Source organism: Dermacentor variabilis, chromosome 1 (genome assembly GCF_050947875.1).
Source record: "Dermacentor variabilis isolate Ectoservices chromosome 1, ASM5094787v1, whole genome shotgun sequence".
Lineage (NCBI taxonomy): Eukaryota > Metazoa > Arthropoda > Arachnida > Ixodida > Ixodidae > Dermacentor > Dermacentor variabilis.
In genome coordinates this window covers 13,277,616-13,349,704 of record NC_134568.1, presented here as the reverse complement: position 1 = coordinate 13,349,704, position 72,089 = coordinate 13,277,616, and the positions used below count along the sequence as shown (strand labels likewise).

Here is a 72,089-nt window from a genome sequence, read left to right as displayed (position 1 = left end):
CTGCCAGAGCAAAACAACGTCCTTAATTAGAGAGCTACTGCACACGAAGACCCGGTCTCCAGCTCGCGCGTGTCCTAAGCCTTCGTCTTCTTCGTTTGCCCCTTAGCCGAATCATACCAGATAGCTAGCTGGTTGACTTCGTCCACTTCATCATTTAAATGTAAGCTTCCCTATAAACCCAAGGTGGCGTTTAATATAGAACCTATTTCTTATTTTTTTACAAAAAAGGGCTTCCAACTAACTTCATGTTTCATGTTGCTTTCGAAATGAGAAAATATTCGCAATTCAATTCGATCTTTTATTAGATATTCGGTTGCCGCTCTAGAATTATCGTATTCGATTCGATTAGGAAATTTTACTGCTTGAACACCCTTTATGGCATACATATACAAACACTTATGAGCTTTCGTTTTCCGCAAGACAAATTTGGGTAGAGCATGATGCAAATAGTTGCATTTATCCTCAAAAGGGAGAATACGAATTTAAAAAGTTACAGGGTCTTTGAAGATCAACCTTAAGAGGTGAACGGCGAAAGCCTAGTCTTCCTCCTCTTATCATTCGCCTCTTTCTCTTTGCCTCTTCTCTTTCTCTACCTTCTTTTAGTCATTACTGCTCACTACTACGCATTTTTAGTCATTCGAGTAATCAATTGTGGTCATTACAAGCCGTCGTTAGACATGTTCGTCATGTCATAGTCATCAGTAGTCATTACAAGTTATCTCAGTCATTATTAGTCATTACTGGTCATTACTAAGCATTCTAGTCAGTTCTAATCAATTGTAGTCGTTACAAGTTGTAGTTAAACATATTGGTAATTTCATAGTCATTACTATTCATTAGAAGTCTTTTCAATCATTATTAGCCATTACTGCTCACTAGTAAGCATTTTTAGTCATTTGTAACCAATTCTGGTCATACATGCCATCGTTAGACATATTGGTCATTTCGGAGTCATTAGTAGCGATTATAAGTCATTAGTAGTCATTAGTATACATTAGTAGTCATTACTAGTCATTATTAACCTCTACCAATCTCTATGGAAGGTTGTCATTCACTAACTTTAATCTGTCTTCATATGGTGTGATGACGCTTCGGTGGACACTCCGGCGGTCAGGTCTGCTGACACAAACTTCACCATGAGAATAGAAATGTTTCCGCCTTAAAAATGCAAATATCCACAGTGACATCATGTTGTTTATTTACCGCAACAGGTCTCAGTGTGGCCAAGGTTTGAGTGAAATGGCTGTACCGTCAGGCAATGTTGGTTACCTTCGGTTGTCATCGAGGCCTAATTGTACCCCTGACTTAAACAAATAGCACATTCCAAACTGTAAGTAAGCCTGGAACCCTCACATCTTAGTTAAGTAAATTGCATCCCCGTTGCTGCCACAAGATCTCGACGGTACGGAAATGATGCCTACCTCCTGGCACTTTAAGGAGCAGTATTGTGCAAAGTGAAGCTTCCTCTCAGCTGTCCGAAGGTCTTGATGCCGTTTTAGCAGAAACGCGTCATGTATGAGGAGCCTACTGCAGCCGAGCTACCCTCTCGAGCTTCACTCTGGACACACTGCGCCTTCTAACGGCGCCGCCATGAAGCACGCTCAAACCCAGTGACACATATACAGGGATCCAAGTTAGCGTCAAAGATGTTCGTTGAAGAACGGCACACTTCCAGTGGCGCATGCCTCGTGGCCGCTGTGGCACGTGCGCAGTGGCACATGTCCATGTTATTGGCCAAGATTTTGCTGCGATACGAATTATATTAGCACTCAAGGCGAATGTCCGCCGTCGTCGTCGCTGTCGCCGTGGTGTTCCCATAAATATTAAGTGCGGTATGCTGTAGGAGAAAGCGAAAGCTTGCGTGGTTGAGCTGAGAATATGGTGGCTTGATGTGGCGGTGTCTTCTCGCGCTCGCAATGGAGGAAGGCGGGGAGGGAGCGCCGTCTTCTCTCACGCGCAAGCGGGGAGCAAGCCGATGTGTGCGCGCAAGGAGAAGGGGGCGGTGTAAGGGGGCAGGTTTAGTGCGCATCACCTCTTCTACTCCAGCTGCGGCGGCTGAATGAGGCCGCGCGAGTCCTATCTCGGAGGCAATCTGCGCTGGATTCAAAGGTTAGTCAGCCGAATATGCCTCATGGCTTCGTGTGCGCTGCGTTATCGTGGGCCTAGGTCACATTGAAGTGAGATGCAGCACGAAGGGGAATGCGCTCACCACAGTTGCCGCCCTTCATCACGCCAGCGTTCTAGAGTGCCCGTGGTCATCGAGTCAGATGTGTTCGTGTTCGCTTGTGCGCGCGTGAGAACGTGTCTGTTGATTTAGTTGGAAAGCGAGTGTTTACAGCAGTTGATACAGCTCATAAAACGACTAACCTTACTTCGTATCAAATCGGCAAGTTGGGCCAGTTGGTTGGGATTCATGGTAAGGTTCGTTACAGCGCACTACAAGACAAGGACACAAGAAGGTACCTTCTTGTGTCCTTGTCTTGTAGTGCGCTGTAACGAACCTTACTTGGTATAGCTGTCTAATAATTTGCTATCGCAATCAATGCTTCGCCTGCGGGACGAAACTGCCTTTTTTTAGAATGCGCAACCTTTGGGCTCGGCCTACATTTTTACACTACAGGCGCTATCACTAAAATTGGCCTCTTTGACCACAATAAAACGTGTCCGTTTCCTGTTGCGCCTTGGCTGTATTCGCAGAAAGGTCATCAGCTTTCCGACGGCCAACCCGTGGTCACTAATCGGTTTTCCGAGGGGACCGTGACCAAATGCTCAAGGCTCGAATGATGAATAAGAGCCACATTACCAAATTAAGCGTGCCGTGACAGCCATTGGTCCTCCCCGGGTAAGGAACGCACCTCATTCAGCTAAAATTGGCGGTCGTGTAGCTAGGTACCTTCAGTGGTGCGCTGTGGTTGTTCCGACCTTGAGAGGACGTTCTTGGAAAAGAGCGTGGTCAACTGAAGGCCCTTTTCAAACACCCGCCCCTTCCAAGACAACATCGGGCGGATTATCACTGCTCGCTCTCCTCATCCACTACGAGCTACTGCGAGAGTGCGTGGTCGCGTGACCATTTCCTCTCGCCCTCCGCCGTCCGCTGCAAGGTTATGCGGACACATGACCCCGTCCAGCCAATCGAGAGGAACTGGACTTTTGTGACTGTTGTGGTTGGCTTAAAGGGACAACGCTTTTGTCTTGAAGAGGGATAAAAACGGCAACGTATTGCTGCGCAGGAGTTCTCTCAACTGTCAACGCCCTGAAGTGTCAGCTCACACAGGAATCTATATTCTCTATCGTTATTATTTCTCAAAACTTATGTTTTTTTTTTCTGAAGTTTCTCCAAACGTAAAATGGCGTAAAAAACAGTTTTGCGACTACGCCTCGCCTCGTCTCTGCCCTATCATCGTCGAGGTCTTTGGCTGCCCATGGAAGGATCTACAGCACCGGCACGCTATCACGAGGAATCGCCGGGTGGCTAGCTCATTTGACACAAGTACCCTGGGTCCCAATTCTCCTCAGGGAGCGCAAGCGCAGGGGCCGCCACTTTATACGAGTTCGGCGGGCTCGAGCAGCGCAGTGCAGTCTCGGGCGCCACGAGTGCGGGGTCATTTCTTTTGTGCCTAAACATCCTCTGCAAAACAAAAGGGTCCACTACGCGAGAACGATCGAACAATTAGGCCCGTAAGACTCTCACTAGCTGTAACATAAATTAGGCGTGGGAGCTTTCTGATGCTTGAATGAATGTAACTTGTGCATTGGGTTAATTCATTTCCGTACAGTAGTGCCCGTACACCGTCTGCAGCACGCACAAAACTTTCCACGTGCCCCACTTTGGCTCAATCCCTGATACAGCTTACCCAATTTCCTTTTTTTTCGACGTCACGGCTGGAAGAAAACGCAACCTAGGATCATACGTTGTAACGTTTTTAATATTCCAATAGTTTTGCCATTCCTCTTTAGCTTCGATGAGCCACTGTCATTATTTAAAGACATTATTTAAAGAAATATTGGAGTTCATTAAATGCAATAAAGCTGCTGAAAAGCCCAATATAGCTCCCATTTTCATACATATAGACCATCAATATTTTATCACTAAAGGCCCGTTGACACAAGCCCGATCCAGCACCGACGCCAATAAGACACCGACGCCGATGATCTGCAGACTGGGTAATTGAGAGGCGTTCTCTCACATTAGGCCGACAACACCACCGACGCAACCGACGACAGCGAGTCGTCGTAGTGCGACAAGATTTTGTGACGCCGTCACCGACAAAACCAGTCTGCAGAGCGTCGTTCGGCCAGTCTTCGTGAAATCGGCCGCAGAGCGAAAACATCACACCGACTATGGGACTGCCGCAACGGCTGCGCTTTTACATATGCTTAAACGCGCTCAAAATTATTAGAAACATACTCCCAAAGTTGAAATGTACGATCATCAGCCCTTGCCAACAGCCTGTGTCGAGTTAGAGTCGGTGCCGATTTCGTTCAGCGGAGAGCCTACCTGTAGCCGAGGGGTTCGTGAACGTATACCCACTGGCTGCAGGCCTGAACTGACGGCCGCCTCACGCTAGGTTGATACGACGCTGATCTTAGTCTCCCGAGTACAATGGCGTTCACTTCTGCCCATAGCAACATGAAATGGACCGCTCTTCGTACAGTCCGCATACAAGAAGCGGGAATCGGGGACACGGCATGGAGAGCGAGAATCTGCCATACCAACTGAGCAGTACGTGAGAGGCGCTTGCGAAGTGCGGCCGCTCATATCAGCCCGTCTCTGTGTGATGCAATGCTGATTGTATGCGCGAATCTGTTTGCTTTGCAGTATTTCGACAGTATTTCAGGTCATCGCTCCGTGGTTTACACTAGTGCAGCAACATCAAACCGGTTTTGCGGAAAAACCGGTTATCCGGTTATTCGAATTTGAAAACCGGATAACCGGAGTGATCGGTTATTCGGTTGGTTATACGGTTATTAGTAACCGGATATTCGGATAGCCGGATATTCGGATAACCTGGTATTTGTGGATCTGTACTTCTACCCAAATTACCTCTCTTCTATTAGTTTTTTGTAATAATTTTTGCAGACGGTCGCGCGAGCCAGCTTTCCTGTCTCGTTAACCTCCTTACCTTTCGTTCTTTAAATTTATCTTTCCGGATTCCTGTGCTCTCCAATATGTTACCACAGGTTTTTCCCCTGAACTTATTCCAAGCGCGAGCTATGTTATTCGAAGCGTCAGTCAATTTAATCCCAGCGCCAAATAATTTATTCTATGCCCCACGTATTCTAATCCTAACGCCAGTGAATTTAATCCAAAGATGCATTTGCGGAGGTGTTATAGCAGTTCAAAACAATGGAGAAATGTTATAATTTTGCGCCGACCAAGCAGAACTGAAAAGCTTTCTTGTAGAGCATTGTCATGAGACTAATGAAATGCCTTTCCCGCGCGGTATATCATCGAAATATCGCAGTGATATGGACATTATATTAGAGCCGTTAACAGGCCATGCAAAACGTAGCTATTTGATGGCTTTGCTGACATGCATTGAAACAAAGGGGCATCCAGCAACAAACTGTTGATTCTTAAGCTGATAAAAACAGGCTAAAAAGAGCGTCACATGACCTCTCATCATTTTGTTTTTTGCAAGGCAGGTTGACACGAATATCAAAGGAACGAGATTCGAACAATCTCTGCGATTATAACCCCGTAACGCATCTGAGATCACGTGGAAGAAGGTGTTACGGGATCTCACGTAATATTCGCCAGCATATTCCTAATTCTCATCCATATTGGCATGGATATCAAACGATCTGGCTTCGGAGGAGCTCTGTTATAGTACCCACAAAGGGTACGCTTGACCACGTGGTGAAGGATGTCACGTGACCTTGCGTAACTTTCGCAAGCCCACATGTGATTCACAAACACACTGGCACGAGTGTCAAATGAACGGGAATCGCAAGAGCTATGCGATGCTAGGCATGTAGCGAACGTAAAATCACGTGGGAGACGCTGTCCCCTGACCTCACTTATATTTCGCCGGCCCATACGTGATTCCCAATCACACTGACGTGGATATAAAACGATCGCACTTCCAACAAGGTCTGCTATAGCACGCTCTTCGCGTACGCAATACCACCTGAAAAAGAGTCACGTCACATCAAGTAACTTTAGCCAGGCCATGAGTAATTACCAACCATGCCGACATGGATATCAAACGAACGGGAAAATCAAAAGCTATGCGATGGTGTACACGTAGTTAGCGTCAAATCACGTGGTAAAGGGTGTCACGTGACCTCACGTATCTTTCCTAGCCCATGAATGATCCCTAACCATACTGACATGGATATCAAACGATAGCTTCGTACAAGGTTTGCGATGGTACGCACTTCGCGTACTTCAGACCACGTGGAAAAGAGTCAGGTGACATCACGTAACTTTAGCCAGGCGATAGGAAATTATCAACCATGCCGACATGGATATCAAACGAACGGAGAAATCAAAGCTATGCGATCGTTTACACGTAGTTACACACGGGGGCACGGGGGCAGAAAAGTCCCATACAGAAAAGTACGCATACACGGGGGCAGAAAATCAATGGGCGCGCCATACCGGCCTGCCACCTTCTTGAGGTTATGGGAGACCTTATGAACATAAAGAATCGCTGCAGGTCTTACGGTTCTGGCACTTTCTTCTTCCCTTGTGGCGCTAGTACCTTTAACCTTCCGTAAAAGGATTTCGGTGACGTCACCAACGAGTCAGGGAACCGTGCTACTTTAAGTCACTTGATATGATTATCGAACGAGGCCTTCATCGTGTGCGTACACGATTTTCCGAGGGCGGACTCCAAGCAGAGCATAACAGATCCACGTTTACGCATGAAGTGCCACAGCGTAACACTCTGCAGTTTTTGTATTTAAGAATAACCTTTCATGCAGGCAAGCTTGTTGGCAATATTTCCCACGATCCAAGAAAGGGTTGCTGCCGTGTGATTCTTGTCATTAGAAAATTGTCACGCGTTGAATTGCTATGCTCTGCTTGGAGTCTGCCCTCGGAAAATTGTGTACACACACGATGCAGGTCTCGTTCGATAATCAAATCTAGCGACTTAAAGCAGCAGGGTTCCCTGACACGGTGGTGGCATCAGTCACCGAAACCCTTTTACGGAAGGTTAAAGGTACCAGCGCCACAAGGGAGGAAGAAAGTGCCAGAACCAGAATATCTGCAGCGATACCTTAAGTTCATAAGGTCACCCATAACCTCAAGAAGGTGGCAGGCCGGTTTATCGTACCCATTGACTTTTCTGCCCCCGTTAAACTGGTTCGACTCTGTTCGAGAACTACTCGCGAGAAGACCGGTTCGCAAGGCTGTGGCAAGAAACATGGCGGGTCCTACGGGAAATGCGCTACATAGGTTGTGTACGAAATTCCCCTTGAGTGCGGCAAGTTTTACATAGAACAGACTGACGCTGCATAAACGAACGAGCCAGGGAACACGAAATAAATCTAATGAAATATATCGGGGCACATTTGCCAGCGCCTGCATGTGCAAACCACATTTTTCTGAGATTAAGATTTTTGGCAGTAGAAATCAAACAGCACGTGAGCTCGGAAGCTTACTATATAAAAAAGAAAGGTTCAAGTTGCATTAGCGATACATCTCTTTTGCTCTACAAATCGGAAACGACATCGTTTGACCGCTGGATAGCGTAGGTTGTGAGCAGCCTGCGCATGCGTGTATGTGTATATATTCAAAGGTCACAGCCCAAACTGAATCAGCTGGAAGTGCTGCCCGTGTTGTGATTTATCTATCTTCCTTTTGTGCGCGATTTAACTTTGCGACAAAAAACATGTCTTTAAGCTGACATAAACTGAAACACCTTTGCGCGGTCGTCGTCGCAACATATAGACAGTGGCACAAGTGCCTGCATGAAACCACTCGATTAAAGAATGGTATGGTTGCAAAAAATAATAATGAAAGAAACAAAACTGCAAGTATTGCCTCCGACATACGGCAGCGCGCGGCGACCATCTTGGAGGCTGATGCGTTTCACCGATTCCGCTAGGGGCGCTGAGACCCAAAGTCGGCTTCGTGCATGTTGTAGCATGTTTTGTTAGAACGATGGAGCATGTTTTATTAGAATGTGAAGACGTCTGCCCAGCAGTCAATTTAGGCACCACTGGCCTCCTTGAAGCCCTTGGGTTCAGCGAGAGCAGTGGAAAAGTAAACATGTCCGCAATGGAGATTAGTAAGATGCGATCGGCAGATTGGTGGAAGGAAATGAGGGAAACGACAAAATATGGAGTCGTACAAAAGGGAAGTTCGCAATAGGGGATCAGAAAATTTGTGGGAGTTCATAGGATATTAGACAGTATAATAGCAAAAGCTTGGTGGCGCAACCCACCGCCCCATTCCAAAGGGGACACTCATAACATCCATCCATCCATCCATCCATCCATATCCATCCATCCACCATCCATCCATTTTGCATCCTCGCCGGCGCGCTGTCGTAGTGATGCGCAGCCACCCGAACTTTGTGCAATAAAGCACGACGATTCCTCAAGCGATAATGTGTTTGTGCTCATAAACTCCAAATGGATCGCAAATGGGTCTGTGTATCGTACGTGTCTCCAGTGCGTTCTTGCAGTGCAGTGACAATGCGTACATTTTTTTTTCTTATCGCCAGACGTCCAGCTCGCAAGACCGTCTGAGAGCCCCATGAAGTCCAAGCAGAGAAAAGCAAGTAGAAGGCAGCGATAAAGGTGACCTTTTTTTAAAATCGCGCAAAAACTGGGCAGCGACCGGTACCCGCGGTTGATGAGAATAGCTCATTTGGCTCGCCTGATAAAGCATGTTTATTTTCATAAAAGCCTGTGAAAGCAGCCGAGTCGACCTCACGGCCCAATTTGCGAAGTTCATTATGAACTTCTTTCAACATGACTTCGGCAACAGTAATGTAATGAGACATCGCGATTACATGATTTCGTTTAGTATTGCTGCGGAGCGCGCGCATCCGAGCAGCCCGGTTGCGCGCAGCGCGCCGTGGTTTCGCGAGAAAGGTAAACAAGAGAGGAGAGCTGGCCCGATAGGCGGAGCAGCGCCATGAGCAACGCCAACTTCCGGCTTTACTTTAGCTTCACAAACAGTGACGTCAGGGCCTCTCCTGAGTCTCCTTCCTCCATGGCTGCCGCAGTATAAAAGCTACCTGCCGGAGCATATAAATGTCGGCCGCAGGCGCCTACGGGAGTGTCCTCTCTTTACGTTTACTATATTACTCTATGTGGGCACGGCCGTGGCAGCGCATGGCGCGTCCGTTTTCGGGTGCCTTCGTGCGCGCGGTAAACACTGCTTGCCCTGCCCTGCCGCACGACATTCGGCCTCGCGACAGAAGCAGCATGTGGTTTCAGTTGTCAGCGGTGCTGGCGCTGTAGTAGAAACGCGTTCGTTTGTTTACTTCGAACGTTCTACGTAGAGATACGCGAAACCTCTCGAAGGTTATGTATCGCCGGAAGTTATCACTCGAGAATATAGCCCCTGAATACAACGTACCTTTGGTCTTTGTACACTATGGCAATTGCAAAAAATACTTATTCAGGGCTCTAGGCCCCACCAGCTCAGTTATGGTTTGCTTTCCCTCGGCATATTAAAACACCACGCAACAGGAACATGACAAAACGCGTCTCGGGCCGCTCAGGCCTTACCAGCTCGGCACGCGTCAGCGCCTAGTGCTGCAACGACTCGCACAATGCATGGCATTACGGAGATGTCAACAAAAGTTGAGTTTGGCCATTTTCTTCTCGTTTTTTTTTTTACATCGCCATCATTTCACGTTCAGAACGAAAAACGGCTGTCAGGAGCGGCTCTTTTTTTCCACTCCTTACAAAGTAGCGGTGTATACTTGTACGGGAGGAGGACTCCTTTGTGGAATTAAGAAACAAAGGCTTGCACACACCACGAGGAGAGTGGTTAAAGGCGACTTTGCGAAGCTCCATAGGCCATTCAACCGAAGACACAAGATAACCTCAAGTGCTCAGTTGTGTGCGCGCCAGGCGACACGAAGACATCGATGGGCTGTCTTAAGTGAGACATGGATGTGCGGTCTTAAGTGAGATTCAACTCGCTGTATAGCGTGACATATACAGGTACATATGCGGCTGCGCGTGCGTAACTTTTTGCTTTCCTTGCTTCCTTTAGGCTTGCTCTGTTTCCCAGATGAGAAGGGCAAAGTGACACCGACAGGAAGAGTATGCTTTACGTCATAGAAAAGAAAACATTCAAAGGCCAAGATGGAGCTGTGGGAGAGTATAGTTTACACTTCTGAAAGGGAGCAATTCCTTGGGTTTCGCCGTATAACCTCATAAGGCGCGTAAATGGCCCACGAGTGGGTGCTGGTGCCACATGGCTTATAGTCATGCTTCCGCCTGCTTGCTTGCTCCCCGCTTGATTACACGCTGTTTGTGATTTTTATTTCCCAGAACTATTCCTATAAGCTTAGTGCATACACTGGGGCTTCACGAAGATCTTCATTTTCCCTTTGTTGCAAGAACCCGCCGTGGTTGCTCAGTGGCTATGGTGTTGGGCTGCTGAGCACGAGGTCGCGGGATCGAATCCCGGCCAGGGCGGCCGCATTTCGATGGGGGCGAAAACACCCGTGTATTTAAATTTAGGTGCACGTTAAAGAACCCCAGGTGGTCTAAATTTCCGGAGTCCCCCACTACGGCGCGCCTCATAATCATAAAGTGCTTTTGGCACGTAAAGCCCCATAACTTAATTTTTTTTTGTTGCAAGAAAATGGAAAAGAATATAAACACCAAAAATATTTCCGTTACCTAATTCTCGTGCCTTTATACGTGTCTCGGCTTTAGTTGGTGTTCCCTTGCTCAGCACTTTTTCCCGCCATGCGTGTTCGTAATACGTAAACTATATAAGCGCAAAACTACCTTGCCTCGAGGTTACAAATCTGATTAGGCTGAGCTTACGCCCGCGCACGCACCTTAGTCAACGCTCCAGCTGCAACCACATCCCGCCATAACAAACAAAATAAAAAGCTAAATAGTGTCAGAAACATCTCCATTAGGGATATATTTGGTTAGGGAGCACACCAGACACTGAGACTTGCTCAAACATCTATAATTTTAAATGAAAGAAAACAGGAGATCTAGGCACGTGGCCAAGCGCATTCAACGTGACTTCCAGGTTTTTATCACTATATTACCATGCTTTATTCCTCTAATCCAATCTAATCTCCAGTAACACAGAAAACCAGCTTGGTTCGTGGGCTTACCGTGAGAAAGCGTACAGCGAGCAACAGCTGATAACTAAAAGAACATTCCATTAAATGACTGCTCTTGCTTGCGTGTTGTAGACAGACCTAACTTGTTTGCGTAGCTTGCATGAGCTCGGGTTACACCAGCAAGCCCTGTAGGAGAAAAAAGTTTAAAAAACTCGATAATGTGCGCGGGTGTAGCAGCACCTTTTCAGTCCTCTCGATGGAAAACCACAACCTTGCTAAATTTAAGAAGATAACGTGAGTATAATATCTCTCTTTTGAATAGTACGACGCAAGTACATTGCAGTTTCAGCACAGTGTAATTTATACTTCTGCAATAAGCCCGGTATTCTACCAAGCCCGTAGGCCTTTTACGGGAACCACGAGATTAACGCAGTAAAAGGTTTTTAATTTTAGCATGTTTCATGTACGTGACACTGATACTTCTCTAAGTATGTATCAATCTGAATTTTTATGTACTCATCAATAGCGCAAGCAGATATTTATAAAGGCATTCCTAATTACTGCGAAGCTCAGCACTTTTTTATATGGCTTAGGAAACTGTAATTTATTAAAAGAATATATATAGGGTAACGCTCACTTCAAATGCCTCACTGTAGCAAGAGCTCAGACAGGAACGAAGTGTAATAAAGGGCCTGTTGTTTACGGTTCTTGCTTGTTGAGTGCTTGAAACGTGCATTAATCACTGAAAGGGTTGTTGTGCAATATGAATATTCATTATATATAAATGATGAACAGTTTGCCAGTGTGAATTCATCTCACAAGGCTTTCTGAATTAAATTTGGAAGGGATATTTTCGCCCTTGGAAGGATTTCAGGTGGGCTACGAAGGAAATTTAATACAAACTCACCTGAAATGCTGAGCACGCCAACTACTCATAAGCGCGTGAACGGCGGTAGCCTTATCTGCGCGTCTTTAAGATTGAGGAGGGCACCCAATTATATGTGTGTATGTGGACGCAAGTATTGTGTCTACTATATATACAGGTTGATCAATTTTAAGTCTAACGGAATTTTTAAAAATCACCAGTTACAGTTACCATAATTATAGTGTTTGAGCTGGATCATTCCCAGAGGTGGACATTAATTGCACGAGAAAGCGAAACGCATACTAAACTAATTGAAAAATCACTGATTATCTGACTAATTAATTAGACTACGGCACATGTTGCAATTTACGAATTGTAGCCGGTAAGTTTGCCAGGCGTACCCGCTTAGAATGAATTCCCTGAGCGACTCCAGTTTGGAGATATGCGCCATCATAGTTGCCGTAAAAATGTACTGTTGTTCCACTTCCTTTTTTAAATAAAACGCTGTTTTTATGCATTGAAGTACAACAATAACTGGATAGCCCATGTAGTTGCGCCACACTTTGGGAAATATTTCAAAACTGGTCGAATCCTAGAAACTCATTTCAAGTGGATGCGTCTTCCAAGCTGAAAGACTACAATTCGTAAATTTTAGTATGTGCGGTAACGTAATTAAGAAGCTAATTAGTGATATTTTGTTAATTATTTCAATATGTGTTTCAATTTCTCGTGTTAGTAATGTCCGCCTCATCAAATATTTCAGCTCAAGGACAAGAATTACGTTATCTGCAACAGACGACTTTTTAAATATTCCGTAAAACTCAAAAATGATCACCCTGCATGTTTCTTGCTGCGGACATGGCCTATGGTATACACGTACTGTGAGAGAGAGAGAGAGAGAGAGAGAGAGAGAGAGAGAGAGAGAGAGAGAGGAAAGGGGAAAGGCAGGGAGGTTAACCAGAGAAAAAGATCCGGTTGGCTACCCTACACTGGGGAGAGAGGGGAGGGGGAGGTAAAGTGGTAACAAAGTAGAGATAAGGAAAGGAAGGAGCCTAGACACACAGTCACCATCGGTCACTGGCACCGAATACAGTCATCGCACAGCACAGTGACACTTGCCACACTATCAACATTTGTTCAGGCTACAGCCGCCTGTCCAATCCTGTCGCCCTCAAAAACCGCAACAGTGCCCTCGTCGCCCTCTGCTGCGATGGCTTGTGATGGCGGTATTGTAAAATAAGTTCCTGTGTGAGAGGTCTTTGGTCAAAGCGCGCTATCGCGGTTGCGAGTGATTGTCTCTGTAAATTATATCGAGGACAGTCACAAAGAAGGTGTTGAAAAGTCTCCTCGTTACCACAGTCCTCACACGTGGCGTCGTCGGCCCATCCAATTCGGTAAGCGAAAGACTTGGTGAAAGCCACCCCTAGCCATAGTCGACAAAGCAGGGTAGCTTCGCGACGGCAGAGTCCAGCTGGAATACAAAGGCGTAGAGAGTAGTCAAGATTGTGGAGTCGGTAGTCGTGAAAACTTCCAGCGCTCCACAAGGAGAACGTGATGTCACGGCTGATCATTCGAAGTTTTCGAGCGGCATCTGTCCTTGATAACGGTATCGGCTCCTCTTCGTCCCCTTGAAGAGCCGACCGAGCAGCGTTGTCAGCGTGTTCATTCCCTATGACTCCGCAGTGACTTGGAAGCCACTGAAATGTCACGTGGTGTCCTTTCTCAGTTAAGGTATGAATGAGTTCTCTAATCTCAAATACCAGTTGTTCGTGTGAGAGAGAAGTAGCTGTCAAGCTTACTGGGCTACAGACCTCAGTCGTTACACTACTGCAACCTTCCCAGAGGCACCCCCTTCCCACCGGAAAGTCATCTACGACTCCTTACTGTTATAGCTACTGAGGTGTAAAACGTCATACTGCGTGGTGCAACCTGCCCCAACCCCTTCTGTTTTTGTCTCTGCATGTTCAAGTATATCTAGGACTATAGTGAACTTCATTTACTCGTCTTCGCTACGTTCTAGACTTTCGAAGCTGTGACGTCTTTTTCTTGTTTTACAGCATTTTTTCTTATTACTATGTGAAGAGCAGTACCCGTTGCTATAAGAGAGTGATTAATTTCTTTTTATTTCATTTTCGTTTCGATGAAAGTTAACAGGCTTAATCTACGTAACCCTCCGGAAGTATCAGAGGGGCTGACCTTTTATTTTTGTTTAGTATGCAATTTTTGTCTCTTTCTTACTCTGAAGCTGGACTCATGGTTGGTTTATTCTGACATATATAGCACTCGCGCTATGTGTCGGTCGGCTGGCTGCTTCGGACTGCGTAATTTTGGCGAAAACCAGGAGTAATTTTCATTCTGGGCGCCAAATTGTAGCTAGGCGTTATTTTTAAACGTGCAGGGAAACCATTCGACGCGAAGGAAGGGTTATCAAAGGTCTTGCTTTTTTCATTATGAGCATTGCAGCAACTGGGCCATAGCCGGGGAGGCCAACAGGGCCGCTGCAAAAAGGGTATGAGCCCATGTCGTGGCTGAGGGCAGCGTGTGAAGTTCACCGTCGGCGAGTGTGCCTACCATTTCGGGAAGCTCGCCTCGCTCAGAGGGCAACGTGTTCTTGCAGGATCGACATAACGTTATCCAAAGGATATGACAAAGCATGGACGCACAGTGGGGCTCAGGCTCGGGACTCAGATCGAGGAACGGGATAAGCGTGATCGCCGAGAACCCGGGTCCCTGAAACGTGACCCGGATGATGTCGGATACGGATATGCGATTGATAGAGATCTGGAATGAGGTCGCGACGAGACAGAAATGTGTAGAAGAGATTCATTTTGATGAGAATACATAAACGACAAACCAGGTGCGCGCACAAATTATCACAGAGATGAACGAAATAGTAAAGTTACGTGCAGATTTACAAGCGGTTGCGGCTCGAAAGAACGGAGTGGCGCAGGAGCTCCGAAGACAGATGGACCAAGCCAGATGGGAGGCCGGGGACCTCAGAGTGCGAGCCGCGAGCCCCGCTCTGTCCTACGCCGCGGCGGTGGCTGGTCAGGAGGACGTGGCGCCACCGGCGGGGATCGAGGCGTGGGTGCCCTGGACGGTTCCGCGCATCGCTGACGGAAGAACCGCGGGAATGGGTAAAGACTACGCCCGGACATGGAATCAGGAGTACGGGGCCTTCCGGACACCGGTGAGCGACACGAGAACGTCTGCAAAAGAAGTGCCCTGCTGGCGGAGAGGGTGACCCGAATTAAGTCGAGAACCGATGAACCGATTCTCTCTCCTCTGCTAGAGAATTAGCCGCAAAATTTCTCGTTGTTGAGCTCGAGCGTCTCCAAAAGCTCGTGACTTTGTGTTTCTCGCCCGAAGGCTTTTAGCTGCATGTCGGAGGTGCGAGCAAGTCGGGCGCTTCTTCATTGACGGGGCCTCGAGTGAGCGGCAGGTCTAGTCGATTAGCAACAGCAAAAAAGGAGACATCAGGATTCGACGCGACAAGCGGACAGGAATGACAATTTGCGGTGGGACCTTCAACTTGGGCGTGGAGTGGCGGCGAACAGACCGAAGAAAGACGCGAGAAAGAAGGAAATAAAAAAAAACATGTTGCTACCCAGTAGAGGCGAGAACAGCAAAAAGAACGGGCGGAAGCTCGAAGCCACAAAAGAGGACGAGATCATATAATAGAAATTATTGGTATTAAAGAATTCGGCGCGATGGGCGAAAATTGGGAGCCAATTGCGACAAAATACAAGCCATTTCAATACAATACGCTGAACATGATCTGACACATCTGCAGCCAAAACAAGGAAAGACGCCTGCTATAAGGTTACTGAGGAAGGCGGGAGAAGGCGCTCGACGCGATGGGACGCTGCAGGGGACGCTCATAGCATTCATCGCCGGGAAAACATTTAAAAACCAGAAATGTCAAATGGCAGGGGGAAATTAACAGAAATTGCAGATCACAGAGATGGCGACTAACTTCAGCCTAAGGTTCATCGAGGCGAACTTAAATCACACAAATATTGGTGCGAGTCATGGAGGCTAGGGAAATGTCTTTTGTGATCGTATATACGTGAGCCCGAACGAGATTCCCGGCATACCGGCTCGCTACCTTCAACTTAAAGCGGAGAAGAACTCGGAAACGGTTGTCTTTTTCGACGGATCAGGTTTTGATTGTTTTAAAGTTATGGTCTTAACTCATGTTAAAGCGGTCACATTCACTGCGCCGTCTCTCGTCTCACGGTAGTTGGCGTATACGCCCTGCCGCACACAGAATATAGCGCCATATCTAATGCGACCACAGAGTGACTTGCAACGAGGAAGTGGATCGTGGCGGTCGCGGCGGCTGAGTTTAATGCCAAGCACACAGTTTGGGGCAGAGGAGGGCGTGAAAGTAGGGGCGCAGCGGTCATGCAGCTGCTATGCAAACAGGGACTGCATGTTTTGCACCATCCAGATTCAGAGGCCACGTTTGAGAACCACTACAGTGCCAGCTGGATCGATCTAGCCATGATAAAACCGCACTCTTAGACAAAGGTGCACCCTTCGGGGTGTATATTTTGTCACACAACAATAATCATCATCTGCCTCGCTTGAGTTTGCTTTCTTGAAAACGCCGCGCCCTCTACTTTCCTGTCGGGAATGCTTTTTAAATTATGGGGTTTTACGTGCCATAAACCACTTTCTGATTATGAGGTACGCCGTAGTGGAGGACTCCGGAAATTTAGACCACCCGGGGTTCTTTAACGTGCACCTTAATCTAAGCACACGGGATTTTTCGCATTTCGCCCCCATCGAAATGCGGCCGCCGTGACCGGGATTCGATCCCGCGACCTCGTGCTCAGCATCCCAACACCATAGCCACTGAGCAACCACAGCGGGTTGTCGGAAATGCTATGTCATGCAGATAATGCGCATGCCGTTCGTTACTGGGAAATACCGGGCTCACAGCGTTAAAGAAAGGAAATGCGGACACGACAGATGACGTTTATTGTTGTGTGACAAGATACAACCCAAAGGGTGTAATTTTGTTTTAGAGTGCAGCAATGCGGTCCTGACACTGCCCAGGCGGCGCGTCCGAGCAGCGATCGTCAGCAGCTCTTGCGGCACCTTCCGTCAAAACTGACAACGGACCACGCTCTCCGGCTGCCCACGCGGATCTGCCAACGTGATCGCATGTTCATGCTTGTTTTGAGACGAACAAATGACGCAAATTTTGGTGTGTGGTTTCAAACCAATCTCAAAATTAGACGGTCGGATATGCCCTACCATTCGTCGTAAAGGCGAACAGCCCTACGCGGCCGGGCACGTTCACAGCGTGAAAGCAGTCGCGGGCGTGACTATGCTCGCGAAGTGTCACTCCCAGCAAGGCAAACACAACTACAGCGTATCTCTGGACGTGAGAAAACGCTACTATCATATTATGCTTTGATCAAGCAGTTCAATTGAGTGTGCAGACATGGCTGAGATTATTAAGCGTTAGGTGTAGGTGTTCTTGGCCAACCATTTGAGTTTCCGTAGACAGAACCTGTTCTTCCGTGGTGTTGTTTTGGCACTTGCAAAGCCTCATTGGCCACTGATGATAGGCGCCACATCTTTTCGAATTACTAAAAGGCTCTTTTAAATAACTTGCACAAAAATGTAATAGACTGCTCTGTTCTGCCAAGCAACCGCAGTACTTCGTTTACAACTTCCGACGCACAGCGTTAAGTGCTCAGCGACTCACGCAAGCCAGAACACCTGCAGCCACCACTCAGTACGCTTCGTACAGCAATAGCCCCAAATGATGCGGAGAATTTACAAAAGAAATATGTCGGCTTCCCGCAAGACTCTTTCTAGACCAAAAACTTCCAGTCTACTGACTACAATACTTTTTACTACGATCCTCCAGGAAGGAAGCGCGAGCACAAAACACGGCCGGCCAGGAAATTTGTGGAGTCGGAGAGCAGGCAGTCCTGCGCGCCCGCTACGCAGTGACACAGCAGTACCGCCGTCCGCACGCTTTTTTTCCTGTGAAGTTTTCGATGTCTTGCAAACTTGCCATCGTAAAACAGCCGTACGAGAACGTTTACCTGCAGGAAGGTGGCGCACGTGGCTGAGAAGTTTCGAATCACACGTGGTCATAACAACAACAAGTGCGCCAGCTGGATTCTACGCCGTCGACTGAAGTTGGATCAGTGCCAGAGTTGCGCTTTCGACGCTACAGGTGGCGCGGCCATTGCCGGGAAACTCTACTGTCTGGAGCATATAGCCAAACTAGTTTATGAGGGGAAAGCGAGCGACGAAGAGAGTCTGTCGGAACATTAACACTTAGAATTCGCTTTTTCCCATTGCCAGCACACGAAAAAGAAAAGAAATTTGCGTTTACGGGAAGAATTCGACTGCTGAAATCTCTAAGTGAGGTGGAGTGGTTCCAAAGTATACAAGCTGCAGATTCACGCTCTGGGAATGCACTTTATTCCGTCATTCGTAAATTCTATGCGATATAACAGAGACGTCCTGTGCAACCTGCGAGCTGTGAAAAGCGGCCCACATCGGGCGAATTCATGATGGACCCCGAAATTCGGGATTGAAAGAAACCGAGTTCGTGCGATGCGGCGGCGGTGTCAGAAGGCGCGCGAGCCTGACACGAGGTCGGAACTAAGGGGTGTCTTCGCCAGAGCGCGCAGGAAGAACATCGAACAGGATGTAGAATGTGAAATTAAATTATATCGTGAGGAATGTGAAAACAGTGTTTTTGGCGCTCCGTTTAAGTCAGCGTTCGGCAAAATAAGACTGTACCTGCAGTTACCCGCGCTAAAAAAGGCGGACGGTGGAGAAACAACAAATATTTCGCAATCGGCGGCACTGCTTTTAAGAACAGAACTGTCCGAAGACGAAGCCGCACAGGACAACGAGCAGCGCACAGAGAGTAGTAGCATGGTAGCTAAACTCGCGGCAGTGAACCGGAAGAAAGATCGGCTGTTCACTGAAGAAGAAATACAACACGCCATATTGCTGGGATGGGCGGGGTCGGCACCCAGGCTGGACGAAATTATTCTTCCCATGCTGAAATCTCACTTCCGATTTCATATGGACTTTTTCTTATTCATTTTCAATTCGCCATTAATACCGGCGCATTTTTCATAAGTGTGGAGGAAGGGCAAGGTAGCATTTATACCTAAACCGGGTAGGCCACCGGAGAAGACATCCTCATACAGGCCTATAGTAATGAACTCCTTATTCGGCAAAATATTAGAAAGACTGCTCAATTTGAGACATCATTTTTTCCTATACTTCAACCACCTCATAAAAGACAACCAATTCGGATTCAAACATCGGAGGAGCGCGATCAAGGCCCTATACGCCTTGCACGAGAAGCCGGCCGACCTGAAGAGGTCCGAAACGCCAGCGGTGTTAATTGCCATACACTTCGAAGGTGCATTCGACTCCGTGTGGCACCCTTTAAATGGTGCCACACACAAGTTATGGTAGATGCAAGCATGCATGGTTTGTAATTAGCCTCCGGCGTGAGACTGAGTGTGGAATAACCATGTATATATAACTTACATCCTGGCTGTGGACTCACCCATAGTACAACTGCTGCATTTAACGCAAGTTACATAGCCACTACCTAATTTCAATGAATATTAATTGCTTTAGGTCACGGCAATTGTCAGACTGTTTGCAGCAATCGGCGGCAAAGTTGAAAATGGCAAAACTAACCGTAATGATAAAATGTGTCATGGTTCAGAATATATATATACACACACACTGGGGCCGTACATTATACAAGTCTGTAGGCTGTCTGTACGGTGTCTGCACACAATCTGCAGACTAAGTATACGTGGAGGTGACTGGTGGGTGACTCATGGGTGACTGAAAGGTCAAACCTATAACCGTAATTAATTATAAAATGTATAATGGTTCGGAATAATATATCTATCCACACACACACACACTCACTGGGCACGCATATTACAGACAAGTCTACTCGCCGTCCGCATGGTGTCTGCAGACACTCTGCAGACTAACTCTACATAAAGGACGAGTCTACAACTAGGTGACAGGGGTGACTGGTGGGTGACTCGTGAGTGACTGAAAAGTCAAACCCATTTCTGTAAGGGTTGGTGCGGTATTTCATGGGGTGGCAAGGATGTCCGCGGAACGTGTTTGGCTTATCAGGTCATTCCTCGCGGAGCGATTAGTGGTATATAGATCTCGTTCGGGAGAAGTCTCGGCAAAGCCAACTTTGGGAAGCCCGCAGGGATCGCCTATAAGCCCGCTTCTATGGAGCGTAGTTATACGATGGCTTCTCGAAATACACATGCCGGCGCTAATTCAAGCAAATGCCGATGACACAGTGATAGTAGTGCCTGGAAAGAGTCGCACTGAAATAGAGAGAGAGAGAGAGAGAGAGAGCAGTGATATTAGCGACATGAAGGAATGGTCTGAGAAGGCGAGAGCTGAGATAAATGTGGCCAAATCTTTCTTCGTGGCCTTTCCTCACTGCAGCGGCTCGATGAAAGGGCAGCCCTTGAAGGTGTGCCTCAGTGATGGCAGACGGCAGAGAAAAGACGGTATGAAAATATTAGGAGTAGCATTCAATTCAAGATTAGTCATTAAGGAATATGTCGAATGTATCCCACACAAGATGGTAAATTTAACGCCCGAAATTTTAGCTCACTTCGATTTAAATTATTCGGTCAATGGACTTGTGATGGAGACATTATATCGACAGGTGATTTCGCGTGCCATCACGTATGCAGCTCCGGCATGGTGGTCGGAATACCCAGCCAGCCAACTCAAAGCCAGAGGGCATCATTGCAGCGGGTGCCACTCATATATATATATCACAGGTGCATAGTGAACAACGCAGACGGTGGCTCTGCAGGTCTTGGCGAGAGCGGCGCCGCAGAAAGAACTGGAAAGAATTAGGGCCGAGTACCACCAATTTACCCTGCGTGCGTCCACATGCTAAGGGCCGGAATATTACCACCCAGGTAAGGCGGAATAAAACTATGTCGTCTTGAAGGACCACTCCGTCGTCTGGAACAGGCGCCGTATTTACACACAGAAGGATCGCACACCGACTTTTCCGCGGGAGCTGCATATATGGTTCTCGGACCAAAGAACAAAATACAGAAAGCAAGTAAATATAACGTGTAACAGGCCAGCGGCGCATACTGTACCGAAGCTACTGCATTACTGGAAATATTGAACCACCTGGCCACCGTGCAAACAAGAAGAAAAGTAAATATATATTCAGACTGCCTGCCGCTTCTTTCCGCGATCGCGTCCCTAACGTCTAAGGACGAGCGCGTGGTGGAAATAAAAAAAAAGCGCCTAGACGGTTTTCAAAGAAGATTGCAATACCTGCCGTGGTTGCTGAGTGGCTATGGTGCTGGGCTGCTGAGCACGAGGTCGCGGGATGGAATCCCGGCCACGGCGGCCGCATTTCGATAGGGGCGAAAATACTCGTGTACTTAGATGTAGGTGCACGTTAAAGAACCCCAGGTGGTATATTGTTTTTTTTTGCCACCAGATGGCCCTGCTCTCTGCGCATCTCGACGCAACCTCTTTGGAGCATGTTTTTTTTTTTTTCTCTCGGCAGAACTGGCGTGCGCGTCAGAGAAAATGCGTGTTATTTCATTTGCGCATCGTGTTGGTTCGCGAATTGTTTTTACCTAAAATGGACAAAGCAACCGTCAATGAGGCCCTAATATATGAAGTGGAGAAGCGTCGCCTCTCATCGCTAATGCTGGCAAGACAATTTGCTAATAATATTACCAATGTATGGTACTCGCTCTTTTCTAAACCATGCAGGCCGCACCCACATATACCTCCTGACCCGCATTTTTTCTTGCTTCAGTATCAGCATCCCCCTTAATAGCAGCAATCGCCTCTTCTGCTCGGTAGTAAGCGGCCGACACTCCTTGTCATATGTGAAGTTGTAAACAAGCAGCGACCTCTCGGCATGCGGAAGGTACATAGTCGCAGTTTCGCACACAATATTGCTGCTTGAAATTAAGCTTGATAAGTATACTTCGGACAAAAATGTCGCTGTCTAATTACACTAAGATTATTTTTATTGTAATGTTCTGTACGTTTAAGGGCATATTATATATGCGGTAACAGAGACAACGCATGTCGTTGAGAGTGATGTTGTCTGGCAACCCGGAAAACGCGGCGCAAAAGCGCCGCTCCTTTTTTTTCGTACGGGTGCTCGCGCGCCGGCGGCAACGCGGGCGTTTGCCGGGCGTCGCGTTTTTCGCTCGCGAAAAACGCGCCATGCGGTTCCAGCTTTATGAGTGTTTTTGATAAAGAGTGACCGCTCGTCGGTTGGAAATTACTTGCCCTAAGAACGTTTAGTCACGACGAGGCAAACCCAGTGGTGATTGATGCCCCGGCTTTTCAGAGGCTTCCCGAAAGGCACACACGCTTTTTTTTCATGCTACGAAATAGACGGGCTAAGATAATCGTGGGAAGCCCATCACGGCAGCTTTAGCTCGGGCCTAACACGGATGTCACCTATTCAAATACATTTAAAACGCAGGAACATTTTTCTTAAATAACCACTTGGCCGATTTAATGAAATTTGTTGCATTTGAAAGAGGATGTCAGGTTCTAGTGAATTTGAGAAGCAGAATTTTGAATTATTTGTGCATACTTTAAAATGACTTTTGAAAAGTTAGTAAGCTTGAAAAAAAAAATAGAAGCACCGAGCTTACAAATTCTCAGCTCTGCATTTGGAATGGATATCGCAGTTCTGTAAACTGCATCCATCAAAGCATCCAAAGCGGACAATTTGATTTCTAGTTTTATATTTTACATGACTTTGTTAGTTTGTTTACATGGGTTTCGCAAAAGTTCTATTTATAAATTAGTGCTAATTTTTAGAGTCTTGTTTTGACCGCTTTAGATGTACTTTTAGGTGCAACTGACGATATTGTGATATGTTTTTGTGATTGCTGAGTTACAGGTGATTTCGTTTTCTGAAGATATACGATTTTTGCCAACTGTCACAAAAGAAATTGACGACCTAAATCAAAAATTCGCAACCAACAGTAAATATATTGGAAATTTTTCCTTTAAATTCAGCAAACCTCATTTAATTCGGTGCCGTGGTTTCCGGGAAAAACGTAGATATGAGTCCCAAGCTAGAGCTTTCTCACCTTCGCGCAGCGTCTACGAGACACGCCGTCGCGGACGGCCTTTGCTTTTCACCTATCGGTTTCGTAAAGGTACCCTCTGCTATTTCCCTAGCAATTTTGCTTTCCGCACTGATGGCCTACCGCAGCAGCTGCAAATCGAGAAAAGATGTGCTTAGGTATTAAGGTGGACAGATGAACAAGTTTGTTTTGCACCTTGGGGCAAAAGCTATGACAATAATTTTGCATTTTTTTTTAGTAGTCCTCCATTAGCATGTTATGGCCGAAGCTGCTGACGGGAACGTTGACGTACAGATGTAGACACATCGCTGTGTCGCCGTTCGCTGCTTATTGTGAGCACGTCGTGCGAAGTGACGATTAGTTGATTTCTGATCGCTAAGGAGATAACTGACCCATAAAAGCAGCTTCTTTCGTCCTAACTGCTTGCTTTTCAGTTTAGGTCTTCCGGCAACGTGTGCACGAACGTGACGGCGCTAGGCCCAACCGCCGTCACTCGTTCATGCGGCTAGCAGCGACATAACGAAATACAAAGAGAATAAGTCTTCATCAACGTGCGAAAGAACTTCCTGTGGCCTTACCATGAAACCACGACGAAGTAGTAGTGCCAGACGCTGACAGAAGAACCCTACAACGATCTACGGGCGCATTTTAGAGAACCGCGAGCCCGGCAAGGGGACCTGACTAGGCTTCGCACGTGTTGGGTCGTGCCACCTGCCGAGCTGCGAGCCGAAGCCGCAGTCACATTTTTCTTGATGTGCTCTGCCACCCAGCGGAATCGGCGAAGCTCCATTGCTCGGTCGCGAAATGGCTCGAGTGTCCACTATTGTTGTTTACTATGTTATTCTATGGTATTACCACGCTAGTATGCATTCGTTTAAGGTTGAGGAGGCTCGGCATAAACGTACACAAAACCAGAAGACGTTCATTGGAAAATATCACTGGCTTAGTAATGAGAAACGCTCTTCGCAGTACATGATCAAATGCAGGAAAACGTGGCGCGGCACAGCACTCGTATAGCAAAGCTAATCGCTGATCGTATGCTAAGTATGCGCAATGATGGAAGGCGACTTTGAAATGCTCTTGTTCAGGATGATTTGAGTGGAACAGCAATGATATTTGGTACCTTAGCTTTGCTCATACTCTCCTGCGCGCCACATTCACTTTTGTGAGGTCAAACAGTAGCAGCGGGCGTCGCTAACTACCTCGGCAATGCTTTGACAATAATATCAAGCTTTCACGACTTGGAATTTCCTGTTGACTAATTACTCAGTCGTAGATTACGAAAAATTCCAGCAGAATACAATTTGGAATGATTGTCTCCGTTATTAGAGAGACATTCGCCGAGCTCACAAACGTTGCTGAAGTATCATTACAGGCGATTGAGCAGAGCTCAACGATGCGTCCCTTTGGCTTCGTCGATTTTGCAGCCAAACGCGCCGCGCGTCTCTGGCGACCTGCATTCCACGCGTGAGCTGCGAATGTCATTATTAAAGTCGATTGAGTGCAACGTGGAAGTACGGTCGTCTGGCTCCATCGCTTTTAAAGACACACCGCGCGTATTTGCAGACCTAACCATGAAGAGCGCGTGCCGCACTTGCGCGTCGACATCGTGCTAGCACGTCGGCGGCGATGCTTAATTCCGCTCTACCGTCACACGTTCACACGTATTCCGCGCCCCTTCGCTGTTTTGGCGTGGTGCCGAGGATAGCTACCCGCTAAGCATGCTGCGGGTTCGGGCTTGGGCTCGATTCCTCGCAGGGCATATATATATATATATATATATATATATATATATATATATATATATATATATAAATATGAAATTATTTCGATGCAAAAGCATTACGTGACCCATTACGCGAAAATATGGTGTTGTATAGTTGGCGGCATGACCGCATGATGGTACCGAAACTGGCTGATAGCAAAGAGTAAAGAACCACATCAAAGAATGCTTGAATCGACTTCAAAATTTTCAGGGAGACTCCTGTAAACAAAGTAAATTAACGTCTTTCAAAATAAAATTGGTTAAATTTCAGTCTCGTTGGGAACTGAACCCAGGCCTCCGCGGTGTGAGAAGAACACGCTTCCCCGGCGCAACGGAGGCTACACGGTTCTGGTTGACAAGATAGAGTATTAGAATAGGGGCCGCAAAAGTTTGGGGCACCAAAGAGCTTTTCGGGTGACAACGTTGGGACACCCAACGGTGAAGAGTTTTATAAAAGGGCTTTTCGTTTGTGGATAGCGTGTTGCGCTTGCAGCGCCACTGCGGCATCAAAAAAAAAAGGCTATTGTAAATAAATAAAATATGTTATTTTACGATAAGGATTGACATCCGTGTTTCTGCGTTAAATTACAATTTTGGGGTTATTCTATTAGCAGCAAGCAATTAATTGTGTTTAGTTTCGAGTAGCCAGCTTTACGTGCCTTCACCAGCCAAGTTAATCCGTGTTAGGCCTACGAGCCATGAAATATCGACAATCGCATTCGGAATCAGCGGTGTCTAATAAATCAACCTTCTTAACACGCGTTAGTTGAGAGAAAGCGATAACCGCAGTCAGTTCTAGCTTGCCAACTTCACGCGTTACCGCAAATGGATACACTGGAAGCATAGCGCGCAGAAAAATGAACCACAATGACCAGACAGGACAAGCGCTTGTCCTGTCTGGTCATTGTGGTTCGTTTTTCTGCGCGCTATGCTTCCGGTGTCACCATGTTTTACCAACCAGCCCAAGCCTATACTCTACCGCGAATGGAGCCCAGTTTGGTGCTAGATTACAGCCGTCGCTTCGATGAGTGCCGCCATTTTCTTGAGATCAAGCTTCTGGGGCTCCCGCTAAGTAAGTGAAATAGCGTGTCCGACGCAAATCCCAAATGCGCCTCGCGCATGCCCAGTGGCTTCGACGCTATTTCTTTGGGGTGCCAAACGTTTGGCGTCCCTATTCTAAACCGATCTAATGTGTAGCTATAGTCGGAATCAACTTTAGAAAAAAGGGGGCGTTTACTCCTGCGAGGCGGATGCACACGGGCATCCACCATTGGGCGCGCACTCTGGACCGACGTCATGCGCCGGACGGCCGGTGACCTCGCCGTCGGAGAAGATGGCCGCCCGGGTTTCGAACTGGGTCAAGTCGCGTCAGCTGTGCGCTTCAACGCCTCGTCACAGTGAATTCCCAACTGTTTGTGGTTGTCTGTCATGCCGGAAACATTACTGCGAGCTTACGATGCGGCATTTGTGCCGCGTGCGTTTATTCTAAGCCGTGATCCGGCGAAGAAACATTGCATCGCTGACGCTGCGCTACGCTTTGCCTGAAAACAGGGTCCCACGACGACCGCTGCCAACACACATCCTGCCTGTTAGTTCCTTGTCTTGCTTTGCCTGAAAACAGGATCCCACGGCGACCGCTGCCAAGACACATCCTGCCTGTTTGTTCCTTGTCTTATTTATTTCGCTCCCGAGTGAAGTTACGACGAGAAAAGTTTGCCCAAGTCTGGTGCCTATATTGTCAGCGGCGGGGGTGTTCGTGTACTGTGTCGCTGCGTTTCTCGTCGGACGGGCTGAAGTGATGGAGCAAAACCATTCTAAGGAGAAATTAGAAAATCGTGCGCGCATGAAACAAACCTACGAGCGTCTCAACAGAAACTGTTTGCAAAAGAAGCCTCTAACGCAAAGATTTGTCGCCATCAACTTAGCGTGAACGATCGTTTTTAGCAGTGAGATAGCCGAGCGTCTAACGGCGGTGTTCGAGCGTTGTGTAGCACCGTCGATTGATTGCTTTCCACCAGTGCTCACCGCGCGTGCAAGTTGTATAATGCGTGCTGTGGCGCAGTCACGCATAAGTTGTGTTGCCAGCGCTCGATATGGTTTCCCACAACATAGCTTCGCGCTGCTTTTTGATTCTCGTGATATGTTGCAAATAAACCTTCCCAAGACAGTGTTAAGAGAATGGTTAAAAAAACACATACGAGAAGGTAGGCCCAGGAGCTTGTGAACCCGCTCCTATAATACCTCTACCCGCGTCTGTTTGTAAATGTGTGTATGTTTTCTTGCGTTTGTCAATTTCTTTTTTATTTCCCACATTTCGTTATATTTGAGTTTTTCTTAGTTTTCGCGTTTGTGTGTGAATACGTGCCTGCTTCCATGCGTGTTTGCGCTTACTCCTATTTCTGTCCTTTTATTTTATATTAGCATTTGTTTTTGCTAGTTTTCTTTCAGCAATGTCTTTACATATTTTCATCAAACAATCTCATTCAAAGCGCTAACTCCTGTACATTGCAGGGCTGGCCTCTTCCATCTCATTAATACTTTTCTCACTGGTCTACCTCGTCTTCTCAATCTGCCTACTCGCTGTGTTTTCTGTCCTTGCTTATTCTGTTGTTGCTGCAATGTGATTAACCAACTTGCTCAAAACAAATTTTGATCGCCTATGAAAACAAAGGTTTAGAGATACATTTTCTTAAAAGCGTCATGTGGGTTGCAGAGTAACTTTGCCTCTTACTTCTGTTCGTGTTTATGCATCAGTGCATGTGTCAGCTAGCCAGAAGTGCACATGATAGGCTGCATATTGCAAAACAACACCTTGCTATGCTGTTGCATTTTTCATTCATTCAGTCTTAGTAAACAGACGGTTTCGCTGGCCATCACATATGATAGTAAAAATTTTCACCACGAATAACATTGTGCGGTGGGGTGTCACTTCCTGTCTGACGCTTTCGTCGTTGCAAAGACATTTTCCAGTGAATGAAGCCCTGCAAAGCAGTGCACTGAGAGCTTTTGCAACTTTCACCATTTATTATTTCACAAATGTCATTGTCTGAACCTGGCCGTTGATCGCTATGCCGATGGCTTGTGAATTACATAATTGCCTCAATAAAACTTTCAACTTCAATCAGCATTTTTTAGTACAAACAATGCTAGCAGAGCTATTCAGGGTCAATAATTGTGCTTATATTGATGTTACTTGGTCGGTCAGATAAACAAATACATCAATGGCTGCGGCATGACTGCGCTTTGACGTGCAGACTGCTAATGGTGCCATTCAAGCGTGCCCCCGACTACTGCTATTAATAGCTTCCCGAATGAGCATTTTGGGCCTAACTAAGCTAATGATGTTTGATAATTCTTCTCTTATTCGCATTACCTGCCTGGACCAGGTAACCAAAATAAACAATGCCACCACATGAATGTGTGTTTGCATGCAAGCCACGGAGTAAGACATTTAGGAGGTGAAACTCCCGTCAGCGCGAGCGAGCGCGGCCGACCAAATAAAGTCACAATTTTTGTATGCGCTGACGGGGCCGTATACAGTGCCGGCCCCATGCGGCGCGTCGTAGAAGCCGCAGCGAAAAAAAAAAAAAAAACATGCAGCGCCCGGGCAGGCTGCTCCGGCGCGCTCTCAACGGCGGTACTTTCTTTCCAGGCCGCCAGGCGCCGCCAGCACGATAACGGCTCCGCGGGCTTGTGACCTTTTCTGGTCGCCGCAAACAGCGGAGTTTCCTCTCCTAAATGTTTCTTGCTCCGTGATGCAAGCTGACAACAGTGGCTGTCATTTTCGCGTTGATTGCTGCCATTTCACCAATAGTGGCTGCGACATGGCTGTGCTTTGAAGTGGAGAGGCTAAAGATGCCTTTCAAGCATGCCCCGACGACTGTTATTTCATCACAGGGCCCGTCATGCTCGTAGATGGCTGCCCAATGGAGTATTTTGGGCCTTCTGACATTGCATTATTCATATCAACGGGCTGGAAAAAACAGTAGGGGCAGCACAACTGAACGCAAGGCACAATGTACTTTGGCGTGCAGGCTGCTAAGAGTGGCTGTTAATTTCACGTTGACTACTGCTTTTTCGTGTGAAGTTGGACAGTGGCTGCCCAAATGAGCATTTTGCGCCCCACTTGGTTATTCAGGGTTAATAACTGTATTTGAATTCAGATTTTCCAGCATTTCAGCACGTTTCCATGCTAATACTTATAGTGAGCACGATCTGCACAGGACGTTGCTTTTTCAGAATTGGGCTTCCATTAAAAGGAATATGCCACCAAATGAACTGCTTATTTATTTGAGAGGTCACGGGAGAATGCTTGGCTGCTGTGCTGCTTGGCTGCTGTGCTTGACGCACAGTACACCGCTTCAGTGATGGGAGATCCATTGTGTGTGTCGAGGTACGTGTGGCCGGCAGGAGGTCTGGACCCCACTTCACGCAGAGTCAGACGAGGAGAGCTTTCTCGGCGAAAAATTCTTTATACAATGTTTACATGTTGTCGTCGTTATCAGGAGAGAGACCAACAGAGCAGCTGCAAGCTGCTTAAGTAACACCCCTCAGTCCCCAGATTCCTGAGTTCCCAGAGTCATAAATGTGTCTGCCGAATTATTTGAGCTGTCATCGTATCGAAGCCAATTAAGAAGGTTAGGTAGGGGACCCAAAGAAATGCTCTCGCCTTATAGAAGTATTGCTCATTTTATTGGCCTTTGTCAGTTCGTAAACATTAAAATCCTTACATTTCATAAAAACAAAGCACGATAAAATATTCCTATTTAAAAAGCGTCTCAAGGCAATCGTGAACACAATATATGTGCTGAATGTGCACTGAATGTCAACACTGAATGTCCTGAAAAACTTGCAGATTTCGCTACAGGCACCCTCAACTTTGCAGCAGAGGCCGCTTGGACCGACGTATAACCGAAGTGGCTGGCGGGAACGTCCTTTTGCGCCACGTGCTGGTAGAGGGCGTGCATTGTAGGACGTCGCGAACCTTGACGAACTGTCTAACGTGAAACCGGCACTCCGGTGGCAAGATCTCCAAGCGTTCTCGTGGTTCGACGCTCTCGTCCCAGGACAAGTCATTCTTGACGACACCTGTCATCTTCATGAAAGATCTCATTTCAAGCAGCCAACGTCTGTTATCTCGTATCATTTCTCTCACTCGATCAGCGCATGGCTCGGCGGCCAGTTCTTGAACTCTGGTCACTAGTACACGGCAATTGGCGACACGTTCGAAGGCCTCGGCGAAGTGTTTGTTTTTCGTGCCGTGGACGAAGTGCGCGGCGCAGTCAACAAGAGCTGCGTTGCGTCTGACGAAGTCCTTCACAGTGGTAGAGTGCCTTCTTACTGCGTGGTATTGGCTGATCTCCAGTGACACCAGAGAAGTGTTAGATGGGAGGCACTTGGCAAGGTAAATAAGCAGAAGGCGGCACGAAGCAACGCAGTAAGCTTCGTACTCAAAGCGCCAGATAGTTTCGCTATTCCCAACGATACTCGCAAGTAATGCCGCACTCTGTTTGTCAAGGACGCAATTTGTGACGCCTAACTTTTCCAAGGCAGTGTTCCTAGAGAGTCCTCGTAGGATGTCTCACAAAGTACGAGGCCTAGCGTAGAATGACATCTGAAATTCTCGTAGAAGCTGGCTTTGTCCAAGGTACATGGAGAGAAGGTGCGCGTCTGCGTTGCCCACTCTCTTATCTATGTTCAGGTTGAGCACGGTCAGGTGTGTGCACAGCGTCAGAACTGTCAAGCATTCTCGTCTCGCCCTCGTGCCACGGGTGTCTATATTGAGCGATATTTTAGTGTCCTCTGCGCAGGACGTCTTTACGCGAGCGAGCTCTCTCCCTCTCTGACCTTGACGACGCTAAAGTGCACCCTGTCTGTGGTGCCCGTCTCTCTGATTGCCTCGTACAGAGTACTCGCGCTAGCGAAGTCCAACCTTTCTACGTTCAATTTCTTGAGAGTAGTATTCGCAGAGACTGCGTAGAGGATGGCCTTCTGATCGTAAGCGTTGAAGCATCTTAGGTCGAGAGTGATTTCCTTCAAAGATTATTCTGGTCCGAAAGCACAGACGAGTGGCGCCGTGCGCCTTGCTGGACGATCTGTGTGGCCAACTTCAAGCGGGGTGTACGTCCAGGTGGAGGCATATTGGGGTGGATGCATTGAAAGGCTCCAAAGGCATTCGATGAAATTTACTATCTTCAAATTCTGGTTCACAATAATTAAATCGGCAAAGGACCATGCATCATCAATGCCTAGATTAGACCAAACGAGGTCAATCCGCAGGACGCTTTCGTTGTTTGATATGGCCTGAAATACTGGCACCAAGGAGCGCGGAAAGCCAGGCGAAATATTTGTTATCTTAATGTAGCGAAGTGTCGCAGTTCGTCCCATATACTCGCCAAACCAGTCCCGGCTATCTGCATCGAGAGTCACTTTGAATTGAAAGCTGTACTACGCAACAATTCATGTGCAGTGCATTCAGAAGTACTGAGGGATTATCGGTACGATGAAAAGCGTACGCCACCGAAAGGTCTTTCAAAGTGACATTTGATTCGAGGTACTGTCTGAAGTCCTGAGAGGAGAGGTCGAGTGCTTCGCAGCGGAACACTTCGAGGTATCGCATGCAGGTGACGGAATTGACGAGAGACCTAGTGCGTCGCGACTGCAGCCCCACGTAGAGACTTTGAGGTCCCTTACGCTAACACTGCATTAAAGGGTGTCGCAGTATAGTGGGAAGTAAACAGAGAAATTGGGGATCACGTTGTCGTCTAGTTCAACGCTCGTGACACACCGGTGGACGGTGAGGAGCCAGGGAAACAAGATGGTCGCATGGCGCTCGCGCGCTTCCACGCTAGAAGAGCCATAAATGCCATGGAGGCACAGTAGAGAAAGCTGACCGGCAGGACCCTCGCGCAGTTCCATGTTGATGAAGACGAGGGCTTCGTTCCATGTTGACAGCTGTGCGACGACGTGACAGACGCCGTCAGCAGACGACCCCGAATCCTGCAAGCAGCCTAACTTGTAGACCAGGCTCCTCGCGGTGAAGGGTGCTGTCGACCACCACAGGTCGGCGTAGATCTTCGTGACCGGCATCAGCTTGGGACAGAGGTGGTTCAATGAGGAGCAGTAACTCCACAAGCTTGGTGGTTCCGAGCCTATCATGCTAGAGAAGAGCGATGTAAGGACGTTAAGAAGCCTGGCTCATTACAGACAGATTAGCAACAAGTATTCACGTACGACATTGAATTCACGCGTATAAATTTACCTTGTCGTCAGTATCATACGAGGTGTAGGAGTGTGTCATAGCACTAAGAGACCTCTAACGCAGCTTTACACAGTAAATGTTCGTGTAGGGTGGGGGCAGTGACGTTTATTATTGCGCGGTCTGAATTTTCGTGCATCGATATGACACCTAGGGTGCGATCTTGTACGCGTTCCAAAATAGAACGGAGGCGGTCCGTTCCATCGAGCCGCACACGATTGGTCAATTTGAACCACGACGAACGCCATGACGTCAATTGTCACGGGAGCCGTGACGTCTTGCTGCTGTCAATCATTCCGTGTCGTCTGCTAACGGACGAATGCCACGGAACGGACGCAGTCCGTCCGAATCGATAGAACGGATTAGAACGGCTACCAGACGGCTTGGATTGGATTAGAACGTAAGCGCTTGGAACAGTTAGCATCTTTCGTTTCCGGTTCAATCCGATTCCGCGCTCCCAACAGTTGGAGAACATGGCGTTTGTTTTCTCTGCCGTGCCTTTTCGTGTCGCCTGTGCGGCTGCTGCAGTCGCGCAGAGACGACGACCCGAGGTAGATGATGCATTTGAAGACTTGACGGAAGAAGAGTTCCGGCAGTATTTTCGTCTGTCCAAACGAAGAGTGCGTAGCTTGTGCGACGAGCTTGACCCTATCATTGGATGCCAGCGAGCCAGTGGCCTTTCTACAGAAAGGAAGGTGTTGTGCGCGCTGCGATTTTTCGGCACCGGAAGCTTCCAGAGAAGCGTTGGTCGCGAGGAGCACATAGGCATGGCACAGGTGGCCGTGAGCAGCACCATTCACGAGGTGACGGAGGCCATCATTTCCGTGTCTCCCCAGAGAAAGTTGGCGGACTTTCCATTAGCACCGTCTACCAAGGATGAGGCAAAGGCGGCGTTTGCGGGACGCGGCGCCATTCCAGGCGTGCCAGCGTGCGTTGACGGCACGTTGATAGCCATCATGAAGCCAGAGGGACTCAGCCCGGCCGACACGGCGAGCTTCATGTCGAGAAAGGGTTATTGCGCCCTAAACGTCATGGTCGTAAGTACCGTTGGAATGTTTTACTTCAAACTGTGGTCGCCATTTTTACTTGCCCATAGTAGTAATTGTTCAGTTTAATGCCCAAGCTGGCATAACTAGTAATGTAACGATTAAAAGAGGACATGCGGGGAACTGTTAACGAGCTCGTTAAAGTCTGACATGTCAGGAGTAATGATGAGTGCCATGTGTTTGTGTGCATAATCCGTCTGCCGTTCCAAAATTGCCTTTTAAATGGGCAGCAGTCCTAGCAGAAATGGATACACTGCAGGGAAGATACGATGGAAGCATTTTGAACACGGAAGTACTTACATCCATTGCATGGGCTGGTTTTGGCTTGTATGGGTGTTCTTGCGCAATATCGGGCGTCAAGTTTTCATTTAGCTATCAATTAGTGCCAACCATAGGCGTACGCACAAGGGGAGGCGCATTGCCCCCCCCCCCCAAATGGAAGACCATGTGCACGCCTATGGCTGAAACAGTCTCCTACTTGTACCAGCGTACATGTATTCTTTTCTGCATATGAATGGCAAAACGGATTTCGAGCATATCTGCAGCGCTATTTTGTATTGCTCCCCATTGCAGGTGTGCAACGCGGAATTCGCATTCTTGTTGTGGACCCCCGGTTACCTGGTTAGTGCCACGACCCTTGGGTGTGGCAGCACAATCCACTGCGTGCACGCCTAGCCGCGCAACTGCAGCCTGGCGAGTATATGCTTGGTTATTATTCGTAATGCGTACCCCTAACTAGGGCACAGCACTCAGCTGTCACTTTTCTGTAATAGGAGACTCAGGATATCCCCTCGAGCCATGGCTGCTTGTTCCAGTACCTGGCAGCCATGCCGCCACCACCTCTGAAGGCCACTACAACCGGGAGCACGCATCCATGCGGAATGTTGTGGAGAGATGTATCGGGGTGTTGAAAAGCAAGTTACGCTGCTTGCAGCGCTTTCGGACACTGCTATACAGCCCCGATAGAGCAGCGCGAATCATTTGTGCATGCGTTGCTCTCGATAACATTGCCTTGGACGTGGGCGACTGGACATTGGACGATTATGGTGGGGAAGTGCCACCAGCTGAGGAGCCAGAGGAGCCAGGACACATCCAGGGCCTGGCACCGCACGACGTGTTCCTCAGAGGAAGGCGGCAGCGCAGCGCCGTTGTCAACCTTTTCTGAAGGACACAGGAATGGTGAGTTTTCATAATACATAATTTATTTATACAAATTGCAGTGCCCTTAGGCTATCACAGGGCTGTGTTTGTACAGTGGAAAATACATTAAAAAATTTGTACACACATCAAGTTTACCTCCATACGGATGGTCAATGTTCCAAATCCACACATCCGACAGATTATGATAATTTAAACACAATCGAAGTACACTTATACAAAGAATGCTTTAAATACAATGCCACGGCCACAGACTCAGAAACAATTGTACCCTCGTCACTATACAAGAGGCTCCAAGGCTGCCACTTATTAACAGTAGTACTGGTGAAGCAGTCGTAAGGCAATGCTTCATGCCCCTTCATGTGTGAAGAACTGTATTTGCAGCTGCTCCCAAGCTAACATTGTTTTGTGCAATAGCCACATCACAAAGTGCTTATTTCCTCATGTAACATTAGCAATACGACGCTACAACAGCTTGTATGTGTTCTGTGCATCCTGTGATATGCCGCTTTCTGTAGATGCAGCAGTTGTTACTTTCTACTCATGTCCAAACATGTGTGTTTTGCCATAGCTGGTGGTTACAGTAAGGGGAAATTGACGCAAAGTACTTCTCTCCTAGTGCAACATGAAACACGGCAGCAACGTGAAAGTGCAGCCTTTTCTTTAAATATCACATGAAATATGATATGGAAACATCCCTTGACCCATCATAGTCATGACAGACTTGATGGAAGCAGTCCATATGATTGGCACTCTGTGCTCATGGTCACCATCAGCAAGAGGTGCGCAAAATGTTCATAAAACACACCAGAGTGAACGCAACCGCGGCATCCTCTGCATTCAGACGCTCAGTGTATATTGGTAGGAGCGAGGCAATATGCTTGCTAGCCATCTCTTGTGCTAGGTGTATCAAAACTTCTGTGCAAGCATGAATACGCAGGCGAGGCAAGCAAGTAAAGCGTAATGAATGCGGATTCAAACACAAACAAAATCTAACGCTGAGTGTAGTGACAACATTACACTGGTCACATCATGTCCAAATGGGTAGACGTAAATTAACGTAAAAGGGCAAAAAATAGATAGGTCAACTTTATCACACTCTATGATAAGTTCAGATTCAGATTAACGTTAGATTCGTTTAACGTTAGAACGTTATCTAGTGAGGCGAGTCTAGCAGTGTTATTGGAGAAATTACAGGGTAGTGAATGGGATATAATAGGGCTCAGTGAGGTTAGGAGGACAAAAGAAGCATATACAGTGCTAAAAAGCGGGCACGTACTGTGCTACCGGGGCTTAGCGGAGAGACGAGAACTAGGAGTCTGATTCCTGATTAATAAGGAAATAGCTGGTAACATACAGGAATTCTATAGCATTAACGAGAGGGTGGCAGGTCTTGTGAAACTTAATAAGAGGTACAAATTGATGGTGGTACAAGTCTATGCCCCTACATGCAGTCATGATGACCAGGAAGTCGAAAGCTTTTATGAAGACGTGGAATCGGCGATGGGTAAAATCAAAACAAAATACACTATACTGATGGGCGACTTCAATGCCAGGGTAGGCAAGAAGCAGGCTGGAGACAAGTCAGTGGGGGAATATGGCATAGGCTCTAGGAATAGCAGAGGAGAGTTATTAGTAGAGTTTGCAGAACAGAATAATATGCGGATAATGAATACCTTTTTCCGCAAGCGGGTTAGCCGAAAGTGGACGTGGAGGAGCCCGAATAGTGAGACTAGAAATGAAATCGACTTCATACTCTGCGCGAACCCTGGCATCATACAAGATGTAGACGTGCTCGTCAAGGTACGCTGCAGTGACCATAGGATGGTAAGAACTCGAATTAGCCTAGACTTGAGGAGGGAGCGGAAGAAACTGGTACACAAGAAGCCAATCAATGAGTTAGCGGTAAGAGGGAAACTAGAGGAATTCCGGATCAAGCTACTGAACAGGTATTCGGCTTTAACTCAGGAAGAGGACCTTAGTGTTGAACCAATGAACGACAATCTCATGGGCATCAGTAAGGAGTGCGCAATAGAAGTCGGTGGTAACGCCGTTAGACAGGAAACCAGTAAGATATTGCAGGAGACAAAAGATCTGATCAAGAAACGCCCATGTATGAAAGCCTCTAACCCTACAGCTAGAATAGAACTGGTAGAACTTTCTAAGTTAATGAACAAGCGTAATACAGCGGCCATCAGGAAGTATAATATGGATAGAATTGAACAGGCTCTCAGGAACGGAGGAAGCCTAAAAACAGTGAAGAAGAAACTAGGAATAGGCAAGAATCAGATGTGTGCGTTAAGAGACAAAGCCGGCAATATCATTACTAATAAGGATGAGATAGTTCAAGTGGCTGAGGAGTTCTATAGAGATTTATACAGTACCAGTGGCACCCACGACGATAATGGAAGAGAAAATAGTCTAGAGGAATTCGAAATCCCACAGGTAACGCTGGAAGAAGTGAAGAAAGCCTTGGGAGATATGCAAAGGGCGAAGGCAGCTGGGGAGGATCAGGTAACAACAGATTTGTTGAAGGATGGTGGACAGATTGTTCTAGAGAAACTGGCCACCCTGTATACGCAATGCCTCATGACCTCGAGCGTACCGGAATCTTGGAAGAACGCTAACATAATCCTAATCCATAAGAAAGGGGACGCCAAAGACTTGAAAAATTATAGACCGATCAGCTTACTGTCCGTTGCCTACAAAGTATTTACTAAGGTAATCGCAAATAGAATCAGGAACACCTTAGACTTCTGTCAACCAAAGGACCAGGCAGGATTCCGTAAAGGCTACTCAACAATAGACCATATTCACACTATCAATCAAGTGATAGTGAAATGTGCAGAATATAACCAACCCTTATATATAGCTTTCATTGATTACGAGAAAGCGTTTGATTCAGTCGAAACCTCAGCAGTCATGGAGGCATTACGGAATCAGGGTGTAGATGAGCCATATGTAAAGATACTGGAAGATATCTATAGCGGCTCCACAGCCACCGTAGTCCTTTACAAAGAAAGCAACAAAATCCCAATAAATAAAGGTGTCAGACAGGAAGATACGATCTCTCCAATGCTATTCACAGCATGTTTACAGGAGGTGTTCAGAGACCTGGAGTGGGAAGAATTGGGGATAAATGTTGATGGAGAATACCTTAGCAACTTGCGATTCGCTGGTGATATTGCCTTGCTTAGTAACTCAGGGGATCAATTGCAATGCATGCTCACTGACCTGGAGAGGCAAAGCAGAAGGGTGGGTCTGAAAATTAATCTGCAGAAAACTAAAGTAATGTTTAACAGTCTCGGAAGAGAACAGCAGTTTACGATAGGTAGCGAGCCACTGGAAGTGGTAAGGGAATACATCTACTTAGGGCAGGTAGTGACCACGGATCCGGATCATGAGACTGAAATAACCAGAAGAATAAGAATGGGCTGGGGTGCGTTTGGCAGGCATTCTCAAATCATGAACAGCAGGTTGCCATTATCCCTCAAAAGGAAAGTGTATTACAGCTGTGTGTTACCAGTACTCACATATGGGGCAGAAACCTGGAGGCTTACGAAAAGGGTTCTGCTGAAATTGAGGACGACGCAACGAGCTATGGAAAGAAGAATGATGGGTGTAACGTTAAGGGATAAGAAAAGAGCAGATTGGGTGAGGCAACAAACGCGGGTAAACGACATCTTAGTTGAAATCAAGAAAAAGAAATGGGCATGGGCAGGACATGTAATGAGGAGGGAAGATAACCGATGGTCATTAAGGGTTACGGACTGGATTCCAAGGGAAGGGAAGCGTAGCAGGGGGCGGCAGAAAGTTAGGTGGGCGGATGACATTAAGACGTTTGCAGGGACAACATGGCCACAATTAGTACATGACCGGGGTATTCGGAGAAGTAGGGGAGAGGCCTTTGCCCTGCAGTGGGCGTAACTAGGCTGATGATGAGGATGATAAGTACATGTAAATCACAAACCTTGTAGTACATGCTTCAGGTAGCAAAGCATGTGACGACATTGCAATATCAGCATCACACTATTTGTTTCCACCACGGCACATAAAACTTGCAGTTACATTCACGTGACCTTGCAAGAAAGTGACTTTTATAGGTATGCCCGTTCCCTTGTCAGTGTTGAGTCACTGACTTGAAGCACCCCTATGAAAATGGTCATGACCTTTATGTTTCCTGTATGTTTCCTTCTTGTGCCCTGTGTGACCTTTGTTTCCTTGTCCTTTATGTGAACTTGAGGAAACATACTTTGTGTTTACGGCATGTTTACTCATCCTTTCTTAGAACTCAATGAAATGAACTTTATCTTTCCTGTAGGATGTGTCCTTTGTGTTTACGGCAGGATGTTACCGGCAGGATGTTAATTTCTGATCGGTGGGTCTCGCAGCTATCGCGGCTGCCCGTAAACGGTCCGCCATCCCATGCAGACGGAGCTGCACATGTTGCGCGCTGATTGGCTCGTGTCCGCTGGCAAAAGTTCGCGCATAGTTCGTTTAAAATCTCTTTATATGCTTAAAAAGACAAGGCAGCGCACCAAGGCACCTTTAACGCAATCAGTTGTGTTTAAATAGCAGCCTTCCTTCCAGCTACGACTTTCCCTCAGTAACAAAATTTAATCTCGAAGGCCGTGCTTTTGCAAACTGCACGCCCTAGAAGTAAATGTGGATCTCGGAGGCTAAATTCACTTGTTAACCGCAGTGCGGCGCTGCCGCTGTGTGACGTTTATGCCCGGTAAAATTACTGGATGTATTGAGCTGGGCCACGTTGTGTTGGTGTGAGCGGTGAGACTGCTCGCTGTAGTTAGACGGTAATTAAATCGTATTTTAGAAGTGCATAAACAAAATGTGATCCGTATCGTGTGCATTAACCATCAGGGAACTTCTGGACTCGTGTAACGCTGTTAGTTCGCCTTATGTTTCCTGTGATAAGCCAGTGTCTTCCGTGTACTACAGCACCCAGCCTAGCTGCCTTTGTTCTCGCCTGTCCGCGTTCGCTCGTGAAATACCTGGTACTGTGGCTTCGAATTATGGTGCGTGGAAAAATTTGTTGAAAGTTGTGCGTTCGTGTGCTGGTATTCATCGACAATTCGACATTGTTCGCGCTGGCAAGAGCATCGTCGCGTGGTGCCTGCGAGGCGAAGGAGCGTTCGCTGACCACATGTTGAAGGTAATACCCCAGTCACACGGGCACTTTCAAAGTCCTTTGAACCAAAGATCCTTTACTTCAAGGGAGAATGCGCGCTGTCACACGGGCACAGCAAAGGAGCCCTACTGGAAGGGAGCTTTGACTCGAAGGAGTGCGCGTTCGTCCTTTGAAACCTCAAGGGAATACTCTCGAACCTAGAGGGCGTCCGACAGCAGAAAAAAAAGATATCCAAAAATATGGAAGTTCAATTTTTACGTCTTCAGAACAAGCTTATAAGTACGAAATACTAATACTAAGGTACTAAACACTTTCGGGACACCCGCAATCTCCATCATGAAGCCGCCGGTACAGCAGCGCCGGCACGGCCTGTCGTCAGCAGCAACATCGACATGATCGACACAAACACGGGCAACACGGGTGCCACGTGCGATTTGTTTCTTTGGCGAGCGGCAGCTAGGCATTTCAAGTCTCCTCGGCTTTTTTCTGCGCGTCTTCCCTCGTCACTTTTGTTTAGTAGTTCTGTATTTTACCTCGTTTACGCCCACCAACCGCTGCCTAGCCACAAGGAATGAGCGCCTCCGACTCCTCGCAAACGGCAACCCAACAGACGGCCCCGCCGCAACCACGAACAACGTGGGGCGAACGGGAGACATGGGCTCTTATAAGTCTTCGGGAAGAGCATCTAGACCACCTGAGAGGAGAGCGGAGGAATGCTAGAGTATATGATCGCATTGTGCAAGGACTCGCCAGGCTCGAAATTATCCGGACAAGGAAACAGGTGCAGAGCAAGATCGACAACCTCACCCAAATGTACAGGTAAGCCTGGATATTATGTGCTGCACATTGGCAGAAACAGCGTTGGCACTTAATTTCCAGTCATTTAAGGCTAGTATACTGATGTCGTGAGATGTGTGTTTGGGTTCATGCGCATGTTTTCGTCGATCGGCCGTGGTTCATTCAACGCGGACTGCATTGTTTTATTTCTTTGTCTTTTTGTATTTGGTGAAGATGCACTTGATATGCCCGCCGAATTGAAACGTTAGACGCAACAGCTGAATTCCCTCACACGAGCACTACCGCAGCGTCAGTTTCAGATCCATATGTGCTGTGCTTGTCTTTCAAAAAAAAAAGGGAACGGCTGGGAGCGTAAAGTTAAGTGTGTAGTGGGATTTAAGTGGTGTGATTTAAGTGTGTAGTGTGATTTAAGTTAAGTGTGTAGTGTGAACTGTAGTGTGATTTGATGGAACATAAAATTCCCTAAAGTATTCATTCCCTGTTACCAAGACAGCTAACCATGTCTACTGGATGGTGCAAAATTCGCTGGCCTGCTCAGCGACAGTGAAAATTATTCAAACAGCAGTGCGTGCATGCATGTTAACTTTGAGAGTTGCGCAAATGCTAGTTATGTCATGCTTAATCGAGGTCACTGGCACACGGCCACTGTTTATTTTGAAAGTATAGCGCTAAAGCACATACTGTAATTTTCTTCCTGCATGAAGTGTGCTTACTATGCCTATGGATTTTGCCTAGTTCATGCAATAGCACTTATGCTGTTCACCGACCTTTCCAGAAGTTGGGCAAAGAAACGCACAACAGGCTCTGCACCTGTGCCATGGATGTATTTTAAGGAAATACATCGCTTTCTTGGAACGCTGCCAGCGAATGACCAGTCGCTGGTAGAAGAAAGTGCAGCGCACTCAGATGCCACAGTTGAACAGGCAAGTTTGTCATGATAAACCTGTACAAATGCATGCTCATAATAGTGCATGAAGCAGACTCAGCATGACGTGCTTTTAAATGCATAAGAATGGACAAGTCAGTACAGCTTCGGATAGGTATGGCTGAAAACGCAAACAAAACAAATTGCCAATTGAGGCAGGACAAGTGCTCCCGGAAATTTTTTATTCAGAAGAATGAAAATTGTATACATAAACTGAATGACAACGAGGTGACAGAAGAGCATGGAAAGCAACATGATATAAAGGCATGATTCAAGTGCAGTTTAATGATGCTGTTGAATTGTTTACACACATCAAGCTTAATTAAAATGCTTCAGCAATTTCCCTTGCTCTCGTCGTACCTTTATTACAGTAAAGAACTGATGTGCACTCAAGCTGTAACAACGCCACATATCAAGCAATGTACCTACATATGCAGACAAGAATGCCCTCTAAAGCATTGCAATGTGCATGCAGGCATATAATGAGGTAGTGCCCCATCTTCTCATGTATAGCGCTACAAATCGCATGCTTTCTGGTAAAACTGGATGCAGAAAGTGTGCAACAGGAAGTTTTTTGGTGTCGTGACCACTAGATCCACAATGTAAAAAATGCCTATAGAAGACAAGTGTATGGTTTTGATAATCAGATGTGATAAGGCAGCCTTAATGAGCTAAGTAGGATGCTACTAAATCAAGTTTCACTGTTGTGTATGTGTGCTTAAGATACAATTCTTTTCACCCTTCAGTTGATCTGTAGCATGGAGCATGGCTACGAATCGCCAAACAACGAGGATGAATGGGAGCTGGAGCCATCGGAAGCTGTCCCCGCATCAGAACTAGCAGATGAGGCACCATCACAGAGAAGTCGAATAACAAATGAAAACCAGCGTCGTTCTCGAAAGAGAAAGCTCACAAGCACAAGCGAATTTCAGCGGGACCTCCTTAACGAGCAACGCCTGCTTCGGCAGGCATTGGAATCGGCGACCAAAGAAGACCGGGTGCTCAGAGAGCGACAAATAAATGCTCAAGAAAGACTTGTTGGACTGCTGGAGCAGTATTTTAATAAAGATTGACGGGAGGTCGCGTCCCGCATTTGTTGTGACCTATTAGTCATTTCATCCTTGTACCTAGTGAAGAATGAAACTGATGCAGCTGTTGCTCAGCTTACAGCCTCAGGGCTGCAGGTTGTGCATGATGCTGGAATTCTTTAGTAGTACAGAAGCATTCTTAATAGATGTTTTCTATTGTGTACATGCAGGGCTTCTCCAGAAAGTAGTAGGACTGAACTAAAAAAAAATGTATTCACAATTTTGACACATCGACTTAATACTTAGCAAAATATGCCCGGTCTGCATCAACGCAGCATTTTCAGCGACTTTGCCAATCACTGAAGGCTCACTGGAACGCAGAAACTGAAATGCTCTTCAGCTTCCTCGCTACACCCCCCCCCCCTTGCTCTCATCCCTCCTGAAACAAATTGTGCCACTCAAACGCACTTCATTATGCAATGGGTCTCACTCACAGTTATGCAGTTTGATGCAAAACTTCACTACGTAACGCTGCTCTAACAGACGATTCATTCTGCAGATGACGATGCACTTTTAAAGTGGTTCAGCTTAAGCTCTATCTACACTCCCTGAAGGCTTGCAGACGACTGGCGCAACCGTAGCTAAGACCCCCACCACCCAACCAGTGCAATAACATCTTCCTCCTTCACCACGTTATGGTGGGAAAAAAATCAGTGCTACTACTTCCCAGACAAACCTTATATATTGTGATACAAAGTGCCAGCATCAGCTGGCGCACATCAGCAACGCACATGTACAAAAGGGACCACAAAACATGTTTTCAATCAGTCCAGTCTCCTGTCATATTGATACAGAACTGCTAGTTCATTAAACAAAAATGGCAGTTGAATAAATGTTACAAGACGTAATTGTTTGTCGGAACTATTGGCTGTGCTACAGCAGAGCCGCCACCTGCTACCCACTATGTTTACATGTGCTAGGAGAGCTTAAAGGTGATCTGTGTTGTAGTGCAGTCTGCCTATAAATGCTGGTTTGCACTTTTGCAGTGTGTAAAAACATCTGGTCTTGCACTGTTATTGCATTGTAAGGTCAGTGACTGAACAGTGTAAGATAAGTCATTCAGCTTTCAAATTAATTTTCCTACTTTCTCTGCTACAAAAGAAAAAAGTATTGTATGAGGATCATGATTGTGTGTGACATACCAGTTGCTAGATGCAAGAGACATAACGGGGAGCTGTTCAGCAGCTCCTATAATTGGCTATTTACTGTGGAATTGTTAGTTTGACTGAAGGTAACAGCTATTATGAGCCTACAGAAAATGTTGATAAAAGGCCTGCAAAATATTTGATACTATTTCGCATCACTGTAATGCATATAATCATGCAGGCAATTTTGTTGTTTCTGTGATAAAGATAACTTGTGAAGCAACATGATGACCCCACTAACATGCTGTTATTCAGTGATGTAGCTATTTTGACTTAGAAACTGCTTTTCTATTTCACAGAGAATTCAAAGGGGGAAACAAAAACACGTGGATATGTATGCATACAAGTGGACAATGAAGAGCAACGCAGCAAACTGAACACAGCCCTGCATCACAAACTTTGGTGGCCTTCACGCTCGCGGTAATATTCAACGAGGGCTCCTCGAACATCTGGTCCGCTTCCAACTTGCACATCTGTAGAATGTTCAGGTTGCACATACACCATACTTTCAATATCAGACTCTTGCAGCCACTGCTGTGAAAGGGAGTCTGAAAAGTGTTCACATATGTTGTGGAGCACACAACAGGCCCTTACGATCATTGGCACATTCGTAATGTCGGCGTCCATTTTCTTCAGAACCAGCCTAAATCGAGCTTTGAGCCTCCCGAACGCGTTTTCAACAATCCTTCGGGACCTTGATAAATTATAGTTGTACGACCTGTGCCGATCGTTCTCTCCAAAGCTCTTGAAGGGTTTCATCAGGTTAGAAGTCAGCGGAAACGCCTGGTCGCACAGGATCAACGGTGGTACCACAACTCCGCTGATTGTTGCTGTTGGGGCTTGGAACAAGGGTCCCTCAACCATATCGGCCAATACTGACTGGCGGTACACATACGCATCGTGACAGCGCCCTGGTGAACCGACGTTCACGTACCTGAACCGGTACTTATGGTCGACCATGGCGAGCAATATGATGCTGTAGCTGCAAAGAACAACGTCATAACTATTAAGTTACATAGCACAAGAAAATAAAGAGCAACGAATTACACTTACACAGGTCATAGTGCACCACTAAGAACGAGCGTTATGACTGGTGAAATGTCGAAACGCGCAGCAAGCCTAGCATTTATCTTTTAATTGCTTTGAAAACATTTAACGAAGGCAATGTTAAATGTTAATCCTTCAATTTGGTGAAACGTTTTCATCAACTACAGCCATAATTATTCATCACGTCAACGACAACAAAACGACCTAGAGAGAGATACTTACCAGCCTTTGTAGTTGTAGTAATCACTTGCGTGCTCCTTTGGCGGCGATACTGGTATGTGACAGCCGTCCAGGGCCCCGACGCCTTGCGGAAAGTCACACACTGCCTGAAATTCTTTTATGTGCGCTGGCATGTCGTCCGGTGAAGGCATTGTGACCCATTCCTTCTCGAGGGTGGCAACAACAGTCGCACAAAATTCCCTGTAGATCACGTTCACGGTAGGACGACCAATGCCAAAGATGTCTGCTATTGCCCTGTCCTCCGCGCACGAGCACAGCTTATACAAGCTCACCGCCACACGCTTTTCTAGGGCGACGCACTCGCGCATGTTGGTCGCTTGCCGTTGCATTGCTGGCCGGCAGACGTCAACCAAGTATCTGAACGTCGTTTCTGATACCCGGAAAGACTGCTTGAAATGCCGGCTGCCAAGGTTTGGTAGCGTTTTCTCGAACCATTGTTCATGGCGACGATAGGCCCAGACCCGTCGCTGAACTGCGCGTCGCGATGAAGCGAGCGCCGTCAACAGGCAGTTGTTGGCGATGAGACGCCGCCGTATATCGCGCACCTTTTTGCTTGACGCCTCGACGTCCATTTCTAACGATGCCACTGCAGCAATCGCCAGTGCTATTTCATACTTTTTTCGCGCATCTTCAGCGTCGTAGCTCATCTTCACAATCGTTGCTTTGAAAACAGGCGAGAACACTAAACCTAACGAACTGAAGCAAGGGCAACAACGAAGAATCGACGCCAACATGCGGTATACGAAGCGGCACACATGGTGGCCATCATTACAATAAATACGTCTGTATTTGGTAAAGTAATGCCTTTACTGCGCGTGCATTTTGTTTTGATGTTTCTATGTATTAAAAAAAATAAATATTGCTGAAAAAATATAAATTTATTATCAGACGCATTTGAGCCATATTTTTTTTATTACTTACGAGGCGATGGCAGCGCTAAGGATACGTTGCGGTTTCTGTTAAAAGCTTCAACGGAGACCATCTGGAGACCGTGTAGCACCGACACATCTCCCTTGAACTAATGGGCCTTTGAAAGCTCAATGCTCCTTAACCTCAAAGGACTTTGAAAGTGCCCGTGTGACTGGGGTATAAGCAAGTCTCACGCTCGCGCGCATTCTCGCAGCTTACGGTTCATGTAGTAAGCTTTGTGCACAGACACCAGAGCACTTTCGAAACGTATGTTCTCCATGTTGCTGTGCACATTTAGCCAACCGTTTCACGATGGGAGTTTCCGTGAAATGTATTATTTCTGACCGCTTACTTCCTTTCTGCAGCGATGTGCTACCACCGCTTTGGATGGGCAAACATTTACGTAAATGCTGAAAGCTACTGTTTCCAGGTAGTTTCCCGGCAAGAAATTCTTCCGTGGATATGCATTTCCGCAAGTTGCGTGTGTAATGTGTGTCGTGGGCATCGCGAGTTGGCACACGACGGCGGTGTTTGGCACTTGAACAGATACTAGCTAGTGTGAAGATTATTTTATTGATAGTGTTCAGTTGAAGTCCAGCTTCGCGAGAACTTGTCTGCATTGTGTTCTACGTGCTCGCGTATTTGTCCTTCATATTGTAGGGCATATATAGACCGACATTAGAATAGCGAAATTTCTTTTTAATCGAGGCATGTCAATCAGACGCTCGTTTTCATTAATATTTTCATCCGAAGAACAGGATGTCAGCTCCTGCGATTGTTTAGGACAGTGGCTTGTGGCGCTGCCTAATAAGGGCTGCGATTTTTTTTCTTGCGATACTTTCCGCTCTGTGTCTGCCACTCTTATAACCCACCTTCCACAGCTGGCTGTTTTAGTTAATAACGATAGCGGGATGTCGGTCAGATAAACGAGGAAAAGGAGTAGCATCGCAAAAGGGATCGCTACAAAATCGCGGCCTATGTTTTAGACCGTTCACAATAGATTGTTTGATTTACTAGATATTTAAATTTTGGTGATAATTTCCCAGGTATTCTGATGTTAGCTGCTGGTTTTATTCCCGCCTGAATTTTACCATATAACAGTAACAACTTGAGATAACTACGAGACATCTGTACAAGCAGGCACACAAAGGTAGCACACAAAGATTTATTGGGCAGTTGCCCACTCCTAAAGGTCATGTACTACTTAGCAGCTGCTGCAATAATGTTTAAAAGAATTTGTGAGCAGTTTAATACCTGAGTGGACTGGCAGCTCAGTCTGTTTCAAACAACAATTGGTTAAAAGCTTCTGGGTTGCCCTGATGTTTTTAGGAGCTATTTTTGACTGCTCCACGTTTCTTAGCTGTGCGCATAAAGGCCAAGCTGTTCTTGCTTATATGAATATTTTTGAATAAGTGAAAAAGATTGGCTTTTGTTTTGTTTTTCAGGTGCCTTGTGAGCTCTCACCCAAGCACCACATTCCAGAGGTCTGCTGTGAGCAGACGTGGCAAATTGAAGTAACATCCAGATAGTCCAATAAACTGTTCGTAGTTTCAGACAAACCTTTACAAAGTACAGTGAAAACTTTCTTTTAAAAGTGCAAGCACTGATCCAACCTGATTTTTCCTTCTAAACATTACATTTTATATTAGTAACAAAGACATAACTAGAACAACAGCAGCACTGCAGTGAGGAACGTACAGTGGTACTCCAAGTGTTATACTAAAATAATATATGAAGTCTAATTAGTTTGTAACTTTAGAACAAATTGGCAATGAATTTCTGTGCCACAGCAGAGTTCCAATCCGTATGCTGCATCATGTAGGGAAAAGTAACCTTACAATGAAAACCAATGTAAAACTTTTAAACTCAGGAAAAGTTTATAAATATAAAATTTGTACACGGAACTCTTCATCTATACAGGATTTAATCACTGCGGCCACAAAGGATGCATAAAGGTAGGACACACGAAGGAAACATAAAAGCAGTGGCCAAATTGCAACATGGAGGAAACAAAGTACGGTAACATAAGGGATACATTAAGGGAGGACATATGAAGGAAACAAAAGCAGTGGCCAAATTTCAACATGGAGGAAACAAAGGACATTTCCTCATGTGAACTGCGGGAAACATACAGTAAACATAAAGGACATAACCATTTTCATAAGGGCATTCATTTCTCGGCAGCAATTATAGTGCGATGCTAAACAACAGGTGAATCATAATTGTAAAAAGGTGAGTGCACTTGCCATCTGTGATGAAACATGTTACATAAACCATAAATTATTGACTCTACAATGTCACAGCACTCAGAAAGTGTCACACGTGAAAGTTATTCTTGCAATGACTCCCTTGGAACGAAGACTAGAGGAAACCAATCACTGGCGTGGTGCAATGATGGTAATTTTCATTTGTGAAACTATGCAACTTAAAGAGTGACTAGTTTGGTGCTCTAAAAAAAGAGCACATTGTAGTTGTTGCACCTTAGCCTCACTGTGCCGAAATAAAAATATCACAGTGCAAACACTATGCAGTAACGCTTCGTAATGAGTGCAGTAAGCTACAACACAGTGAAACAATATAAATATCACAGTACAAAACCCATACACAGAAATCGACAACTATTTGTAATGATTCCAGTGTGAATGACTAGGCGCCTTCGAAATGTGTAAATAAAAAAAGCACGCTGGCATTGCAGCTGGATAAGCATAAATAGAAACAGGCAAATACCACAGAACAAAAATGGGTGCACGTATTACACCTTTCAACCAAAAAATCCTCCTGTATTACTCATAAAGGAAACTCACACAATAAATAAAACAAACGGAATTATGAAACACAAATGAATAAAACGATAATGAAAACGATAAATTAATTTCTGTTTTCCTGAAGGTGCGCAGCGGTGTCTTGAGCTATGGCGCGCTCCTGCTCCAGGATCCCCTCCTGAGCTGCTGCCGTCCGCTCTGCCGCGACAGCGAGGCGGCTGGTGGAGGCGTCGGTTCTGCGCAGCACCTGGAATGAATAATCATGGAACTGTTCGCATGAGTTGCTGATTACTCGCAACCAGCTCACGGCTGGAAGCTGCTGTTGTCAAGAATTGCAATGTGCACAACGATTCCCTCTTTGTTGAGCCACTGGCCTGATGGCATCCTTTGGCAGTGTCAAGCGTCGCGTACAAGCTATGCCCTCATCGTTTGGACAGACAAACACCTGCTGGAACTACTCTTCCGTCATCTACTCAAATGCATCCCTCACCAGTGGTGAGAGATGCATTTGTCACCACCAAACAGCCCTTTTCAGGGCTAACCAACCTTTTTCTCGGCGGCTGATCGTCGGCAAGACACGATACCGAGCCCTCTATACAACGCATATTTCTTGTTTACATCCCAAGCTGATTTGGTTGTCAGATTTATGATTTACTTATAACAAAGCATAAAGAATATTTATGTCCTTCATGTAAAATGACACCAAAGGATCTACCAACCTGCAGCATCTCGTCGCCCTGTTCCACGCGGCGGGCGCATTGCGACGACATTGTCGTCAAGGGATCCACCCGTCGCGGTCGCTGTCGACGCGGTGGCCGAACAGGGCGCTGCAACACTGAAAGCATGCAGCATTTTCTACAGTTGCACTGTATTTTATGGTACGAATAAAAGTGGCTATGGCCATGTTATGGGCTATTGGGCTAGTTCAATAAAGTACGAGAGCTCATTTTATTTAACAGCTTGAGGATCAATAACTTACCAGGTGCAGCGGCCACCCTTTCGGTAGGTGACGCACCGCGCGGTGGATCCTCTGCCGCTGTAGAGTAAACACATTAAAAGTTTACGAACTGCACACACATTTAGTGAACACACACACGTTGAGTGATGGCTAGCGCCATCACTAAACGTTTCGCAAAACTGGGACACCACCTAGCGCCATTTGAAGACATTAACCGCAATATTTGGTTCAGTCGTTTCGCATTCCAAATTGAATCTTTGAAAAGCAACACCAACACATTTTGCTACTCAGTCATAATAGCAAAATATTTCTCAATGTTGCAAACGCTTCTCAATATATTATACGGTCCCCAAGCAGACGTAAGCGTGATGCAGGCTTCCACTTCGCTCATTGGCTGTTTGCTTCCTCTCGTTCGAGCGAACATTGCGGACCGCCTATTTCGTGACGTACAGAACGGACCGCCTCCGTTCTATTTTGGAACGCGTACAAGATCGCACCCTTGTTATTATCATGCTGACGTGACGAAGAGCGGAAGCAGCGGCTAGCGGACGCTTCGTGCGGGCTCTTGCTTCAATGAGCATCCAGAACTTTATCACGCGACCTCCAAGAATAGGCACGCGAGAACACGGTGTGCACGAAGCTACCAGCCACCTCATTTCGCCAATCGGCCGCAGATTACATGAAAGGCTCGCACAGCCGTGCTCAGCTGCGCCGTGCGTTGCAACGGCCTGGTTAGAAGAAACGCCCGCTCACCTGCCTCGCCCCCCCCCTTTTTTTTTTTGCTTGAAGAACACTGAAAGAGCGGAACGTCCGCGAGCATCAAGACAACATCCCAATGGTTTATCCTCGCCCGCTTTTCCTCGCACTCGCAGCGCACGCCGCGCGACAGGATCTTGTCACTCTTGTACTTTATACGGAACATCACGTTGACGGCGATGATGACTACAGAAAATCGCCTGGAGTGTCCCTACAATTGATACAGTAACAAAATTATGAATATCCTAGTCATGTTGGGATTCACTATCGTTAATAATCTGTGTTTTCTCCGGGTCGCATATAACTAATGCCTACTCAATTTTTGGTCACACTATGTTGTGCCAGCTTTCCAATGGTTACTGGAGCTTGTTTGAGGCTTCGTCGAAAAAAAGACCACGTGATAATAAGCTAAGCAAAGGGGGAGGTTAATATGATTATTCCATGTTAAATTGAGCTGCAAATTAAGACGTAATGTATTTCTGGTTATCAGTGTGTTCCGTGGTACTGTTGTTCAGCGTCTAGAAAGTGAGAATTCCATGAGTGTGCTTTGTAAAGGACATTGCTTTGGTTTTACAGTTGTTTAGTGTCAATACCAAAAGGAAGCCCCACGTGGTGACTGCATCTAAGAGATTCGAGGGCCAGCGGCGGTCGCTGTTAGAAGAAAATGATAAAATTTATTGCGCTGTAGTCTGCGAAAAGAAGTGTTCGGGAAGAAACGGTTAGGCAAGATGTAGTGTAAACTAAGAATCGTAGAGGGCAAAGCACGCTGCTTTGGGGAACGCCTGATGATACGTTGTCACAATTCGTTACAAATTGTGAAATTCGTTTTCAAATTCGTTTTCACAATTCGTTACGAAACACCCAAAAATGCCGTAGATTACGTGGACGGATGCACACGGTCAGAGTAGGAATTCCGCGCTGTCGACGGAAAGGCCGAGTGCATACTTAGCAATCAAGAATTTTTTTGAAATGCTACACCCGTACTACGACTATACGCGAGCAGCGTTCAAGCACTTCTCGATGGCCAAGTGCCGGCAGAATCTTCCAAGACAGGGGACATCACGAGCGTTCTGAGCGGGTACATTCAGTGCACATAAGTTTAAGATTGCGAACAGTCAAGTCGACGAGATAAATGAGCCGAGAGATCCGCTGTCCCCTCCGTTGACATGTCCCGTTCTCTCTGCTGTTCACCATCACCCAGATAGCACCGCTTCTAGGCTGCACGTGAGCCATCAGCATTAGTCTTTGAGATATACAGCAGAAAGCTCAATTCCTGCGTTCATGGAGTGAAGGTTTAACGGTGTCGAAGAAAATAAAAAATGAATCGGCAGACACGTGAATGAATTGTCAGGCTGCTATTTGTGTGTAAGGACTGCAAAAGTGGTTGCGGAAGAATGGCCCACACCAACCGCTGTCACGCCTTGCTGGCACGTGCCTGCTTCATCGCCTGTATATGCCACACAACGCAATACTACAGGGGACGTGTTTTTGCAGACGAGTTGCTATAGGTGAAGCGGACATACTTTGGGGCTAGTAACGTGAGCTTCAGAAGACAAAATAACAGATTATTGATTCATTGTTTTATTATTCCCTTGGGGGCAGTTGTCTCAATGACAAATTAAGAGGAAGTGACATCTTCACACACACCCGCATTTCGAAACTCTTGAAAATCGCACCTAATTCGACATAACCAAATTCCAAACCTCAATCGAGGCAATATCGAGACTGCGTCACCCACTGTGCGTCAGACCGCAACGCCCCGTAAAGAATTGTGGGGTGAAGTTTGGATGACAGCATGTCGCGGCAAATCTTGACCCGGCACAAAACCAGACAGGTTTTTCAAGCAAAACGTGGCGTATCAGTAGATGCCGCGACTGGCCGAGACGTTCGGTTTCAAGCTTTCTCGCGCTTGTCATGGGGCATTTCGGTCTGATATGATAGCGGGGCCGCCTTTATGCGCTCCCGCGGCGCTCAGTTTCGATATTGTCTGGATTTACCGCTGAAATTCTGCGATAAATGTCGAATTAAGTGCGACTTTCGTGCTTTAAAGAAATGGTACTTTAAAATGTGACTGCTTACAAATTTGCCATTTAAACTGTCCATAAGGCACTAATAAAATTTTTTGCTAGTCTTCTGAAGCTCACGTTATTAGAGGCGAAACATGCCCGCCTCGCCTGGGAACTTGACTGCAAAAATCCCACGTTCGCTGCGCTTATAGCCTCTTACAAAAATATGTATTGCCTAAAAAACACAATAGACACCCTGCATAATTCTCAGACATCCTGCCCTTACATATCGGCAGTACTGGCCGTTCAACGTTGCGGCAGTATTATCGTCATGTCATCTAAACGAGAAGAAAGAAGCGCCTGTGTGGTAGGCAACAGTTGCTCACCAGACATGCAGACAATTTCTGCTTCTTGACAGCTGCTAAGTGCGAAGTGGCACTTCAATGTGAACGCTCCTGCTGTAGGTGCCCCGCCGTGGATTCTCGAACGTGGGCTCCGGCCACCAGAAACTGAAGGGTGTGTACCCGCCCTGCTGCCACGCTCCGTGCCACGCTTGCGTCGAATGATCCCTGACGCACGTTGGGAAACGGAATAGCGACAGAGGGAATATGGCGGTCACACCAGACGAACGATAGCGAGATAGCTTCGAATTTGTGATTTAATGTTGCTAATCTTTCGGTAGGTACGCACAGAGGCACCCAAAGAATGCAGTAATCTACAAATTAATTAATACGTAACTAATGCAATGGAATTATTTGTAGAACTGAAAGTTTTGTTCTGTTTTTACTGAATTTGTTTATCTGTTGCACAGTTTTCCGCACTGGGTGGCGCAGCTTACTGCCCCTACAAGCGGCGTTTTTTTTTGGTTTTGTACTTTCGCCACGATCGCTTTGGCGCTGACTTCCGCGATAGAGCATCCTACACTAATTACTAGGAGGGACTTTGGCGCTGTGATCGTTCAGCAATCATGGGTCCCTTAGATTTTCCTACAATATACTAGGGGTAATTCTGGCGTGGCAATCGTTGAGCCACCATGTAAATGATTGAAAGTAGATGGATATGTCTGATCTTCGTGCTTATGGATTCAGACGATCTTGTAGATCTGTTTATTGCGCTTTCTGTGCCTTCATTGTCGAAAATTTTAGAGCAATCTACTTTTATAAGTGCAGAAGACGCTGCGAACACGCGCAATCGCTACTCATTGCAACGGTTCAGCTTGTCCACGTGGCCAAGTCGAAACGCGCCAAGCGTCTCAAGGCATTGGCTCGCCCGCGATAAATTCAGAAGGGCATTATTAGTCGCTTGTGGATGCATGCGTCTGTGACGTAATGCTGTCGATATAGGGCGTCTGTGCTGGAGGGCCTGTGTTCGAATACTCCCATCGGGCAATTTTAATAATGTTTATTTATTTACTACCATATCCAGCTTTTCTGGACACGAGGGTTAGTTCGCGAGAGTGCCACCACGTGACGTACGGACATTAAACTGTTCAAGCTTCCCGCGGTGACACGGTGATGACGTCCACAAAACAAAGGCAAAATAATTGAAAGCTATCCCTGCGCATTTAAATTCGCCACAATGCTTGGCACGCCGGCCTTACCAGTGTTCCTGATAAAGCGCAGCCGCTCGTCGGCTAGAAATGACGTATCATCCTAAGAACATTTAGTCGCGACGAGCGATGATTGAATCTGAGCTTTTGATATGGTCATTTTCTTTCTTTTTTTTTCGTTTATGATGCTACGGAAGAGACAAGCTGGGGTAACCATAGAGAAAGAAATTCAACAAGAGGGGACACTCTTCAAATACTGGCAACAGGAAACACGTCACGCCTAGTTTCAACAACAACCGTTAGTTGACGCGAGCATCAGAAAAAAAAGAATGTGAAATAAACTTCTAGACAACGTTTCATTTTTTTTTATTCCTTCCCACTAAAAGTGAAAAAGTTTTGCGTGTAAATTAACTTATACTTTGCAACTTTTTGTTTCGTTGCCTAGCAACAAGCTAGCCGCACGCCAGACGCGCGTGCATACGTCATGCGCCAGACAAGCCGCAGGAGTGAGCGAGGCCGGTCGTACGTACGAAGCTCGCGTGCTCGCCGACCCGTCTGTTTTGGATATAGCCCATTTTTTTGGGCTCCCGGCCTTCTCTATGCTTTTCTTGCGTATCGTCTGCATTTCGACACGGCACCACTGCACTACTGGACTACGGCAAGGTGAGAAATTGTGTTTGACAGTGTGCGGCGCATTTTAAGCACATTTAGGCTTAGTTCGAGTGGCGCAGTTAGCGAAAAACAGCTCCGCCGTCCTGGCGCAGTTAATTTGAGTTAATGCCTCGTCCTGGGAGATGTTTGCGGCGCTTTCTATGAGCGCCAACATTACTGTAACTTATTTCGGTAGTTTTGGAGCACGCTTGCCGCACCCGGCTTATTGACGCAGTAAGCGAAAACCGGCTCGGCCGTGTGACGCATTTGCGCGTGTACTGTACACCCGTGAGCAAAAGTATACGGACCACGGGAGCGCGTGCCAAACTGCATCGACGCGCCGTCTACCGACGCGGTGCCTGTTGTCGAGAGGGCCGCTAGAGCAGCGGTGCGCATGCGCGTCCCATCATATCTGCGGGCCAGACATGTAGCCTTGCCTGACGTGGCTACGGTGCTCGTAGACTAAACGTCCACTGGGCGTCGTTTTCTCTGCTCCACCGCGTCTGGGCCATTGTTTTACGCAGCGGCTGGGCTGGCACGCGCGTCCGCCGCGCTTCGTTTTCATTCTTTCTTTGGGGGGATAATCGCGAGCCGCAGTGCCTTCTCTGACGTCTTTAGATGACTCGCGCAAAATGGCTTTCTGCGGCGTTGTATTATCTTGAACTGTTCCAATGTTTGCTGTAGGGTTCTCCTCACGGCATCGCGTTACGAGCGGATACCACGGCACCTCCGAGGCGTCATCGCCGCCTATGGAAAATCAACAGCGTAGTGAACTCATGCACACAGTAATGAAAATTCTAATCTCCGACAATAACAGCAGCATTTTGGCTTGTCCTAAGTGGCCTCAAGACCGGAGTTTGTCGGTGGTCACCCCGACCAGTGATTCAGGTCCGTCATCCCGACCCGATTCGCAAGGGGGCAATTGTAATTAGAACTTCACGGCTGCGTGCACCACACAGCTGCACCTGATTTTATATTCTCGCGAATGTGTCAGCGTTGCCGCAGCTGCCTGTAGTGGCACCCTCGTGTGCATTTCTTGTTCAAGCCTTGTTGAAGGGTATGAAGAAATAAAGGCTGTACGGTGCCGCTAATTTCTCCTTTTAGCACCCTGCTGCTAGCGGAGCATAGTAGCGTCAGCAACTCAGTTCTATATACTTCTTAACGCGACGGCGGACACCAATTGCAATACCTTGCTTCTACCTGCGGCAGCAAACATTGGAACAGTTCGAGATAATACAACGCCGCAGAAAGCCATTTTTCGCGAGTCATCTAAAGACGTCAGAGAAGGCACTGCGGCTCGCGATTATCCCCCCAAAGACAGAATGAAAACGAAGCGCGGCGGACGCGCGTGCCAGCCCACCCGCTGCGTAAAACAATGGCCCAGACGCGGTGGAGCAGAGAAAACGACGCCCAGTGGACGTTTAGTCTACGAGCACCGTAGCCACGTCAGGCAAGGCTACATGTCTGGCCCGCAGATATGATGGGACGCGCATGCGCACCGCTGCTCTAGCGGCCCTCTCGACAGCAGGCACCGCGTCGGTAGACGGCGCGTCGATGCAGTTTGGCACGCGCTCCCGTGGTCCGTATACTTTTGCTCACGGGTGTACATGCGTGTACTACGTCGTAGCGCCTAAGACAGACAAGTTTTCGCGCATTCTGTGGCCCCCAACATTATTGTAACTGACGTCGTTATATTTGGGGTAATTTAGAAGCCCGGTTGCCGCGCCCGGCTTATTGACGCAGTTAGCGAAAAGCAGCTTGGCTGTGTGCCGCAGTTTCACGTGTACTGAATCTTACTGGTAGAAGTTCGTTACGCATTCTCTGACCCGAAAAAGTATTGTAATTTATTTGGTAACTCTTTAGGATATCTTGAGGCTTGCTCGCCGCGCCTGGGGTTGTGAAGGTGTTAGCAAAAAAGCAAGCCGGCCATAGTGAGTTGGTTTTGCGTGTACTGAATTTTAGTGGGACAAGTTTGTGACGCATTTTATAGCCCTGCAACAACATATACTTTATTTCGGTACTCGCGCTTCTCGAAAACGCGACTAGCGGTTGCCGAGAGTGATAACACGGGAGTGTTGCATGCGCCGGCAGGACGCGTAAAAGATAACACGGAGGAGCTCAAGAACAAGACATTTACGTATTCTGAGCGACTGAAAACAGGCTTTGCACCCACGAGTCTGACTTGAGTGCGATTAGAAGGCATTCTGCGAGCGTGTAACATGGTCTGGCTGAGCCTGTGTTGTAGCACTGTGTACTTGGCGTACCATCGTGTCGACTGAGGCCAAGTTGTTTTGGAAACGCGCAGTCACCCGTGTACTTGTGCACTTAAAGTGCAGGAAATAATGCCCGGGAAAGGAGGGCTGCTTGAAAATCGGATTTTCAGATTTTGTAGCAATGTTTGGGAGGAGTCTTTGCTGCGAAATATACGTAAAAGTGAATTTATCTGTAATGCCGCTCATTCATCACTTACGCACGTTTCGCCTCTACACGAAATACTCCTGTTAGGTCAATATACCAAAATGATACATGCTTGTAATTTATTCTTTCAGCTGATGGCATCCGGTGGAGCATCGTACGGCAACGACTGCTGCTTACCTGGTGCCATAACTTTGGATGAATGCAGAAGCCCGGAACGAGCATTTATATAGAGCAAAATAAACAGTTCATCATTTCAGTAGGCGTCTTTCGTTTTCTTTATGAAATTGCACCTGACAGATTCGGTGCAGTCTTGTAAAGGTCAATCGCAATAATTTCTACTTAATAATGAAACGATTCCACGCCAAGGCCACGCGAGGCTCAGCAGAAGCGAAACGAAAAAAAAAAAAAATGAATGCCGCGCCGAGCAGCGGAGCCGGCGCGGCGTGTACCAACTGGTGTTCAAAACGCGCGCGCCCAAAACCGAAACCGGAAGGAGTCAACAACATCCGCTAGGTGTGCTACAGTCAATTCGGCCGCTGGGCTCTATGGGAGTGTCCGCTCTTGTTGAAATTTTTCTCTATGGGGTAACCGTCAGAAGCCTTGCCTTACCGCATTTCTCAGTCGGCACACATTCTTAACGTCCGAACATCGCACAGCGTCTACGACAGACGCCGTCATGGACGGCTTTTGAATTTGACGTATTCCTTTCGTTAAGGTGCCGCCGATTATTTGCCTAGCGACTTTGCCACAGCAACTGCAAATCGAAATGTGCTGGAGTATTAAGATATAAGGTCGTCAGTTAGCATGTTATGGGCCGAAGCGGCTCTCAATAATACGTCACATTTACTGGCCACCGGGCCCGATGCACCTTTGGGTATGACATATATTTGTTGCAGTTAGTTCGCAAAGTAGTCTCCGGTCACGGTTATCCACGTGCGTGAAAGAAGAGCGCTATTTAACATTATTGTGCAGTAATATATGTGGGATTTGGCTGTTCTCCATATTCTGTACTGTGTTACCGCTCCGCCTTTATAATATAGCCGCAATGTAGACTAGCAAATATCGGACGCCATGAAGGCTACCCACATGCTCAAGGACCTCGCGCACAACTCCTGACACTTATTTGTATTGAGGAGTTGTATGACTGCCAAGGACATGCTTAAGGAATGTTAAATAATGAATTGTGGGGTTTTACGTGCCAAAACCACAACCTGATTATGAGGCACACCGTAGTGGGGGAGTCCGGAATAATTTCGACCACTTGGGATTCTTTAACGTGCTTCAAAACCTACGTACCCGGGGTTTTTCGCATCTCACACCCATCGAAATGCGGCTGCCGTGGCTGGGATTCGATCCCGCGACCTCGTGCTTAGCAGCCGAACACCATAGCCACTAAGAAACTATGGCGGGTAAGGAATGTTGGCAGCTCGAGGAAGGTGACATTCGGCACGTGAGACAATTTTTTCCCATCCTCATTGTGCGAGAATCGGTACCAGCTGTCGAAGAATGACGCAGGTAGAGTGCACTGTATTTCATGTGATGGAGTCCGCGTCCAAAATTTCAGACCCGAATCACCCTGTAACGACTGTCGACCAGGCACCTCGCTTATACGTGCTGTCGCCTGACAGCTGCCGGGCGCTGGCGTCGGCCGCGGGACCTATGTACTTGACCTCCCTTCAACACTTGCCGACATTCTCGCCTTATTTCGCACCATCGGGTTTCGGCTAAAATCTTTCAACAGCCAATTTATTTGTCTGGAAAGTTGGCCACCCTGTCAACGTTATAGTTTTTTTAAATATTTAGGTCATCTTTTCTGTTTAAGGTATTGGTGAAACAGAACTGCTCGTTGACCTAGCTGGTCCTTGCTAAAAGCAAAGCTTGCTAGCGGTGTCCTGAGATTTCCAGCGGTTTCGCCTTTCCTTAAATACCCTCCTCTGTTCGTACTTTGGAGGATTTTTTATAGGCGTTGAAACCATAGCAGGGCCCCCTGACCACGCTGCTCCAAAAATCATTTTTTCTCAGGTCTTACTTGTGCAAGCTTCTGTCTCCTTTCATCAACCTCCTGATTTCCCTGTCACTTGTATCCCATTTTGACGACTACGACCCCTCGGAAGTTGGCAGTGATGTAATGGCCATGGGATTGAAGCCGTTTAAACCAATTCTACCGGGGATACGAAGGCCGCTTTTGCTCACTGCGAATGAAAATATTGCATTATTGAGCGCCATTCTTAAGCATATGTATACACAGTCTAAAACATTATGCGGATCCTACGCACTGTGAGAATCGATGTAAGCGAAAGTTGCTGTGTTGTTTTCATTGACTGACGAAAGCAGTGAGCTAATGACAAGTGTTACCTTGCGTGCACCACTGCTGTTTGTCTGCGTAGTACACAACATACAGCGAGCCGTGTTTGCTTGACATGTTTTGTGCCATTGTTTGTGACCTGTGAGAGGGTTGAGCATTGTCATTGCTTCGCATGACACATCGCATCGCGACAGACGTGTTGGCAGAATTATGGGCCTCTAGGTGCAAAACCACAATCGGATTATGAGGGACGCCATATAGTGGCGTACTCCAGATCTTAAACGTGCTCCTAAATCAGAGTGCACGACGGTTTTTATATTTCCCTCCCGTCGAAGTCCGGCCCCCGCGGCGGGGATCGAACCCACGACATCAAGTAATGCCATAGTCGTTAACTTACCGCGGCGGGCACAGAAGTGTTGATTTGACGTGCGACCGCTTCAGTAGTGTCGCCTTAACCTACGGTGATTAATTGCAGCTTTGCGTCTGCACGCCCTGCGTCAGTTGTCCACATGAAACATTTGCGTGGTGTTTATTTTTGAAAAAATATCAGAAACAAACAGTACCGTACCTTCAGTTTGCCCGCAACCACTCGTGTCTGTAGCAGTAGCGTTTCGTTATCTTCTAACGTCGCCTTTCCCATTTCCCGTCCTTCCCTCCTGTATGGGAACTGCGAGCGATGTATGGCAAGGCTGTTATTCACCCCTTTCGCGAATACCCCGGTTCTACCCATTGTATGCCTCTTCTCTCTTCTCCCTTTCTACCATTCTATCTACCTCGCTTCAGGTTTGCATGTTAGGATAAGGTTGTGTGCGTTGACGTTCAATATGGCTATCCTCAAGTACTTCTCGTGGACTTCGCCCCATCACCGCTTTCTCTCCAGTGTCATCTCTTACACTACTCGCTCTATTATTATTATTATTTGTTTTGAACACATATACACATATATACAGTTAACAGGAAGGGAAGGCGAGGAGCAGGCTGGCAACTGCCACCGGAAGGGGCACAACGCCTGCCTACTCTTCTGAAGGGAGGTGACAGCAACACAGAAATGGAAGATAGGAAGGAAGGGAGGAAAGAGGAAAGGAAGAGCAACAGGACAAATCTAAAGACTAAAGTAGAACACAGTACACTAGCACGTTGTTCCGCCGAGTTTCGACTCTGCAGCCGGAATTAAAGTGACGCCGCATCGAACAGCCTCCACAATTATCAATCACATCCATGGCTAGTTTGCTACGCGGCTAATTGTGCGCTCCACGATGAGACGCCAAGTATAGCTGCACGCAATCACCGTTTCACTGGTAGTCGGTTCACAATATACACTACAAGGTTTTTGAACCCGCCACTTCCCATCTTCGAAGGAAGAAGCGTTAGGACACAGTACAGATCACACACAGTAGGGACGGTCACTGAAGGTCACGCTACTACAGAATGTTGAACGTTCACGCTACAAACGTGAACCTAAGTTAGTTAGCTCTAGAAAGGTTAGTAGGGCCTTAATCGCGTATCACTTACGCACTAGTTGACATGCTTTCGATGTACATTTCCGCTGATTATCGGGATAGGAACGTGGCCATGTCTTTAGTGACATATGGGTCTACAGCCTCGCTCAACAACACCGCTCGTTATTGATCACTTTTTTTTGTCGGCAGGAGCATACTGTATTTCCTCTGAATATACTTTCAGCTTTAGGTGTGACCTTGCACGCCCGCTTATTCTGTTATGCTGGCGGCGGCCATTGTCGTCAGGCCGCCACCTCATTCTGAGCTTCGCCGTCACCAGAGAGCACAGAAGGCTGCCTTCACAAACAAGCCGCAGGGATTTGAGGCCAAGTGTGTGCAGCATTCCGCATTTGGGAGTAGGGTACGCTAACGATTACCCTAACGCCTCCCCTACCCTTGTATTTTTTTCTTGTTTTCTAGGTTCAAACCAAAAGCACTCATTCCTAACTTTGAAGTAGCAACAGTTTCATCAGCAGCGACTTGAACGCTCATTTACACAAATAGTGTTTCTTTAAGAAATGGCAAAAGGGCACCGTATTTTGAGGTCATGCCCTTGCCAATACGAGCCGATGCCACGTATCGACGAAAGGGCATCACACTGCCGATGCAGGCGGCAGGTTACTGAATGATGAAAACAGAATATACGATTGTTTTTCAGTTCGCGATCGGAACTTGTTATACACACTACACAAAGGACCCGCCACCATGACAAATTTTTTTTTCCACAACAGCGACACACAAAGGCGGAATGATATACTTATTAAAGGTGTTTAATTTTATTTTTCATCGTAGAACCACAATGGTAGGGAGCGCCGCGCGTATACCGCCGGCACGTACTGTAGCCGCGCTGTTTTTCCTCTAGCAATATGGCCGCCGCCGGCTTGACGCGCTCGCGTAGGCGGTGGCTGGGACTGGCACTCCAGAAGTTTAAGTAAATAACCTCCTTGTATCGAAACGATAGCATGGTTGTTAATAGATTTTTCGCTTGGATATGTTTGGAACGAGGCCCACGACGGCACCCTGTCTTCTAACGCGCTCTTATGTTTGCGTTCGCGTCTCTGTCTTTAATGGATGCGCACCGTAACATGCTGTAAAGGTGCTCGCGTTGAGCGTAAGGCGAGAAACGCTATTCTAAACTGTATATTCTCTAACTTGTGAAGTGATCCCGTGTTTATAGTATTTCTGCAAACGCAAGAGTCACGAGTATGGCAACCGTAACCGCAAGCATTATGGTATGGTCGTAATTTGTCGCGACAGCGCAGTTGTAATCCACAGAGTCCGCCGCTAAGGAAAACGCGACGAGGTATGGCCGATGAATAAGCAATAACCGACCTCTAATGTGTGAGCAGCACTTTTGCAAAACACTTGTAAACAATGCAAAAACATTCATGTAAAATATAAGTTGAAATATCACAGTTATCCGCTTTGCAAGCTCTAACAGATGCAGTTTGTAGAGCTGCGATGTCTGTTCTTGGTGCAGAGCTACAACTTTGTGAACTTCGTTCTTCTATTTGTTTTTTCTAACGCACGGATTTCTTAACGCTCCTTTTAAGATATTCGGGCCTTAAATCAAAATTCCGCTTACAACAGGCGCTATAATTTAGCGTTCTTTCTATAATTCAACAAATTTCATTAAAATCGGTCTAATGGTTATCTCGGAAAAGCGTTTCTCCGCTTCACATGTATTTGAATAGGCGGCATCGGAGTTGGGCCCGAGCTAAAGCTTCTTCTTAAAACTCAAAATTGGCCAGACTTAGACAACTTAAATTTGAAAAAGAGCGACCTTGCTAATTTAGAGTGTAAGAATGCCCGTTGTTGGTTCTAATTAAGGACTAGGAAATAGCCCCTTATTTCGACATGTTTATGACGCAATCCCTAAATTGTTACTAAATGTTCTCCATGTTTTTTTTAAATTTTATTTAATCGCGCTATACCCCGTCTTGTCATTCAATATTAGGTTGGCTCTAATCTATTTCATGTTGCTCGAAATGAAGTGGCCCATTAATAATTTGTCATAACTAATTTTCTTTTTTCGAGCGCTAACCTTCAATATAGAGTTGCTTATTCTGAGGAATACTCACCTATGCAAATAGCGTCGTTGAATATCCCATACCCACTATATGCTTCTCTTATAGTTGGGCAGAAGAGAACAAAGACGCCGGCTTTGCTCGAGTGAACATTTGCGGCCAATGCCCCGTAGTGAATACGCGACATAATATAGGAAGGAAGAAAGCGAGTGGTTGTCATCGGAGACTCAGTTAAGTCCCAGACGTAAATTTGAAATCGCCCTCACAAAACTCAGCTGCCGCATTCCGCCATTTAATATTTATTTACGCAGGTTTGGTATGGCGCCGTCCCCTCTATGCCATAACTGCAAAGAACGTGAAAGCATTCATGATTTATTAATAACGAGGCGCCGATTTTCAAGACATGGACAAAAGTACTTCGAAATTTGATTTAGAAAATTAGGCATTACTGTAAACACAGAAAAAAATTTTCTCTTACATTATGTTTTATACAGAGTAGCGCATGCTCGACCGTCTGCGAATTCCTTTGTGACGCAAGGAGACACACAAGGAGCCGTTTCACATGTATTTGAATAGGCGGCATAGGAGTTGGGCCCGAGCTAAAGCTTGTTCTTAAAACTTAAGATTGGCCAGACACTTAGACTTAGACTTAGACTTACTTAAAAACTGATATGACACAAAATTGTAATTTGAAAAACAATAGAATTTATTACCTGCAAATTTGCTCTCCTTGCATACAGCACACGTATTCTTGCAGAAAAAAAATAACAGCCGGCTTTTAGGCTAATATACCGTAATGGACGCGCGTTACGATTTGGGGGGAAAGCAAGGAAGCCTATAGCTGAAGCCCAACTTGAAGATTGCCATGGCAGACTCGAATGGATCCAAGGAGACCGCAAAGATGGAAACGGCCACACCAGTCGAGACAGCCACTTGAGCTCGTCAAGGAAGAGGAGCTGGAAATCAGCATATCACGCAGCAGGCCGCCGAGTGTCAGATCGTGACCTTCGGCTGGCAATTTCGAGAAAGGCAGGCGAGTGCTTAAGGACCCGCCCTGGTTGCTTAGTGGCTATGGTGTTAGGCTGCTAGGCACGAGGTCGCGGGATCGAATCTCGGCCCCGGCGGCCGCATTTCGATGGGCGCGAAATGCGAAAACACCCGTGTACTTAGGTTTAGGTGCACGTTAACGAAACCCTAGGTGGTCCAAATTTCCGGAGTGCCCCCCTACGGCGTGCCTCATAATCAGGAAGCGGTTTTGGCAAGTAAAACGCCATGATTCAATTCGAGTGCTTAAGGACACAAAAAACTTCCGCAGAATCCAGAGCCCACCCGTCTCGTCAGCAGGCCCCCAAGGTCGTGTGGCGTCGCCACCAAGACGCAGTGCCCCGAACGAGGCGGGCGCGTAGGAGCGCTCCGTGCGCCGTCATCTGGCGTGCTGGGTTCGGGCGTAGACCCAGGAAAGACCGTACGATCCCTAGACCATGGTGGCCCTCGATGTGAACGTAGCAATGGGCGTAGGAAGTGAAGAGTGGCCAGAAAGGCCTATAGAAGTTAATTCTCGGATCGTGTGTGTATTGCTTCGCATATTTTGTGCGCCTCTTTCTGGGGACCCGTTAGCTTTTGTTAGAGCGCCCAATCTGCTCATCCCTGTTTAACACAGTCCTTACTGCTTGCAAACGTGGCGCCACGGTTTCATCTGGCGTGGCGGCTGCTTTCATAGGAGACGCGACTTAAGTATTGTTACGCGCGGCGTGAAGACATCAACAGGGTACCCTCACCCCCACCCCCCCTTCGAATTTTCATTTACTGGTAGGGCAAATTCAATTGTTTAAACGGAACATCTTGTCGTCATTCACAAACATTTCTACTACGCAGCAGCTTGCCTAAAGAATTAAAACTAAGGTTTCAATGGCCAAGTGCAGCACGTTTTCCTTCTTTTTTTTTGTATTTTAGGGCTCCTTCTGGACACAGGCGCCGGTTAATTGTGACAGCCTTCGTACTATTAGTGGATGCCGCACACCGACGACAAGATGTCATTAAGCACCAAAAATGTTGGAACTTCGCTGCGAGTGCATGCATTCAGAATGAGATTCGTACGTAAATACTGTTAAATAGGGTTCGCAAACGCCTGCGCTAGTAAATAATCACACTCTTAAACAAATGTACACCCGTTTGGTCGTATCTTGCTACACAACAATAATAATCGTCTGTCTTGCTTGCGTTTGCTTTCTTGAAAACGCTGCGCTCGCTACTTTCCTGTCGAGAATGCTCTGTCATGCTAATAACTCGCATGCCGTTCGTGACTTAGTAGTACCGGGCTCGCAGTGTTAAAGAAAGGAAATACGGACAAGACAGATGACTTTTATTGTTGTGTGGCGAGATGCGACCCAATGGGCGCAATTTTGTTTAAGGGTGCAGTAAAAGCATTATTAGCGCCGGCTCGCTGCTGAAGACATGCAGTTCTCGCAAGGTTTAGTGAAGACTACCCCAGCTCACTGCCTGCTGGTCCCGCCGACCCGCCAGCGCGGAGAACGAAAGCGGTGAAGATGCTCAGCTGATTCGTGACCGCGCCGGACCATAGGCACAGTGACGTCAGTTGACAATGTCAGCTGCACGAGCTCTCCGGAGCCGTCAAACAGTGACATGTAGATACGATTCCGAGGAACTCAATAGCCAATTGTCGCTGTTCGCATTCGACCCACCAGCACGAGAACATGTGCCCTTCGCAACACGTCGTGCTGAAAAATAAGAACTAGGACAATCCTAGCCATAGATGTGATATGTGTTGTATGCTATTTTGCGTGTTTTACCACTTCTCAGGGAAGCGTTTAACATACCCCATAAAGATGTTGTGGAGCTCTGCTCTCCGCATTTTTATTTTTATTTAAGAGCGCACTGTTTCCCTGGAACAACGCCGCAGATCCAGCGTCCAAAAAGACTGACTGGTGCATTTGTTCAAGTCGGCATGCGTGGTACAGCGACCGCTCCTAGTTAACCTGAAAGACCACGCGAACCGCGCATAGTGCCGTCACATAATGTAATATAATGGCAAAAACGTAGATTTTGTTCATGTCAGCACTGTGGCATCACTGTGAGTCGCGCTGGTATGCTCGACCGGACACCTGTAGCTTCGAAAACAGCGAGCGTGAGACCTTAGTAGGTATATATACGTGCTGTTATTATGACTTATCATTACTCGTACCCTTTTTCGTGCACACAATTCATGTGTTCCATAATGTAGACAGATTTACAATTTGCCCGTATTATCGTTCATTTAGAGAACGCGTAGTTTTTTTTTTTTTTCGCGGAAACGGTGATTCCAGGACTGACACCGTTGGCAGCTAAACGAGGTGGTTGTTTAAGCTTTTGTGTAGAAGCTAGGGGCCTCCGCTTGTTCCCTGTTTCGACTAAGATGCAAACAGTGCACCTCAAAAGCTAAATAATGAGTAAGCATAACAATGCATAAAAATACACCCATGTGCGTAGTCACATTTAATTTGGGGAAGTGTCGGAGAGCACGACTGGCAGCCTTCGAGGACGTCAACGTACCTATGTTGATAGTGCGCTGTATCGTCTCTTCTCAGTTTTTGCGCTCACACTGTACGAAAAGGCTGAAAGTTTGTTTGAAATTCGTATGGTCAAAGATGAACTGCAAAAGAAGTTTTCTTCTTCATAACACCTTAATTATCTTCAGGTCAATCACTGAGGTCCGCCGGTAGTAAACGCACGAATTCGGGGACTGATAAGCTTAACCACGGCTGACCGCGATCGACATCGCCTCAAACTGTGCGTGCGCCTGGCGAGGGCTGAAGTTCGTGCAGCCAAGAACGCAACACCACTTGCCACCCATCACATGGCCGTCCACACACAACGTAACTTCTCGTCACCGAAACTTCTCACGCTAAACACTAGCTCACGATCGCCGGCTCCTCGACACTGTCGTCTGCCAGTTATTCCCAGCATGCTGTGCGTATGCTGAATGTTAAGTCATATAACACAATGTGGTCAGTAGCTGAGAAGCAGGCAAGGCAGGTGGTTCAAGGGAATTAACGAAATTAATTTGTAAAACATCTGCGCAACTCACAAACCCGATTTTTTTTAGGACATGACGGAAGTGTGCAGAGGAACGTAAACAGCGACTTTCATTGATATCCGCTGGCATCGAGCAATCGCCGAAGTTGCCCTTTAATGGCCGTAAGTACTCCCCTTTTCTGCCCGGCACCTCTCATTGAAATAATCTGCCTGATACAGTAATAAAAATAAACACAGTACTTTACTCTAACGCATCTTTCAGACATAGCCGTACATCTTTTGCTTTCATTCGTCATTGGCTCCCATTAACCGCAACTTGCTTGTTCTCCAGCCGTGGTTCCCGCTGGCCTATGGGTTCTCGCCTCGTCCATGCCTACCGCGATCAAAAAAAAAACTACGAATGCAAACCTCCTTGTTTTACATATATACATGTCTCCAGCGCCTTTTCCTAGGAGAGCGAGAAATCAGCTTCTATTTAGCAAATGGCTCTTAGTCCCGTGACGGTACACGCGATCATGGGTAGTATCTTGGTTGGAGTATGATTCTTCTCGCCAAAGAATGCAGTCTGACGTAAACCAACTGGTGCGATTATCCGCGGTATGAAGGGGGAAAATTTGACTTTTTGATGGAGGGCATTTAGACAAAGCGTTTACAACTAACGTTTCCACCACCCTCAACACTGGCATCTCCCCCCCCCCCCCAAAAGAAACCCCATAAAAATAACAAAAAAGAAAGGACAAGTAGACATAACTTTTTTTGAGTCAGGCTATGTCATCAGTGGTATACTTTTAATACGCGCCACCTGCAAGTCTTTATCGATCTCTGTGAGCCATCCGCAGAAGTCCACAAACGTGCCTCGTCTTGACGCACAAACCCATTACCCCACCCCTCCCCCATACAGTTCCTGTTCACGCTTGAGACATGCCGCTCAGGCAGCGGTAAAGCTTTACAGAAAACACTGCTAAAATGGTGATAGGAATAAGTACCCTACCAGTATAGACTACCACTCTGGATGAAATTAAATTCGTTCATATATAGCTTTGTTTGTTCTTTCTTTGCTTGTTAACGGAATTCGAAAAAAAAAAGAAAAGGATTGCCTGTGCCATGTAACACAATTCTACTGATGGAGCTGGGTTACTCTAAAGAGAAGACATTATTTACGCAAACAAATGTAATTCATATTCGACTAATTCCCAAAGCCTCATTCATTAACCTTTAAACTAATACATGACGACCTATATTGTAGTTCATAAATTTTTCACCAGACTTATCCACTCAGGAAGGGTTGTGCGGAAGACACTAGTTTCGAGATATGCGTTCCTAAAGTGTGCGGCGAAGTGAATTCCAGTTATTTGTGACATTAAACGCATAAAAAGTATTTTATCAGAAAAGTAGGTGGAATAAAAGCACATTTTTACTGCAAGTTTCATAGCGCTCACCTCAAAGCTGGTACTTCGCTATCTGAAAATCCTACATGCCATGTTCCGCAATCCTGTATATACAGGGTGTTTCACGTGACTTGTGCCGAGGCCAAGGATTTTTAAAAAGTTATTAGCCGCAGCTAAATGAAACGAACGGCATATGTTTGCCGTCATGTGGTACTCATTAGACTATTTCTTTATATCGCGGTTAATTATTTAATTGACTAAGATTAATTGTATAACATTTTTAATACTCACCTTAGGACCAAGTTGTTTCGCTGCTTTGTACAGGGAATTCAGAAACGACCGATCCAATTCTTTGTGGCAACGTACATATTTTTTTCGGCGTTTAAAGAAAACCCGCGAAATATGAACTAAAACCACGTGACTGTGCTCATGCGCCATCGTATTGCAGCGCTCTCAATCACGGTTCGTGCGAAAGAACCGTGCGCGCGGACCGTGCGGAAGTGATCGGCCGTGGCTCTATAAGCAACGGCTTCACAGTGCGTAGGCATCTTTGGTGATGACACACGGAAAGGAAGCGCCGTCGTCCCTGAGAAGTGATAATCACGACGCGCGGCTGAGAGCGCTGCAATACGATTGCGCATGAGCGCAGCCACGTGATTTTATTTCATATTTCGCGGGCTTTCTTTCTTTAAACGCCGAAAAAAATCGTCACGCAGCATGTGCGTTGCCACCAGAATTGGATTGGTCGTTTCTGAACCCCCTCTACAACGCAACGAAACGCACTTAGCTCTAAAGCAAGTATGTATCGAAAATTCTGTATAATTCATCTTACTTAGCTAATTAAACAGAATTTAAAAAAAATACTCTAAGGAGTGCCACATGACGGCCAACCATATGCGTTTGGTTTCATTCATCTGCGGCTGACTATTTCTTTTTAATCCTTGGCACAAGTTACGTGAAACACCCTGCACATAAACCATATAGGAAGAAACAGGACTATGCAACAGGGCATATAAGACTTTCCGACTGGGTATTTTCGAAGTTTGCTCCAAGTCAACGTGTCTTGTCAAATCTGTGGCTTCAATTCGTAAATTGGAATACGTTAGCTACAGTTATTAGTTAAAATGTTACTTAGTAAATTTTGTAAATTAGGTCATTATACACTTGGATTTCTTGTTCAACTAATGTGTGCCTCTTTGAGTAATAAGTAGGTTTTTTTTTTTTTTTGCTCCACTCCACGCAGACACTCTGTGTGGATGCATAAGCAAGGTCCGCCTTTCGATTTAGAAGTCTTTCCGAGAGCCCATAGACCTTGTGCGAATTGGAGACCAAATGATGAAGAAATCGCCACCGGGCTAAGGTTCCCTTTTTCACATAACCTTTATCCATTGCTTAATCGAACGTTTTCTTAGCCCCGTTCGTTGCCAAGAGGTTATTGGCAAGTGCACTGGGAACCGGAAGTAATTCTTCCGCGTTTTCGAGAATTCTACAAAGATTTTTCGTCCTTTATTCCATCTCTGTCGCGGCTTGCCTTCGCATTGATTCGGCTTCTTTTTTCCACGTCCCATTGTTATCTGGCCATTCGCTTAAACACAGTCTATTTCCTATTGTATCACAACATTACACACTTTCTCTTCAATGCACTCAAGAGGATGATGTTCTCGTCGGTGTAATGAGGTGTCCGTCCAATTCCGCGCAGAGAGAACCAATGTTACTTTGATTAAAGAGCGGTCGGGATTTGTACCGCATTTCACCGCGTCGTCATCTCTTGTGTCGCCCTTCTAAAGGGCTACTAAAGGGATACTAAAAATCAATTTAAACAAATCAAGCATTATTTCGAAAGTAAATTTGTTTATCTTGACGGTGGATTGATGTTTAGGAGAGAAAATCCTTAAAGTTAAATTTTTTCGAATGTTTTGCAGAAACCCGAGCACCTTACATCAGTATGACGTCACGTGTTTCAAAGTATTTTTCTTCTCTGTGGCTCCTTTTGGCTCAGTAAAAACTTTTGAAAATTGCTAACTTCACTATTTGGCTTCTTAGGAATGCAATATACAGGGTGATTTTTTTTTACTGGCTGCATCAAACTTTTGGAAGCTTGCCTATGACAGATAGCACAATTCTAAACCTTAATCTAAATTATTCGATGAGGCGGCCATCACTTCTACGAGAAATCAAAATGTTCACTTTAATAACACCGCAATTACGCTAATTAACTTTTTAATTAATCACTTTACGCCACATATTTCCCTCTACGAATTATAGCCCGGACTCAGTTGTCACGGCGTATCCACTTGTAACGAATTCTCTGGACAGCACCAGTTACGAGATACTAGGTTTGAAAGTGTCCATCGAAATGCACTGGTGTTTCAGATACTTTTGTGCTTCCTTCAGTTATTTTTGTGCTTCTTTTTGCTATCAGATTAAGGCACCTAGGGCGGAATTTACAAAGCTTTTCCATTCGTAAGCGCTCTTTATGAGGGCGGTCGGCTGACCGCCCTCGTGAATATGTACGATATCCCCCTAAAATGACACCTGTCTTCACGAGCTACCCTGTAGTGTACATACATATATATATATATATATATATATATATATATATATACATACATACATATTGGGAGTAATACGAGCCCTTCACCATTTCTGCAGCGAATAAATGTTGCTTTGTGGCCTAGCAGTCATGAATGCTATAGCTGTAGGCACACCGTCCTTATTAGTTAACAATCTTTTCTTGTTGTTCTGGACATGTACACGAACTGATTGTTGTTGAAGATTCGTGCATTTGGAATAGGGCGCAAAATTTCAGGCTACCTTACTATCAACTTGCAAGACAAAAGACATCTGCGTTTATCATGGGCCGCACAAAAGTTGAGTTCTGCTCTGTCCTATTTACCTCGGCTAGTTCATATGTATGTGTTATACAGCAGTAAATAAATAAATAAATAAATCGAACTTACGCTGTCCTCAATGATTTGTGTTTCACCGCTTCGCGCTCACTCGTTATGGTCTTGCGCAGATTTGCTGTCGCGCTCTAATAGTGCAGAGCTATAAGCAGCTTGTTTACGCTACGTGGTCCGAAAATAATGGATCACCTTAAGTTCAGTATTGTACACGTGGTTGTGCGCATGTATGACTTGGGCGACTAGCGCCTGCGATCGATACGCACTATTTATCTTTGTCTCATTAAATTGGTTATCGTTTGAAAATAAGTGTACCTGCGACAGCTTTAGGGCTCTTTCTTCATCTCGCAAATGTAACATTGATTGCGCCTATCTTTACAATCCACCAACTACTGCCAAAACAGATTCCATACCATCTTCATGTACGAAAGGATGACATTATTAAGTTTAAAATTATATAGGTATTGTGCGTCACATAACTTTCACGACATGCGACTCTCTACGAACAACCAGTTTCAAAACCATTGGTGCTACACGTCACATTTAGGAGAGCAAATTGTCCTAACGGTAAAGCAGGCGTTAAGCACTGCCCATACGTTGGCCGATCCCGAAGATACTGCAATGCCGGGCCGACCTACGGCGCAGGTGAATCAGGCGTTAAGCACTCCCTAAAGTTGGCCGATCCCGAAGATAGTGCAATGCCGGGCAGAACCGCGGACGAGGTGGACCAGGCGTTAAGCACTCCCCATGCATGGACCGATCCCGAAGATAGTGCAATGCCGGGCCGACCCGCGGTGGATGTGAAGCAGGAGTTCAGCGCTCCCCATACGTTCGCTGGTGTTGCGTACTCCAGGGTAGCGTACCGTACTGCTGCCGAGAAGTAGCGGCGCCTGCCTATCGAAGCTCGACCGACATTACTTATTGGGTAGCTTGGCGTTTTCGGCGGGCTGCAGGCATCCGGTAGACCATGGCGACCAAGCAAGGGCGAGACGATTTGCTAGTGCGAAACTTGCACGGTTTATTCAAAGGTAGTTGAAAGAAAATAAGAAAAGCATGAAGTATATAAAAGTACA

General features: G+C 46.5%; 2 protein-coding genes and 1 long non-coding RNA gene across 3 annotated transcripts; 2 read left to right on the top strand and 1 right to left on the bottom strand.

The window, feature by feature from the left end:
* Positions 1–40,181: 40,181 nt before the first annotated feature.
* On the top strand, positions 40,182–42,775 carry LOC142582511 (myb/SANT-like DNA-binding domain-containing protein 1). The gene is made up of 3 exons (XM_075692743.1): positions 40,182–40,429; positions 41,184–41,331; positions 42,080–42,775. Exons 1-3 carry the CDS (start codon positions 40,182–40,184, stop codon positions 42,404–42,406), a joined length of 723 nt encoding a protein of 240 aa, XP_075548858.1. The 3' UTR covers positions 42,407–42,775.
* A 292-nt stretch (positions 42,776–43,067) lies between these two features.
* LOC142575523 (uncharacterized) lies at positions 43,068–45,717 on the bottom strand. Its single transcript, XM_075684945.1, has 2 exons — positions 44,836–45,717; positions 43,068–44,548 (listed from the first exon to the last, which is right to left on the bottom strand). Exons 1-2 carry the CDS (start codon positions 45,585–45,587, stop codon positions 43,957–43,959), a joined length of 1,344 nt encoding a protein of 447 aa, XP_075541060.1. The 5' UTR covers positions 45,588–45,717; the 3' UTR covers positions 43,068–43,956.
* Positions 45,718–54,265: 8,548 nt separating this feature from the next.
* On the top strand, positions 54,266–57,118 carry LOC142570191 (uncharacterized). Its single transcript, XR_012825656.1, has 2 exons — positions 54,266–54,456; positions 56,994–57,118. It is a non-coding gene; the product is annotated as an uncharacterized LOC142570191 (long non-coding RNA).
* Positions 57,119–72,089: the final 14,971 nt, after the last annotated feature.

Bases quoted from the DNA above. Each gene is read 5' to 3' on its own strand.
- LOC142582511 (XM_075692743.1), top strand. From the start codon at position 40,182: ATGAGCGCCTCCGACTCCTCGCAAACGGCAACCCAACAGACGGCCCCG. The intron at 40,430-41,183 runs GTAAGCCTGGAT...CGACCTTTCCAG, and splicing joins AACCTCACCCAAATGTACAG to AAGTTGGGCAAAGAAACGCA. The intron at 41,332-42,079 runs GCAAGTTTGTCA...TTCACCCTTCAG, and splicing joins CAGATGCCACAGTTGAACAG to TTGATCTGTAGCATGGAGCA.
- LOC142575523 (XM_075684945.1), bottom strand. From the start codon at position 45,587: ATGTTGGCGTCGATTCTTCGTTGTTGCCCTTGCTTCAGTTCGTTAGGT. The intron at 44,549-44,835 runs GTAAGTATCTCT...TGTTCTTTGCAG, and splicing joins TACTACAACTACAAAGGCTG to CTACAGCATCATATTGCTCG.